At 30.6% G+C, this 72,089-nt stretch overlaps 2 protein-coding genes, 1 long non-coding RNA gene and 1 pseudogene across 3 annotated transcripts; 2 read left to right on the plus strand and 2 right to left on the minus strand.

Moving 5' to 3' along the window:
* Positions 1-24,705: 24,705 nt before the first annotated feature.
* LOC149515054 (uncharacterized) lies at positions 24,706-25,876 on the minus strand. Its single transcript, XR_016327240.1, has 2 exons — positions 25,273-25,876; positions 24,706-24,979 (listed from the first exon to the last, which is right to left on the minus strand). It is a non-coding gene; the product is annotated as an uncharacterized LOC149515054 (long non-coding RNA).
* Positions 25,877-38,592: 12,716 nt separating this feature from the next.
* Positions 38,593-43,489, plus strand: ENGASE85A (Glycosyl hydrolase family 85). Its single transcript, XM_022888722.2, has 11 exons — positions 38,593-39,176; positions 39,776-39,913; positions 40,124-40,233; positions 40,319-40,430; positions 40,513-40,620; positions 40,826-40,938; positions 41,643-41,724; positions 41,855-41,935; positions 42,049-42,104; positions 42,192-42,327; positions 42,536-43,489. The coding sequence occupies exons 1-11, from the start codon at positions 38,790-38,792 to the stop codon at positions 43,256-43,258; spliced, it is 2,046 nt and encodes a 681-aa protein (XP_022744457.1). The 5' UTR covers positions 38,593-38,789; the 3' UTR covers positions 43,259-43,489.
* A 982-nt stretch (positions 43,490-44,471) lies between these two features.
* Positions 44,472-46,801, plus strand: LOC111294800 (L-type lectin-domain containing receptor kinase IX.1-like; annotated as a pseudogene).
* Positions 46,802-53,346: 6,545 nt separating this feature from the next.
* LOC111294606 (LOB domain-containing protein 12-like) lies at positions 53,347-54,253 on the minus strand. Its single transcript, XM_022888031.2, has 2 exons — positions 53,851-54,253; positions 53,347-53,710 (listed from the first exon to the last, which is right to left on the minus strand). Exons 1-2 carry the CDS (start codon positions 54,004-54,006, stop codon positions 53,372-53,374), a joined length of 495 nt encoding a protein of 164 aa, XP_022743766.1. The 5' UTR covers positions 54,007-54,253; the 3' UTR covers positions 53,347-53,371.
* Positions 54,254-72,089: the final 17,836 nt, after the last annotated feature.

The raw sequence follows: 72,089 nt of genomic DNA on the forward strand, positions 1-72,089 counted from the left end.
TAGGATGTTGTCTTAGTTACTAGATTAAATAGAAATAATTAAATTGATTTTTTAAAATATCAAAACTAGTATTTGTAATTTTATAAACCATAAAAATAGTGGTATTATTGGTTTTTAAAAAATCTAATTATTGTTAATTTTTATTTAATTATTGCTATTATTCTTATTTGAAATTTGAAATAAAGTATTTTTATGTTTTCATATAATTAATAAAAAATAAAAATAATTGAAATTCTTAAATGAATATTCTTTAATTTAGTGGAATATTCTATTTTCATATTAGAATTGCATAAAAAATGTAAAAATTGTATAAAAAACTGAGTGATAAATATGGAGCCCCAAATTTAATCCGATGGTGAATTTTACTTTTTCCCAATTATATATGATCACGTCATTTCTGTTCAAAAAACAAACGTTACTGGGTGTTTGTGCAAAACAAAACATATTGGGTTATTGTAGATAATAGCTAATTGTCACATAGGGCAAACAAAACATGCCTCCATGTGAAATGATCTGACAGCTAATATATTTGTCAGTCGACAAAAAGACATGATGTAAATTTTCAAAAATATTTACAATTCAAGTGATCATTTTTAATATTTTCATATTGAAATGTCAAAACAGGACAAGATTAAAATTGAAAATATAAATATTCCTCTCAAATATGAAAGTAATTATACAATTCTAGCAAAAGAATCGCTAAATAAAGCAAAAAAGATTATATAAATACACCAGTTTAGCTTCCTTCTAATAAAAAATAGAGATACAAGTGTAGAATAGAGCTCGTCTAACCAACAAGCCTATGCCCAACATTGGAACACTTTATAGATCGCCCCTAAAAGCCCGATTGAACTTCAATCATTGTTTCTCCATAGGCCCAAACACATTATAAACGGAACTAAAAGGCAAACTAGCTAGTGATCATCTGCAATTTTACACATGACATAAAAATAATATAAAAAAAATATTGAAATAATTTAAAATTTTGACAAAAAATCATATAATTTTAGTAAAAATAAAAAAAAATGTACTTTGTTTGACATATCAATATAAATTGTGATACAAAAATTTTTATATTTTATTCGAAACAAATATATAAATTATCAAATCTAAATCAATTTATACATGATAAAGCAACAATATGATCTAATTAGCTAAGAAGTAACAGTAGTCCGTAGGAAATCAGGTGATCTTAGCTTTATTATGGTTTGACAAGAAAGGATCCTATGAGGAAGACAAGAAATAAATAAGTGAAGTGTCAACCGAGGATGACTATCGTATGACAATAGATTTAATAATTTGTATATTTGTTTTGTGTAAAATATTGATAATTTACGTATTTATATTTTATTTTATATAAAATTTAAGTGTCACTATTTATACCGATATGAAAATATTTTTTTTTGTTTTGTTGAATTAATATATAATTATTATATTATCATATCATGTTTTATATTGTTAAATATTTGAGGCAATCAAAAGCATGTTAAGTTGGGTGATGAAAAATATGGATCACAAGTAGTCGCACACACGAGTGTTTTTTACCACTAGCATAGCACCTATTCATGGAATAGAAATTAAGCTCTTTGCTTCTCTCTTACCATAGAATTTAGGCAAATTGAGTTGGGTTTAAATTGAATACTTGGAGTCAAATCATTTTGAGTTTAAATTATTTTAATATTAAATTTTTGAACTTTAAAATTAAATTATTTTAGTTTTGGATCATTTCAAATTGTTAGATTCAGATTTAGGTGAAGTGATTGATTTTTTTTTTTTGTCAGATCAAATTAAATTTAGCTCAAATTCGAATGAATTAAGCAAGGTTTTTTGGATTTGGATCAATAGCTCTAGGTATTGAATATTAATTAACAAATTCATAGTTAACTAAAAAGTAAGGGAGAAGCAAAAAACAATTCAATCGTATTAATTAAAAAATTCATAATTAAGATATCATATTAAATATTTCATTATAATTTAAAGATTATTTATGATATTATCTCAAATTTAAATAATAACACCATAAATAAAACGACATGACCCTACTTTGAATGGTGCATAACTGATTAGTGGCCCATCAGAGATCAGCATTTTGGATCCCAAATAGAAGAGTGTGCATATGCTAGAATGTTGGGAATATTTCCCTTACAATTTTTTCCACTAAAATCTTATTAGGATATATTATTCCATTAATTTCTGTACTCATCGAATTTGAAATTTAATCTCTTTAATATTATTTATATAAATATTATTTTTATATTATTTTAATTTAATAATTTTAATTCAATTGATAATTTTATTAAATTTATTGTATTAAATATACTTATGTAATCATAAATTTATTAATATGATCGTTAACATTATTGATTTGACATTTTGATTTGATTAAGAATAAAATTAGTGCTGATGTGATTAATTGAAATGAGTCATGGCAATTTCCATCATACCATTTTGGCTTTTTTTTTTTTTTTTTTGGCTTTTAATCAATTTTTTTTCAAAAACATTAATTTGAAATTTTTAATTGGTTAAAAATTGAAAAAAAAAAAAAAAAAAGACAACATTTAAAAAATAAAAAAATTCCCCAAATCCCTTTGCTAACTAAACGATTCAAAACAAAAAAAAAAATCCCAAAATTTTAGACCCTAATAAAAAATTCTTCCTCATCCTTAGCTATCACTCTAACCCCACCAAACAACTCACCATCTATGAAAGCTGTCTCAAAATTGATATTGACAAAACCTTGTGGTGGCAGCTGCCATTTTGAAAACTTTGGTCTTAAGGCTCGCCCTTATATTCTGAGCTTGCTGGTATTCTTGTAAATAATTTTTTGCAAAAACCAGCTGTGACTCGGCTACTCCTCACTTCACCCTTTTTTACCTTTGCATTCATACTATTCCAGATTACCCACATTACCACTAGACCCAAGTCCCCAAAGAATTTTTGGTTTATATATGTGTAAATATACAGCAACCAGTAGTGGCGGATCTTAACAATCGAATTTGGGGGTCCATAGTATATGTCATAATGTCTAGATGGGAAGAACCTATCAATTAGACACAAATAATCATAGAGTCATCATTACTTTTTTTTTTATTTAAGTGTGATTAGCTTTTTATGTAAATTTATTTTTTTAAAAATTATTTTAAGTATAAACTAAAAATCTTTAAAAAAAAAAAGTTTTAATCTATATCAACAGATTAAATTCGAAAGTTGAATACGTACAGAAAATGTTTTAACATTTTTTTACGTCTAAAATTAGTATCAAATCAATCATATATTATCTTACCTAAGCTTTATTATCGTACAAAAATTCTGTAAAAACTACAATGCAATCATGCAATCATATAAATATTATAAATATCATGTTAATATAAAAATCATATAAAAAATAATGCCAAGATATCATACAAAAAATCATCATGTAATAAATCATGCAAAAATATAATAAATCATGCAAAAAAATAAAATAAAATAAAAGTTATTTTTCATTTTTTTCGTTGTTTTCTCAATCAATTAAAAGAAAGAATTAAAGAAATTTGAATGGCCAAATAAAATAGAAAATCAAATAGAAAATAGAAAAATCATATAACCAAAAAATCAAAATTTACGAATGAATCGGGTCGGGGTAGATGTATTTTGAGCTTTCACGTGGATCACAAAGGTTACAGGCCAACAGCCTCCTCTTGTATGTCCAAAGCGTAACACTTAAGCTTTCAATCCAAAATGGTAGCATTTCAATCTTTATATTTAAACTCCTTTTTTTTACCTCCTTCAAACCTTTCTTCTCTCTATTGTCTTTCTTCTCAGAAAACAAATTGAACTTAAAAACGAAAAGAACCAGAAACAACGAATGCCACCGTTGCTCATTCACTGTCGATTTCTTCGTCTTATGCCGTTAATCGTGCTTTCTTCCTCTTCCCTTTTTCTTCTTTTCTATGTTATTTTCTCCAAAAGTTCTTCCCTAAAACCAAGTACTAGACAAACACCAACCCAAATCTGGGAAGCTCATCGTTGTCACCTCCACCATCGACCACGAAACTCGTTCGCCGCCTTTCAACTTTCTCTTCTTTCTACCAAAAAAATCTCTAAAGACAAGTCCAAGCCAAAACCGCAAGTCGAAAGGACCCTTTGGAACTTTCCTTGCATTTGTTGTTTTTTGTTGTTTAATTGCTGATGTTCTATGTATTGTGTGATGGTCTTCTGTGTATATGTTATCCTATTGCTTGTTGCCTTTGTTTTCTGTCTTTGTTTAGGATTGCTTCGGATCTTTGTTTGCTTCTGAATTCTTGATTACCTTGTGATCCCTAATTCTGGCTCTAAATTGCTGTTAATTGCCTCTAGGTCTTTTTGCTGGAGATTGAATTTACTGGCATTTGGTGATTGATGTTGTGCTTGTGTTCGGATGGGTTCGACTTGGCTGATTTCTATGTTTTACAATGTATGGCTACTGGGTGTAGGTGTTCTCAGGTCTAGCTTCTTGTTTCTGCCTGTATCTTTTATGATCGATTGCTCTGTGTTGTGTTTCTGCAAATTGCATTTGGAAACTAAGGTTGTTAATTGCTTGCCGTTGGGCCCTCCTTGCTTGATTGTTGGATTTGTAGACTTGGCTCAAGTATGGAAAAAACTATTGGTTTTAATTGCTTCTATCTCAATCCTCGTCTGTGCCCACCTTTGCTTTTGCTCTATGTATGCTCAATTGTGTTGCTTGTCACCTATGATTGTTGCTGTTGATTTTCGACTGCTGTGTGAATTTCCTTCTATGATTGCCTAACAAAAAATTTTCTCAAAACAATTGTTTAACTGTGTATTTCCCTCCCCTTTGATTTGAAAACATTGCCTAAAATTTTTTTCTTTTCAATGGCCTGACCTCCGTTTTCTGCTGTCCTGCCTCCCTTTATTCACAGATTCAGAGCTCTTTTTATAGGGATGAATTCCTAATTGAATTTGGACAAAATTTAACTTCGCTGAATCTTATGCCAAAGATTTCCTGGATTTTCTCGAATGATTTTTCTTTCTGCAGTGAACAGTATTCCTTAGGCAATGAATCTTTAATTTCTAGAATCTAAGATTGAATCAAGACAAACATGGAATCCAAGATTTTCCCTATAAAATCTCACTTTTTTTTTGTTTTTTTATTTTTTTATGACTTTGACCAACAAAATTAAACCAAAAATAAAATCAAATCAAAATCAAAATTAAGGTTAAAATTAACATTAAAAAAAATTAAAATTAAAATTAAAATACAATCAAAATTAAAATTTTTAGACTTTTAATCTTTGGGTCCAAAATTCATTTTTTGTATTAAATTCTAATTGTACAATCAAAACCCATTTTAATGCAGGAAAATTCCTAGACAAAATGGGATGCTTACATTATATTGAATCTTTTTTTTTTTTTTCATAGAATGTATGTTATTATATTATTAATATATATATATATGCAAGAAATATACTAACAAAATATATAAGTTCTCAAAATTATAAGTTTTGATTCAAACCAATGTAGAAGGAACTAGCAATAAAAATAAATGTATAAAGAAACACAATACATTGAATAAATAACTTTATTTAAAATTGTGAATATTTCTTATAATTATGAGTGATTTTCTTTCACAAAAGTATAAATAAATTAATTGTTAAACAATATATTTTTTATCAAAACAAGAAAAATAAACTATATAATTCAAAGAATAAAGTTTGAAATTTTAAGATTAGTAGTTAGGATTTTTTTAACCTTTAAATAAAGTGGTTTTAATCTAGCTTTTGTGTTGAAAAAAATTGCATGATAGAAAAAGAAAAAAAATCTAAGGTAGTATTAAAAATGTAGAATTATATAGAAAAGAGATATTATAATCAATTAAAAAGCATAGAAAAGGCATGTTTGGTACTTGATTAGAGACCTTCAATCTTATTCGAGAAATTAGAAAGTCAATTTGTCTTTTATTAAATTTATATGATTTTGATTTAACTTTTGTGATAAATTTCTTAATTTTAAAATTCTATTGGTAAATAAATAGATAAACAATAATTTAATTTTAACACCTCTTAATTTCAATGAATAAAACTAAATTATGAAATCACATAAAAAAATAAAATTAATGACTTTGTTTGAAGAGACCATTTAATTTTATCATAACATATTGTAGACTACTTATTTAGTCAAAGATCTAGGTATGTTAGACTTGATCTAAATTCAAACTCAAAAATCAATTGTTATATTTTATAATTTATTTTTATTTTTATATTTTTAAGTTTATTTATCATTATTTCATAGTTTATATTTATCCTTGTATTTCTTTATTTTTTACCCCTTTATGTTAATTTCTTCTTTATTTTATTTATTTTTTTCTTAGTTTATCTCATTTATTGTATTTGTTTATCTCATTCATTTTTATTTCATAAAAAGGAAAAAAATAAAAGTATTAAGAAAATTAAAAAAGGTTCAGATAAACTTTCGGTTATTAAAATTGAAAGGAGATTGGGATTAGGATTTGATTTCAAGATAAAATTAAGTTTGTGATAATTCAATTTTTTAAATTAGTAATAGACCAAAAACAGAGAGAGAGAAAATAGTTAGGAGTAACAAAAATTGGAGAGCAAAAAAATATTTTGGTTGCAAGTGTGTGAAAATTGTTTCTAGGAAATTGGAGAGAATTAAAAATAAAAACGATATTGGAAGGTTGTATTTGGCATAAAAGAGATATTTTTGTAAATTTTTTTGGAATTTTTTAAGTTCCTTTGAAATTTTCATTTGAATTTTTTGATGAAATTCAAACTTTCCTACAAAAATCCTAGTTTTCAATGATTGATTCTAAATTATGACGACCAAACCCAAATTTCGACCAAACTCAACAAGATTTCAATGATAAAACCCAAATCCCGATGAAAGTTGGACGTTTAGCTATTGATTTTCTTTGTTTAGAGAGAGGAAAACAAAGGACAGAAGAGAGAAAAAAAAAATTTCTTACCTTTATACCATTCCAAAATGGTGTCATTTTGAAATGCCTAATCCAAATAGGATTCCTACTTTTTGTTGAAGTCTAATCAGACCTAACCTTTAGCGCACGACCTAATTTTAGTCCTAGTCTATATCATTTGAACCGAGTCGAGATCGAGTCATTGATTTGCATTTTGTTCCTATAGCCAAGCCCTTTTCCACGTTAAGTAATGCGGACTATTTTTTTATAATTTTATTTTATTTATTTTTTCTAAAAATATTTTTTAAATAAACTCATGATTCCTATCAAATTATTAGAGGACTTAAATGAATTTTCATAAAAAAAATAAATTTAAATCTTATTAAACTATTAGAGGATTTAAATTTCTAAATTAAGTCTTACTAAACTATTGAAGAACTTAATGAGTTTTTTTGAAGAATAAAAAATTTAATCTTACCAAACTATTGGAAGATTTAATAATTATGTCTAAAATTTCATTAATAAAATTTTGAATAAAATTCTTGCCAAACTATTGAAGGATATACATCGAAATAAAATCTTAATAAACTATAGAAAGATTTTATTGATCATTTTTTAAAAAATAATTGATTCATAAAATAAAATACATTAAGAAATTTAATGACAGAGCCTCTTTAAAATGAGACACTAGTCTCCATAAACACTTTTGAGGTAAGAAAATTTTCTTAAATTACTATCAAACTATTAGATCTATTTTAAAATGAATTTCCAATATTAAATTTACTTAGTAAAATTACAAATATGGTTTAAGGCTTGGTAACCAAAAATTAACTGGTACTATCCTTTGGATGAGCGTTGTGAGGGTGTTACAATTTTTATCATGCGTAACTATACTCTTGTATCTAGTTTTGGTTTCATAGACTAAAACTATATTTTAAAGAGATCTAAGTCAAGCTTATGATCTTTTTTTTAAAATGAAATAAATTCAGTTAGGTGGCCAGTCACACTTAAACAAAAAAGATTAGTAGCAACCCCTAAAGTCATGTCTAGCGATTAGTTTACGAACTTATACGTTATGACACACACATATATATATAAATGAAAATTTTAAAAATTATTGGGGGCCAAAACCCCCTCAAACTATTACTCTGGTCAGCCCTTGCAACCAATCAAAAACTTAAAAGTGCCTGTACTTACTCACATGTTATTCTCTTATAAACTCTGTCAGACTTAAAGTATTCTCTCATAGTACGCACATGAGTTAGTGATGAGCGAACAGTAGTAGAAAGTGAAGATCAACTTTGCTAAGAAAATACAAAATGAAAGTCAGGAGAACGAGGGTACTTTAAAGGGATAAAATGATGAGGACAGTGGCAACGGAGAAACGTAAGTTTTTACGGCTCAATTTGGCAGCAAAAATAGGTTTTGTTAAGGAAGGAGTCGCAAGCTATAATATTTTACTTGGTATGAAGGATAAAAATGAATGAGTATTGAAATTTTATTAATCTAATGGTTGAACTATAAAGTAGGAAAATGATTATTAATTTTAACCATTAGATTAACAAATTTTTTATCTTCATTTCTTTTTGTCTTTCTTATCAAGCAAAATCTAAAAGTAGATTTACAAAAAATTTAGAGAGCTTTTTAAGAATCAATATGGAAAAAGGTTGCTCTTAGGGGCGTTTTATGGTTATAAGGGCATAATAAACTTTTTCTATTAGATGATAAACAAAATGAGGGTATTTTAGTAATTTTGACTTGAGCTAACTTATTGAGTTGACTTTTTAGGAATCCACATTAGCTCGACCAGCTCAACCTTTCACCTAAAGGCACATAGACAATCTAACTTGTTATCTTTTAATTGAACTTTTACCTACTAAGTCACTTTGGACAGCATTGTTAACCTTAAGTTCGATTTTCAAAGCTTAGGCCATACAGCCCTGGCACTTTCACCTTATAAATAGCTTCCCCATTCCAAGTATGGGCATTTAATTCTTTTTTTTTTCTTAAATTTTTTTCATTTTTTGTCTTTCTAAGTATTGACTTGAGCATCGGAGCATAAATATGGAAGAAACCTCTAGCTTTTACTTCAACCGATCTCTAATTTTGTAATATCAAGTTCTTGACCTTTTTTGATAACTTGACATCAACGTTTTAGTGTACTAGGTAAAAGGCCTTTTTCAATTTAGTCGAGCTAACTATACTTCCCAAGAAAAAAGACATAGAATGAGGAGATAACACTACTATAGTTAGGATTAACACCTAGCTTAGTCAACCAACCCAAGAGCAAACCTATATAAACAACCCTGACCATGGAACAATTTGAAACTTGGACCTAACAACTACAATCACTTAAAAAACTAATCCAAAACCTAACTTCCCCATAAGCCTAAAAAAAACCAATCCCTATAACTTACAAAAACACGTAAACACACAAACTATTGACCTATAATGATAGTGCAGCTACCTCATTGACTTTTAAAAAATATGAAACCTCAAAAATCTAATATTCCATAAATACCCGAACACAGACCAATCTAAAGTTTAAACAGGCTACCTCAAAACCACAGCCTAATAAGGATTTAAAAGTTTAGATGGAAATGATGGAAAAAAGTTCAAAAACAAAGCCTCTACCTTTGATGATGAGCTCAAAATTTTGGGAACATCTTCTTGTATTGAGGATATTAACTGAGCTCTACTGATAAAGGGATTCAAGATGCCCACTTTTTAAACTTATGATAGTACTACTGATTTATTTGATCATCCTGAAGTTAATAAAACTAACATGCTGATAAGAAGCTAATAAGCCCTTCATGTGCAAAACATTTGCCATTACCCTTAAAGGAGCAATTTGGTCCTAGTATACTAGCATGAAACCTAGATTAGTCTCAACTTTCAAATAGCTCGATCACTTTTCTTGACTCACTTTGTCAGCATTCGTCAAACAAAGAAAACCACACTAAATTTGATGTCCATCTACCAAGGACACAATGAATATTTGAAATAGTATGTCACATGTTTTAATGTTAAAGCTCTTCAAGTAAAAAACTTAAAGGAAGTTGTTGATATGATCGCCCTAATAAGTGGGCTGAGTAACAAAATGTATCACTTCAAGCTCATTCTCATTAGAACCCTTGAAGTTTTTAGTTGATGTGCTTATGATAGTTGAAAAGTACATAAATGTTAAATCTACAATGAAAATTAATCGAGGTGAGAGTGTGACATCCTTTCATCTCATTGTAAAAAAGGTAAAGAAAGTGATAATCCTTCAAGAAAGAAAAAATAACTAAAGGGTACCTTAGATTAAAGAGCTCAACCAAGAGATATGATATTTATATTGTACTGAATACCTTTTGAGAGATGATTCTGATGCAAATAAAAAAAGATCCTTAGCTTAGATGGTCTACGCCATTGAGGCAAAATAATGAAAAAAATCCAACCAAAAAATATGTTTTCCATAAAGATCATGGCCATAACATTTAGGATTGTATAAATTTGATGGATGGAATAGAGAATCTGATCAGAAGAGGTCAGTTTAATAGGTTTATGGACAACAGAAGGTAGGGACAAAATAAGAAAATTTTCAAGGGAAGTGATAAAAGAGAGTAGTTAAGAAAAAACTATAAGGATAAAATAATAGGTAATGATCGAGGTAATACTGATCATAAGCCTAAACAAAAAAAGAACAACGAAATGATGTCGATAACTAACCAATTAGGGGATTATAAATGTAATAATTAATGGGACCTCGACCATCAACCAATAAGAAGTTTGATATAATAACTATGATTACCATTGGGTCTACAACCAAGAAATAATAAAGTTGGAAAGATAAGCTAAACTCATTCAGCTCAAAAGACTTTGAGGGATCTTAATTCTCTTATGATGATGCCATCATCATACCAATCGTGATGTACAATCATGTGCTAAAGAGGTACTCTTTAATAATGAGAGCTCAACCAATATCCTTTATTACTCTACCATGTTAAAAATACGAATTACTAAGGATGCGTTAGGACCTTTCACCACTACCTTGATCAATTTTAGGAATAAATAAGTGCTAGTCAAAGGCATTATCATGTTACTAATCACATTGAAGACTAAGAGGATAACTGTCCTCAAGCTAGCCATACATCCTAAGAAAAAAGCCATAGATGAAAGAAATAACATTGTTCCAGCTAACATTGATACCTAGCTCAGTAAACCAAACCAAAACTAACTTATGCAAACAGTCCCAACCATGGAATGATTTGAAACTTTGACCCAACAACTATAATAACTTAAAGAACTAATCTAGAACCTAACTCCCCCACAAACCTTAAAAAAAAAAAATAGTTCCTACAACTTTTAGAAACCCATAAACATAAAAACTATTGACCTATGATGATAGTGCAGTCATCTAATCAGCTCTTGAAGAAGATAAAACCCTCAAAAGTTATTATCCCACAAATACATAGACACAGACCCACAGTTCAACAGGGATTCAAAAGTTCGGATGAAAGCGATGAAAAAAGAGGTAAAAAATAAAGTATCCACCTTTAATGACAAGCTCAAGTTTTTGGAAGCATATATATTTACTAAGGATATTAACTAAGCTCTACCACCAAAGAGATTCACAATGCCTACTTTTTAGACATGATGGTAGTATCGATCCATTTTATCATCTTAAATTTTATAAAACTAACATGTTGATATAAGGAGCTGACGACCCCTTGATGTGTAAAAGACTTACCATTACCCTTAAAGGAGCAACTCAATCAAGGTATACCAACCTAAAACTTAGATTAGTCTTAACTTTCAAATATCTCAGTCAATTTTATTGACTTATTTCATCAGTAATTACCGAACAAAGAAGATTATACTAAGTCTGATGTCCATCTACCAAAAAGACAATGAATCATTGAAAGAGTATGCATTATGCATTTTAACGCTAAAGCTCTTCAAGTAAAAGACTTAGAGCAAGTTACTATTATGGTTGTCATGACAAGTGGGCTGAGTGACAGAAAATATCATTTTAACCTCATTCTCTCCCTGAAAATGCCAAAGACTTTAGCCAACTTGTTTCTAATAGTTAAAAAGCACATAAACATTAAAACTACAATGAAAAGTAATTGAGGTGAAAGAGGGACATCCCCTTATCTTGACCATAAAAAGGGCAAATATAGTGACAATCTAAAAAAGAAAAACATTAACTGAAGGGTTTTTGATGCAAATCAAAAGGAACCCTCATCTCAAATGGCCTAACCTACTAAGGTAGAATAACAAAGAGATCTAACCAAGATATATGCTTTTAATAGAAATCATAGCCAAAAAGTTAAGGATTGTATAGATATGATGAATGAAATAAAGAATCTAATCAAAAAAGGTTGTCTGAATAGGTTTGTGGATAATAAAAGGCAAAAACAGAATAGGGAAAATTTTAAGAGAATAGATAAAATAGAGCAACCGAGAAAAAACCAAAATGACAAAAGAAGAGACAATGATGAAGATAATACTAATTGTATGTTCAGCTAGAGAGATAAAAAAAAAATGATATGTGTAATCAATTAGTTGCAATAATTATTAATGTGATAACTAAATGAACCTTAGAATTAGGTAAGAAAAAGTTTGATATAGGAACTATGATTGCCATTGAATCTGAAGTCAAAAAATAAAAAAATTTAAAAAAATGAGCTAGTTTCTTTTAGCTTAAAAGACTTTGAAGAAATCCATTTACCTCATGATGCAGCCATCGTTATTCAAGCCATGATGTACAATTATATGATGAAAATGATACTTTTTGATAATGGGAGCTTAACTGATGTCTTTTATTACTCCATCATGTTGAAAGTGGGAATTACTAAGGACCACTAGGACGTTTGACGACCATTTTGATCAATTTTGGGAATGAACAGATACTAGTCAAAAGCACTATCAGGTTATCGATCACACTAAAGACTAAGTTGAGAATTGTCACCTCAATTATTAAACTCATGGTGGTGAACATCCTTTTAGCATACAACATGATCTTAGGTTGGTCGAGCCAATTGTCATGAGAATTGTAAGATCAATTCCTCACCTCAAAATAAAAATTTCTACTCCCAATAGGATAAAAAAGGTTCGAAGAGATCAAGTCAACAGTAAGGCAATGTTATGTTAGCACATGAAGAGGATTGGAAAGCAGACTTCAAGCTTAGCTAGCATCGAAGAGACCTAAGACAAAGAAGAAAAAATGCTAAGGTTATGATAGAGAAAAAATGGTAGAAAAAAAGTTAGAAACTAAAAAAAATACAGTCGATTGGGAAAGGAAAAAATGAAAATAGCTCTTTTAAGAGCCAATAATGAAAACAAGCTTTTAAGGTTGAAATTTTTAAATAATTTTTATAAAGTGAAGCTCTTAAGTAGACACAAAAATCCATACTATGAACACCATACCATTAAATAAATGAATTTTATTTGGGCAGATCTCATACTTAGCATCTTAATGCATGAATTTATTTTTCTACCAATAAAGCAAATAAATTAATAAATAAAAGTTCACATCAAAAGTTTTCCCTTTCACAAGAATCAATTATAACCTAAATGAACAAAAGAAAATCATTTATCAAAGGCTTGAAATTGATCTTTCCCAACCAAAACAAATGAAAGATCTCGTACTTATGCCAATTTTAGAATAATCAAGAAAAATATATGCAAATAAGAGCCAAGCTTAACTAAAAATTTTTTTGATATAATTGCTAAGAAATAATACCAATCTATTTGTATAAATCCCATCAAATATGCAGGCAATAAGTCTTTTAATTATAGTCCATAAGTTGAATACTGACCCAAATATGAACTAGTTTGATAGAAGAAAAGGTGTTTCACTCCAGAAAGATAAAAAATAATGAAAGAAGAAGTCATCAAATTATTAAAAGCATGATTCATCAAAGAAGTATATTTACCCTAAGTGAATAGCCAATATGGTAGTGGTGAAAAAACATAATGGGAAATAGAGAATATTTGCTAATTTTACTGACTTCAATAAGGTCTATCCAAATGATAGTTTTCCTTTACCAAGTATAGATTGACTTATAGACAATAGTGTCAAGCATGAATCACTCAATTTTATAAATGCATGCTCAGGCTACAACTTGATTAAAATGTTGAAAGAAACGAAGAGAATATAGCTTTGTTATTAAGAAAGGGTTGTACTATTACAAAGTGATGTTATTTGAATTAAAAAATGTTGGAAAGACTAACAAAAGGCTAGTCAACAAGATGTGTAGAGACCAAATCAACCGTATTATGGAGGTATACGTAGATGATATGGTAGCTAAAAATAAGAGCTAGGATGAACACTTAAAAGACCTAGAACAAACATTCAACACTCTATTGAAGTATTATATGAAGTTTAACCCAAGTAAATGTGCCTTTAGAGTCAACTTAGGTATATTCTTAGGATATATGATAAACTAGAAAAGTATAAAAGCTAATGAGTCTATCGACCTCTATAAGGGAAGTACAAAGGTTTACAAAAAATATAGCATTGCTTAGCAGGTTGATGTCGAGGTTAGAAGATTGATGTTTACTATTTTTCAAGATATTCAAAATATCTCAAACTTTCAATGGACACCATAATGTCAATAGGCTTTTAAAGAGTTTAAAGAGTTTCTTTCCTTACCATCAATATTGTCAAAACCTAGGCCTGACGAGATATTGCACCTTTATATTGTAACTATTAATGAAGCCATTAGCTTAGTCCTAGTCTGAGAAAAAGAAAAAAAAATAGAGGCCAATGTATTTCATCAGAAAAGTTTTAGCAAGAGTCGAGCTTAACTACTAGAAGATAGAGAAACTAGCCTAAGCTATTTTGACATTAGCCAGAAAGTTAAGATTATATTGTTAGTCTCATACCATGGATGTTTTAACAACCAACCATTGAGACAGATTTTACAAAAACTTGAGCTATCAAGAGGACTAAATAAATGGATAATAAAGCTCAATGAATTTGACATAAACATATTGCCTAAATTGGCACTTAAATCATATGCATTGCAAGATTTTGTTATTAAATACACCTTAAATAAGTCTAAGAAAGAATCCAACTTAATTGATGCTTAGAATGAGAAAGAGACAAGGAAATTTTATAAAGATAAGTCAACCATGAAAAAAAGAAGTGGAGCCAGTTTGATCTTGATTAGCCTTGAGAATATACTATTCTTGAGAATATACTATTCTTGTATGCATTAAAGTTTCCATTTAAGGCATTGAATAATGAGGTAGAGTATGAAGTGTTGATTATAGGTCTAAAACTAGCAATTGAACTAAATGCAAAAAACCTCCTCATATATAATTCACAATTAGTGGTCGAGTACGTAAATAAAGATTGCAAAGTCAGAGAAAAAGGAATAAAAAAAAAATACTTAGAGAAAGTAAAGACCTTGCTACCTATGTTTCAAAGGGTCGATTTAAGAAAGATTTCAAGGTTAAGAAACACCTTGGTTGATTCATTTTCCAAATTGGTTTTTGGAATTACAATAGACAGTTTAGCTCATGTATTAACCAAAAAAATTACTTAAGAAAGCAGGAATAAGAAATAGGTCAAGCAAATTGAAGAAAAGGAATCATGGATATCCCTAACCAAAGCATATCTAACATCAAGAAAATTACCTAAAGATAAAATTTGAACAAAGCATTAATTAGGAAAGCACCTCAATACACTATCATCAATGGTAAGTTTTATAGAAAGCCTTTCAATTGACTATATTTAAGATTTGTAGATGAGGAATAAGTAAATTATGTGCTTAGAGAAATTCATGTAAGGATTTGCAAAAATCACCTCAAGCCTCTTCATTTGGCTTATAAAGTGTTAAAACAAAGATACTACTAGCCAAGCATCAAGAACGATGCAACTGACCTGGTTAGAAGAAATAATAAATGCCAAAGGTTTGCCCATATCTAACACTTGCCCTTGGTCGAAGCTGACTCCAATAATGAATCTATGGCCCTTCATTTAAGAGGAGATGGATATGCTTGGACCATTCACCCTTACCTTTGGGCAAAAGAAGTTTATTCTAGTAGCTATTTATTATTTCACCAAATGGTTGAAGACTAAGCACTGGTTACCACTACAAAGTTTTAAGTTGAAAATTTTGTACAAAAAAATATCTTTTGTCAATTTGAGTTACCTCGATATATAATAATAGAGAATGAGAAGCAATTCGATAATCCAAACTTTAAAGAATGGTGTTTCAACCTTAGTATTGACTTGAGGTTCACCTTAGTTGGCTACCCACAATCTAATAGCAAAGCCAAGGTCACCAACAAAACTATACTCTACACTTTTAAGAATAGATTTGATGATGCCAAAGGAAAATGGGTTGAAAAACTTCCTAGAGTATTACCGCCAAGGTCCTCAATGAAAGATTCCCTTTAATTTGGCTTTTGGTTTTTGGAACAAAAGCCCTAATAGTAGTTGAAATCAACCTACCAAGCTTTTGTGTTGAACTAAGCAATGACAAAAGAAATAAAAAATTTTTAAAAGCAAACCTAAACCTAATCGAGGAACAAAATATGCAACTATGACAAGAAATTACACATAAATAGAAAGTCTTGAACTATTATAATAAAAGGCTCCGATGAAAAAAGATAAACAGGGATGACCAGGTACTTAGAAAAGTTAAAGCTTTTAGTAATGGTGATTGAGAAGGAAAATTGGTACTAAACTAGGAAAAACCATACATTGTTAAAGAAGTTACCTGACCTAGTGCTTATAGATTGCAAGATTTGAATGGAATTTCCATTTCGATGACATAAAATGTGGATAATTTAAAGATTTACTACCAATAAAGGCTATGTAGCCTAACAAGTTTATGAATATTCAATCTACTTATACATCTAAAGTCTGAGGTAAATAAAGCTTAAAGTTGAATAATCTTTCTATAAATGTCCAATAAATATCTTTTGTAGACACCATATTTTGGTAGATTGAATTATTATTCTAGAAATGAAAAATGAAAAAAAAGGATAAATTAAGAGATAAGATTTAGTAGATTGAATTTTTGAAATTTAAGTGCTTTATGAAATCAAAATTCAGATTGAAAGGATAAGATACTTAGTTTTTGAATTGAAATCTTATCTTTATCATCTTTATATAAATTGTTGTTTAGAATATAGAAACGAGTAGAGAGCAATTGCACAAAAAATTCAAAGAGTGAAAAATAAACAAAAAAATTAGAAAGAATTACACAGAAAACAACCAAAAGCAAACTTAAAAAATAACCCACCACCGTTCACCATCGCATATAATCTATCACCAAACTAACTTAGCCACAACCTTTATCATCTATACCTTGATCCTACCAAACAGAGGTATAAGAGCAACCACTAGCAACTATTCCAATCAAGGTAAAGCCCAATACCCATAAGTGACCATAATTCTAAGCAAAACCACAACAAGCCCCATCTAAAGAAACCTAATTCTCCACCAATTATACACTAACGGTAAGCCCGTCAATGCAGGTTCAAGAAAAAAAGATTGAAGTAAAAAATCCAAAAAGATCAAAAAAAAAAAATTAAAAAAAAGTAGAGAAAAAAATGTTCAAAGGTTTTAGTTTAACCCTTTCCTAGGGATTTTAGTTCACAAAACTATTGAAAAGATAGCAAAAAAGATGAACAAAAGCATACCTTATAGTGATAACGAACAAAGCAATGAAGGAAGAGGTCTTGAATGGTTGAAACCTTGACTTTTAAAATCAAACCCATGACAATCTGACAGTTTTGGAAGAAACTATTTAAAGATCTAAAACAAGAAGACCAAGGCGAGCTTTCTAATGAAAGCTGAAGGCCAATCGGTGCTAGTGAAAGTGGTGTCAATAGTAACGGCAACAAAGCCTCTTTGATTTTTGGAAACGTTGAAAATCTGGCAAGTGTTCTTACTTTTTAGTTTCTAGGAAGACCTTTAAAGAGAAAAGCAAAGCATGAAAATAAAAAAGGAAACTAAAAGGTGACTTTTACACTAACGTCCAAACTACACCGTTTTGGGAAGTGAAAATAATTGGGCCATTTAACCCGATTTGAAACCCATAACCTATTTTGACCCGGTCACTCAACTTGCTTCCCTAAGCTATCTCGAGCCAAGCTATGAAGCTGAGCCTCTAATCGAGTCATCGAACCAAATTTGTTTCCACAGCTAAACCATTGAGCATCAAGTCGAGTTGTTTCTATTTTGGGTTTTTTTTCTTTTTTATTTGATTTATTTATTAAGTTAATATTATTTATTATTTTTGAATAAGTATTTTAAAGTTTTTAAAGATTTAAGGAAAAGTTAAAATATTAATTTTTTTAATTTCAAAAAAACTAAAAAATTAAAAGATTTTTTTAGAAAAAAATACTTTTAAAGAGTTGAAATATTAATTTTTCTAAAATAAATAAAAAAATATTTCAAAGAAATGTTTTAAGAAAAAGTTGAAGTATCAATTTTTCTTAAATAAAAATTATTAAAAAAATTTTGAGGAAAAAGTTAAAAGTATCAATTTTTCCTTAAAAAAAAAACATAATTTTTTCTAAAATAAAATAAAAAAGGGAATTTTGAGGAAAAAGTTAAAAGTATCAAATTTTCCTTAAATAAAGCATTAGTATTTTTCTAAAACAAAATAAAAAAGAATTTTGAGAAAAAAGTTGAAAATATCAATTTTTTTTTAGAATTTAATTTTTTAAATGTTAAGTAATCCGATGATGGAGCCTTTAGAAAAAAAAATAGTAGTTTTTTTGTATACTTCTGAGGTAAGAGAATTCTCTTAATTTTCTATCAAAGTATTGGGGTTAATTAAGAACAATTATCAATAATTAATTATTTGGTAAAATTTTTTAAGCTTTTGGATAAAACAAAATCAAGTTATTACTGTCATTTGATAGACATTGTGAGGGTGCTATAACATTCCTTACACATAACCATACTCCCAAACTTAGTTATGGTTTCATAGAGATCGAATCTATCTTTTAAAAATACCTTAGTCAAGTTTAAGAGCTTTCTTTAAAATGGGACAGATTTATTAGGTGGCCAATTTTACCAAAATAAAAAATGTTGATGGTGACTCCTTAAGCTATGTCTAGTGATAGGTCCATGGATCTAGACGTTATGACAGTTTGACGACACCACTTGGGATAAGCTAAAACTTAAGCCAGCAAACAAATTGGTGTTATCCAAAAGCCTAATAAAATTGATTTTTTTAAAAGATTTTTTATTAATTTATTTTATTTATTCATTTTGCTTATTACGTCATTTATATGCATTTACATAACATGAGCTCTAAACTTGAGTTTTGTCCATTTAGAAGAGAGTAAAGTACCTACGTTTTTGTGAAGTTTTAATGCCTCCGTAGTGGTTAGCAAAATACTCCCCCTCAAATTGAACCCTTTCTAATTGTAGCTTGTAATGGGCGAGAATTTAGGTATCTCATTAATCTGTGATGGATAAGGATACAAGGAAAAATTTGAAAACTTTTTGATCAACCTTAAACCACATATAATGCCATAAAGAACCTAACCTGTAGCTAGAGACTTACCTTCCTTTTTATGAAAAAATCAAATAGTTAAGTTATATTTTTGCAATGATTAATTTTTCTTGCATGGGAATTAACTTCTTTTATACATGTCATGTTGCATGAATTGTCATTTTGATGTGTATAATAAAATGTATGTTAGTTGAATTTCTTCTTTCATATGTTTTCCTTTTGTTTAGAGCAAGATAACATTAGGTTGCATATATTTTTGCATTCATTTTACATGTATGGACTTGAAATCTTGTTGGTTGCATATTAAGATGATTTTTATAATCCTTCCTTCATGGCATGAGCATGTAGTAATGCAAGCATCTTAATTTGTAGTAATCAAAGGTTCAAGGATAGCTCGATTGTCGAATAGTCCTATCCAACCTACACTTCATTCATATAATACTCGATAAAAACAAGGCAAATAGAGCAAGAACAAGATAGTCATATAGATAAGATCGATAAAGCTAAAAAAAAAGTTAAAAAAGGAATTGACGAAGATGATGGAGATGCTAAAGAGGTTAGATAAAGGTAAAACAGTAGAAAATGCCCCCAATTCAAATAAGAAACAAAATATTGTGGATCCTCTACACCCTCATGGGTTTAACCCAAATCAAGGCCAATCCTCTAAAGATGCACAAGCCCCACACATGCTATTTTCTGGGGCATATGCTTACACATATCCTGAAGTGCCATTTCATAACTACACTAACCCTACCATTGGTTCAAAGGTATATGATCCATTTGAAGTTCCAAATTTTGATGATCTTAAAGAGAAGAGAGCTTGAAAATAAAGATTTCTAAGGTGATGGAGGATTCGAGCACGTAATAAATGAACTTTTTTGAAGAGAAAGTGTGAGTTATTGATGGAATGGATTATTTTGGCTTTATGGATGTAGCTAAACTCTATTTAGTCTTAGATATGGTCATTTCACCGAAATTTAAAGTACTTGAGCTTGAAAAATGATGGGATAAAAGGATTGGTAACTCATGTTACCATGTACTATCGTAAAATGACTACTTATGCTCAAAATAAAAAGCTATTGATGTATGTATTCTAAGACAGCCTTAGTAGTTCAGTTGTGATATGGTACATCAAGATAGACAAAGTTTGTATACACTCTTAGAATGAGTTGGCAAAGGCATTCATTGCCTAATACTGACACACTACAAACTTAGCTCCAGATCATTTATCTCTACAAAGTATGACAAAGAAACCTTTTGAAAGCTTAAAAAAAATACACAAAGATGGAAAGATGTGGCTATTTAAGTTCAACCACATCTCATTAAAAAAGAAACAATATTTTATTTGTGAGTGTTTTAAAGGCTCTATATAGAAAATGATCGAGAATGCCACCAAAAATTTTATCGATATGATAATCTCTAGAGAAATCATAGAGAATGCCATTAAGAGTGATAAGCTTGAAGAAAGAGAGACCTCTAATACAAAGAAAGTGGGATACCTAAAAGAAAAAAAAATGAAGCTTAAGCTAAGTTATGAGTTTTAAGGGACAACAGTTCAGAAGTTATACCCTATACCCACAGCCAATATGCCCTATTTCTTGTCTAACCATTAATTATGTTACACCAGTCTCTTACCATCCTGTTCTACAACAAATTTATTGACCAGCATTTCAAACAACTATATATAGGCCTAGTCCTATTATTACACCAATTTTAAAGCCTAATAACCAAGTTGGTGGTTTGAAAAGATCTCGAAATAACCAAGAAATGGCCTACATTGATCCTATTCCTATAATTTACACTGAGTTATTCCCAAAACTACTTAAGAATGACTTCGTATCCCAATTATTCTAGAACCATTGAAGCCACCCTATCCTAAATGGTATGATGCTAATGTCACATACGATTACCATAATAAGAACGTGGGTCATTCTATGAAAATATGCCTATACTTTTAAGCACGAGGTGCAAAGTTTGATTTGAAAAGGCTTGGTGAACTTCAACAAATTAGGGAGATTGAATGCTAATAAAAACCTTTTGCTTGATCATGCAGATGCATAATTATAGGACGGATAAGGACATTAATGCTAGTTGAAAGTTGCCTGTCATTTTAGGATTTCTTTTAAAGTAATGTTAAGATTTCTTTTATGTGATAAGATTTCATTTTTTATCATTTTAATAAAAGACAGTTGATGCGTTTCATTACATTTTTTCTTTCATCCAAACCATTATTCTATGCTTTGTTATTTTTTATATCCTTTTTATTCTCATTCTCAAATTTCAAATGATGAATGTTTGGACAATGATAAACTATAATTTTGGGATTTAATTTTGAAAACTCATTCATATTAATGTATGAAGACTATTTAAGCAAAAGAAGCAATCTGTGAGTAGATGACATTCATGAAAAAATGAAATGGACATGTCTTAAAAGCCTCTATCAATCTGTTTTTGTTCAATACACGATTTTTCAAGAAAATATTTACATTTGAGATAAAAAATTATCATATTTCTTTTACCACTCATAAAAATAAAATCATCCATTGCTATCCCTTTTAGGCCTATTACGATTTTTTTTAAAAAAACTCAATGAAGGATCACCCTCCACACTAGAGAGTAAATTTTTAAAAGAAACCTACTTAAAAAGGAGAAAAAAATAAAAGCTTACAAAAAGATGAAGAATAAAAGAAAAAGAGAGAAAAAGAAACCTTTTTACCAAAACAAAGAAAAAGGTGAATGCCACAAATGACCTAGGATAAAATAATGAGAATTCTTTCAAATAAGATGAAAAAAAAAAAAGTGTCGAGTTGCATTACATAATAAGAAATGACATTTTGGTTTGAACCCTTTAAAGTTATGTTTTGAGCTTATTTTATCCATTTTTTATGACCCCTTACCATAGCGTACATCATAACCCTTAAAAGTTTATTTTAATCAAATATGAATGCTCGAGTATTGAGCTAAGGCATGATTATAATGAAGTGATGGAATCATGATTTGTTCTCGTGTTTTAGAGATTGATGTGTGGAGGATACCAATAATGGATGAAGTTAAATAAATTAAAAAAATGCAAACAATGAAAGAATGAAAAAATAAGAAATGTGAAAAAATGAAAAATGAGAGAAAAAGAAGACTCAAATTTAAAACCAAAAAGGGCAATTTGAGTAGAAAAATATCTAAGTTAAAAATTGGATATACAATTAAGTATATGAAAGATTAATGTCATTTGAAGATCTTTTGAAATTGAGGCAAAGTTTGATGAGCTTAAAATGATTCTGAAAGTGAATGAAATGAGTTTTTTTAAAAAGAATTCTAGATTAATATTAAAAATTGTCTGAATATTCATTGTTTGGATATTGTTATACCATTCAAATGCTTATCCTAGTGATATGCTTTGAATTTATTCCTTTGCCTATTTGTTTTTGTACCAAACTCGTTCTTGTATTAATTACCTTTTCTCTCAATTCACCTTACCTTCTATTATTTTTGCATCCCTAGAATAAATCAAGAAAATATATTATTGCATTATATTTATCATTAATTGAAATGATAATGAATGAATGATAATGTCCATAAGAGATTCATATATTCTTTTGAAAAGAAATTCAAGATGATAGGGGCAAAAAAAATGAAAAAAGATGAAATGAGCCTGTGAAGATGATTTGAAAAGGCAAATGTAGTGCTCAAGTGGTAAATATGATGAGGGATCAACCAATATAATCTGTGAGTTGCAACCAAATGCTGGAAATAACACAAATTAGTTGATGAAATTTATGAATTGATTATGAAATAGTTAGTGCTGAGAACTCAAAAAGGAAATGTGAGATGGTGGACTCTTAAGAATGTTATTATCACAATCAATTAGAATTTCATGGTATTGATTTTAGTGACATCCGCATTACATTGTTGTTTAAACAATACATGTACATAATTCGATGAATATTTGAATCCTTGTTTTGATAATTGCATTTACATCATGGTTTGGTTATGCATTTGCAGCATTTAGTGAAAATTTTAATCATGGTTTAGAGTATCGCATCTGTATTACCATAAGAATCTAGATTATTGCATTTGCATCAATGCAAAAGCATTTGCATCATTATCATACAAAATTTGACTTTAATAGGAAAATTTTAAACTTTTGAATCCTCAAATAGGGAAAAATTTTTATGATAAGAATTTTTTTACGAGGAAAACATTACAAATTTTAAAGTTGTGAAGCCTTTTAAAAAAGCATTTTCAATGTTAAAAATGATTTTTAAGACCTCTGGGCAAAATCTATAAAAATTTTCAAATAAGAATCTTGAAAATTTTTTATGTGAATCCCTAAAGTTTTTCAATTAGAATCTTTGAAATTTTGGATGGAACCCTAAAATTTTTTAATGAAAACCTTTGAAATATTGAATGTGAAACACTAAAGTTTTTTGAATGAGAATTTTTGAAATTTTGGTTGTGAATCCCTAGGGGTTTTTTGAATGCAAATATTTGAATTTTGTGAATCTTCAATTCTTATGAACCAAAAAAATCTTGCAATTCTTCAATTTTTGCATATCTGAGTTCTTGCAAATATTCAATTCTTGCAAATCTTCGAGTTCTAGCAAATCTTAATTCTGGCGAATTTTCAAAATCTTGCAAATCTTTAATTTTTGCAAATTTGAAAATCTTGAGAATCTAAAATCTTGATAACCTAAAATTCTTATGAATCTAAAAGGTTGAAAATCTAAGCATTTTGAGAATCTAAAAATCTTGCGAACTTTTTATTCTTGTGAATCTACGCTCTTGCGAATCTTTAATTTTTATGAACCTTTCATTCTTGCAAAGCTACAAATTTTACGAATATGAAATTCTTGTGAAACTCTAATTTTTGCAAATCTTCAATTCTTATGAATCTCTAATTCTTACGAATCTAAAAGTCTTATGAATCTTTAAATTGTGAACCTTTGAATTTTGAAATTGTAATTTTTTTTAACTCAAATTGTGAATCTTTGATTTTCAACTTGTATAGTGAATTTTCGACTTTGAAATTTTTGAATGCTTCAAATTGTGAACCCTTGAAGTTTCAAAATTTTGAAAATTGTTGTGAAGTCAAACTCGGACATTTTGCATGTCTATGTCTTTATGCAATTCCTGTTTCACAGAAATGAGCAAAGAGGGGCAACTGTAGATACTATATTTCAATAGATTGATTTATTATTTTGGAAATGAAAAATGAAAAAAAAAAGCGATAAATCAAGAGATAAGATTCAGTAGATTGAATTTTTGAAATTTAGGTGCTTCATGAAGTTAAAATTCAGACTGAAGGGATAAGACACTTGGTTTTTGAGTCGAAATCTTATCGTCATCATCTTTATATAAATTATTATTTAGAATAGAGAAACCAACAGAGAGCAATTACACAAAAAATTCGAAGAGTGAAAAACACAAAAAAAAAAAAAAGAATTACACAAAAAACAATCAGAAGCCAACTCAAGAAATAACCCATCATAGTTCACTGCCGCATATAGGCTGCCTCTAAACCAACAGTGCCACAACCTTCATCATTTATACCTTGATCCTACCAAACAGAGGCACAAGAGCAACCACTAGCAACCTATTCCAATCAAGGTGAGACTTAATACCCAAAAGCAACCATAATTCCAAGCAAAACTATAGCAAGCCCCACCCAAAGAAACCCAATTCTCCACCACTTATACACCATTAGTAAGCTCGTCAACGCAAATTCAAGAAAAAAAGATTGAAGTCAAAAATCCAAAGAGATCAAAAATGAAAATTCGAGCAAAAGTGGAGAAGATAGCATTCATAGGTTTCGGTTCAACCTTTTCCTAGGGATTTTGGGACACAAAACTGTTGAAAAGATAGCTAAAGGAACGAACAAAAGCATACCTTGTAGCGATGTCGAACAGAGCAGCGAAGGAAAAGGTCTTTGGATGGTTGAAACCTCGATTTTCAAAATTAGACCCATCATGATCCAGACAGTTTTGGAAGAAACTATTTAAAGATCCGAGATGAAAGGACCAAGGCAAGCTTTTTAGTGAGAGCTAAAGGCCAATCGATGCCAGTAAAGGCAATGTGCGACAATGGCGATGCCACTACTTTCACTGGTAGCAGAGCCTTGCCCGTTTTTGGAAACGTTGAAAAACTGGTTTTTTTAGTTTTTGGGAAGACCTTTAGAGAGAAAAGCAAAGAAAGAAAATAAAAAAGGAAGCTAAAAGGTGACTTTTATACTAAAGTCCAAACTATTCCGTTTTGGGAAGTGAAAGCAATTAGGTAATTTGATCCAGTTTGAAACCCATAACCCATTTTGACCCACTCTAGCTAACCTGGTCACTCAACCTGCTTCCCTTAGCTGTCACAAGCAAAGTCGTGAAGCCAAGCCTCTGACTAAGCCATCCAACCAAATTTGTTTTTGTAGCCAAGTTGTTCAGCCCCAAGTGGAGTCATTCATATTTTAGGTTTTTTTTCTTTTTTATTTGATTTATTTATTAAGTTAATATTTTTTATTTATTTTTAAATAAATATTTTAAAGTATTTAGAGATTTAAGGAAAAGTTAAAACATTAATTTTTTTAATTTAAAAAAAACTAAAAAAAGGGTTAAAAATTTTTTCGTAAATAAAAATAATTTCAAAGAGTTGAAATATTAATTTTTTTCTAAAATAAAAAAATATTTTCAAAAAATGTTTAAAGAAAAAGTTGAAGTATTAATTTTTCTTAAATAAAAATTAAAAAAAAGAATTTTGAGGAAAAAGTTGAAAGTATCAATTTTTCTTTAAATAAAGCATCAATTTTTTTTCTAAAACAAAATAAAAAAGAAATTTTGAGAAAAAAATTAAAAGTATTAATTTTTTCTTAGAATTTAATTTTTTAAATGTTAAATAATCCGATGACGGAGCCTCTACAAGAAAAATAGTAGTTTTTTGTTACTTCTGAGGTGAAGAAATTTTTTTAATTTTTTGCCAAAGTATTGGAGTTAATTAAGAACAATTCTTGATAATTAATTATTTGGTAAAATATTTTTGACTTTTAGATAATACGAAATCATGTTGGTACCATCCTTTGATAGGTGTTATGAGGGTGTTATAACCTTCTTCACACATAACTGTATTCTTAGACGTAGTTCTAGTTTCGTAAAAATTGAATCCACCTTTTAAAGATACTTGAGTCAAGCTTAAGACCTCTTTTTAAAACAGGATAAATTCATTAAGTGGCCAATCGTACCTAAATAAAAAAAGTTGGTGGCGACTCCTTAAACTATATCTAGCAATAGGTTCATAGATTTAGACGTTATAACATCTTTTACATAACTCCCTACCCAAAGTAAGGATAAGGTCGACCTAATCCTTGTTTAATTTTAAGAAAAAATCATATGAAGCTACAATGACTAAGCTAAAGGATTTTATTTGAGTATTGACTTGAATGATTATATTAAATTAGATAATATCAAGCTCGAAGATGTAAAAGAAAAAATAAAATTTATGATTTCATTGAAAGTAATAAATAATTACATGATTTTTAAAAAATAATAAAATATGAGCATCAACAAATCCTAACAATATTTTTTAAGGAACAGGTCAAATTCCATTTTCAAGGTGGGCTTTAACAAGAGGTACTTTAGACTTTTTGATTTTTGCCTTATGATTTTCAAGAGCCTGCCCCAACTCCTAGTCAACTCTAACCATAGCATCAAGCTGATCAATTTTCATGTCATATTTATCTTATTGTTGTTACTCTTTATCTTGGTCTCCTTTCTCAGCTACAACTTGTTAAGATTGTAAGTTATTAATATCAATCATAGAATGATCAAGGTTGACATATATGAGGTTTACTTCTTTCAACACTAAGTCAAAAGAGCCAAACACCTATTCTTGAACAAAATTTGTTTGCATATTATAGAAGTCATCAGACTGGAAGAAGTTCTCAATAGCTCGCTGTTTAACCTCCTTAGGTGCATGAAGTTCACTTTTCAAACATTCCACTTTAGCTAGAGTATTAGCCAGCTTGAGATCAAACTATTGATGAAGAGACTCGACTGTGGCTTTTTGGATAGACATGTCTTCAAGTTGTTAGGACAAGTTCTTAATTTTTTTACTGAGCTCATCATTGGTTTTTTTATACTTGATGTTAGAGATCTTAAGCTTTTTGGTGTTCCCTATAAGGAAGTTAATACCTTAGTATATTTTTTTCATATCTTACTCGACCTCATACATGTGAGCAAGAGCCTTATAAGTATGCACTAGTGTTTGACCCATATTATGGAAGACAAACTAAGGGGGTCAATCAAAATTTAAAAGACAAATAAAAAACCAAACTCAGACTTTGTAATCTTTTTAAAGTTAAGAAAAAAAAAGCAATTAATTTACAACTTACCTTTCTTTGTGATCATTATACACATGATTTTCTTCACCACCTTGAGGTCATCAAAAGCACTTTTCCACTCGTTGCACTTTAGGGTAACAGAGTATTTTATAGAAGAATGTTAAACCTTGGACATAGCATTAGAAGATGATGATTCAATCCTTGGCCATTTTTTAGGCTTCTTTGAAGCCACTTTTTGCTTTAACTTCTACATTAGTGCAAGATTCTTACCTTTGATATGAGAACATCAATGAGGTAGGTTAATGATTTTGATGACTCAAATGGACAATTGAGCTAACGAAGAGCTTTTCCCTTTCCTCTTCCCTTAAAAGGCTAAGTAAATCTAGTCTTGTTAAAACTTAATATCTTTTGATAGCCATTTCTTCAACAAAAAAAATCAACTTGAGAGTTAGAAGATATTTAAACTAGAAAATAGTTATGGTATGAGTTAGTAAGAAGAGTATCCTCACATCTGACCTCTTTAATAACACTAAGGGAGGTTAGTTCATTTACATCTATCACTAACTTTTTACCCTTAAGGAAGTCATTTATTATGTCTTAAGCCTAGAACTCATCATTAGTCAATGGATCTATGTTAGTCTCCTTGAATAAGTTCAGCAAATTATTTATTCCTCAAACCTTATTGATCTTCTAAACACAAAGGAAAAAGACTTTCTAAGTTTTTATTAAGTTCAAACAATTGGTAAAAATTCTTTTAGAGGAATGAGATGTCACATAGTACTAGCTATTATCATAGAGACGTTTCTTAATGGCAAAAAATTCCCTTAAGAGTCCTACAGAAAAAACAAGACCTAGCTCTTTACATAGAATACTAAACCTATTATGTGCCTAAAAAAATTGGTGGTGAGCTGAGTGATAGTTAAATTATAAGATAAGAAAGTTGAACAATAAAAAATTGAAAGAAAAACCTAATACCAACCAAGATGGAGTCTCAGCAAACCGATAAACTATTAGACTATATTAGACTGGTCATCTTATCTTTAGACTTAGGCATGGAAACTTTGTAAGTTTCTAAAGAAAGATCAAACCTATCCTTTAAAGCTACAACATGATGAATTAAATAGAGATTAGGGCATTCTTTAATAGTAGCTTAGCCCTTTAAAGTTTTCATCACATTCTAAGGATCGAAGTCGAGATCATAAAGATTGTCGAAAGGAATGAAGATATTAATGTTGGTGTCAGAACCTTCTACTTCCTTGCCATCACCTTTACCCTATTCTTAGTTTGGTTAAACCCATCAACTTGCTCAGATCCCTGAATTTGCTCAAGACTTAAAAGCCTCCATACTAGTTTGCTTAGCCATTAGAGATTGAAAAGATTTTTGAACCTATTTAAGACTAGAGACCTCCACGATGCTGAAGGAATATGAAGATCAAAAATAAAAAACTTAGAGCCATAAAATGATTAAAAGTCAAAGTCTGATACTAGAACTATGGTGGTTTGGGTACTAGGAATAATCATTCAAGGTTTAACAATAATAGAGGTTTGGCTATAAATGCATGGACGAGAAATTAAGAAATGGTAAAAAAAGTAAAAAAAAAAAGATCAAACGAAAGAGCCAAACTAACCATATTAGTTGAAACAGAAGGATTTTTGAGGTTGATATCTATTGTTTTTAAGATCTCATCCATACCGTGAAAAACCTTTTCAGCTTTAGCTCCAGCATTCTCTTCAAGTTATTTTTTACCTTCTACAAACATTGGATTCAACTAATAAGCATGTCAACTATAGTTTCTTTTTACAACAATAAAAGGGACCTCATCATTTCAAGGAACCTTTATCCCACCTTGGTTGAGCTAAACTTACCTAGCCTTTACGTTTAAGTTAGATAAATCTGAACTTGAAGACATATTAAAAGTTAGGAAACGTACTGAGCTAATTAAAGGTAAGGAAGAACATCAAACAAAGAAAACTAAAAAAAGTTGCAAAATTGGCAAAAAAATAGGTCAGTATGAGAGTAGAAAAGTAAGGAAAATTTTATGAGTGTGAAAAAATTAAGGTCTCAAGTATGCTTTATATAAGCAAAGCTCAAATCAGATAAGCGATTTAGATTGAGCCACATCATAAAATACAAATCAAGGATGACCTTTCAGCTTCTCCATTCAAATTCATAAAATTGCCTAAATTTTCAAAATCTCACATAATTTTCTCTCTTATCAATATATGCTAATTCAAATATATCAACAGTTAGCTTTCTCAAAAAATTACTCCAAGTGTCATGTTAATCACATTATACAAGTAACATAAAGGCCTCTTAAGCCAATAGACATTGTAAAAGCCATGTTAGACCTACCATAAAGACTATCTCTTCATCATTGCACTTTAAAAGCATTATAATATTACAAAATCTACACTCAACTCTTAACTCGGTTTAACATTAATGGATTGACCATATCAACTTTTCTATTGTCTAACACCTTAGACTATTTAATGAGGAACAAACTGCTAGGGGCATTTTATAGTCATAAAGTTATAATAGGCTTTTTTCCTTAGAGGGTGACTCATCAGTAAATGAGGCTACTTTAGTCATTCCAACTTAAGCTGACGTGGAGAGTGGACCTAAAATCTAGGGATCCACGTTAGTTCAACCAACTTGACCTTTCACTTAAAGGCACATGAGCATGTTGACTTATCATCTTTCAATTAGAATTTCGCTTGTCAAGTTAGGTCGGGCTAGCATTGTCAGTCCTAATCTTGACTTTTAGAGCTTGGGCCATCCAAGCTCGACACTTTCACTCTACAAGTATAAATAACCCCTTATCATTCCCGATATAGCATTTAATTCCTTCTCTTTTTTCTTTATATTTTTTTCATTCTCTCTCTTATCGAGTATTGACTTAAGATCGGAGCATAAATATTGGAAAAATCCCTAGCATTTGCTTTTAATTGACTTTCAATCTTATAATTTTAGGCATTTGCTTTTAATTGACTTCTAGTCTTGTAATTTTAAATTCTTGACCTCGTCAGACAACTCGTCACTAACCATTGGGTAAGTTGAAAATAGTTTGAAGTTGAAAGTTGGAATTGAAAGGATATTGTTGAACGGCTAGGGATAATAGGTGAAGGTGGAATAAGTGGTGGCAATCGACTAAAGGAGGAAAGATAGAAAAAAAAGCTAAGGGTTAGAGAAAGGATGAAAAAATGGATTGAAAAAATTGTAATTTATTTTTTTGAATAATTAAAAAACTTGAAATTTAACTTGGTGCAAGACGCACCGTTTGAAGTGATAAACAAGAATATGCCATGTGGTATTAAAAGCCATGTCGGCATTATTTGGTTTAACAAATATGCCATATAAATAAAGTTAATGTCATGTCATTTATGTTAATGCCACATTAAAATATTTAATAGAATAAATTGAGTAAAGTTATAAATTGAATTAAGATTGTCAAATTAAAATAACATAAAAACTATATTGCTATGAATTAAACTAAAAAGATTAAATGTCAAGTTTTAATACAAGGACTGTTGGCATAATTTAACCATCTTATAGTTGTTCAATTGTAATAAAAAAACTATATAGAGATTCACCACGTATCATATTCATGTCATGTTACCGTGTCATATTTTAGATTGCCAAGTCTAAATTCGATCACCTTTAATACCCCTTCAAGTGATAAGCCATGTTACTGAGCTTAATTAAGGACAAAAGGAAAATGTGCTTTCTAAAGACACTCTAATTAGAATTGTTTGATGGCTATAGGTATACCATTAGGGAGTGCATAAGATAAAGTGTTTGCACACTAATAATTAAAGATGCCATTAGAGTCAATTTAGAAAAGTTCCATAAGGTTGAGATATTGAAGCACATAGACTGTTCACCACTACCATGTTAGATAGAGTATATAGTTTCTATAAGCACGTTCTAAAAATGACTAATGTTGAAATATGAGACCAATTCTTACTGTGGTGATTTCTGGATAGCTTCCTTCTAAAGGGTGATAATGTGGAATTTGCTTATAAAGTACAAAAAAAAAAAATTATGGGATTTAAATACTTTGAGTACTATAACCATTTAAGAGGAATAGATATTATGAACTAACTATCTCATTCTATACTCTAAATGATATGGGCTAGAACTATGGTCAAATGGAATATTGAGAAATGTCTTATCAAAGGTCATTTAAAAAGAAGAATTTTTTGAAGCTCACTTCTCATTTCTATTCCACAAATGCCTCTGAATCATGAAATCAGAAGATTTTAGAATATGTGCCACTATTATTATAAATTGGCACAAGAGGGCAATCTGTGAAAGTTCTCTAGATTGAAAATTGAAATGGCGCATTCTGTTAGCCTTTTTTATTTGAAGCAAGGCATTCTATTAGTCTTTTTTGTTTGAATCCAATCTAGATACTATGCATTCTGCTTTTCATGATTGGATACAGATGCTAGTATTGTTAACCCAAATCTTTTAATCGATAAGCAAATGAAAACCAAATCAAAGAAAGATATTTATGAATACAAGCAATTTTTTTCAATTAAGCATACAGTAAACAATGCCATCATTGGTTACAATCTTGGTGGAATAAATAAGAAGTGTAGCATGTTATGGCATAAGAATTAAGGACATTCTGAATTTTGGCACACAAGTAGATTACATTAAGAGAAATATCACTACTAATATACAATTATAATTAGTAGAAGCAGAGAAGTTTAGAAACTGACTTAAAAACTTATCCACATCGATAATTATGGATCATTTTCATTTGCTGTTTTTAGCAAATATAAATGCTTCATCACCCTTACTAAAGTCCATTTAAGTTTTGATTATGTGGAGTAAAAAGACTGACTATGTAAAAGCCTAAAGTTTTTTAAATTCGTTATTGATTTTTTAAAAATAAAATTTAAACAATGAGGTCAAACATAGATGATAAATATTATGGTCGATATAATGAAACTAGGTAGAATTGTAGATTAATCTGTCAAGTTTTCTAAAGGATTTTGGTATTAACACATAGTATGCTATGCTTGGAATACTGAAAAAAGAATAAGGTTGTAATAAAAGGCAATCGCACAATTCTATGCATGATGCAATATATGTTATGGCATTTCACATTTCTAGATTTTGTGTGAAATGAAGCCTTTGGAGACTACAACATTCAGTTTAAATCAAAATCCAAGCAAATGAGTTTCTAAAGAAAGTTATCAATAACGTTTCATTGGTTGTTGCATCAACTTTAAAGAATTTAGATTCTATGATTTATTGTGAAACACTACAATCATTAAGTTTAATTATGCAATCTATCTAGATAATGACTCAGATAATTAAAGTATTGGGTTTTGAACTCTTTAAAGTCATTCTCATGAAAACTATGTTATTGTTGTGCTAGTCCTATATGTGATTTAGTTATTAATGAATAATGCCATAAAGCGATTGAACCAACAATAGATCCTAGAAATCTTATTTTTAGAACCACACCTGAACTTACAAAGGAACATGAGTGTAGCCTTCATGTGTTTTCTGATTATGTTATGTTTCAAGAGGCTTTTAATGATCCTAACTCTTTAAGTTGGATATTTACCAAACAGTATAAGATTGCACATATGTTATATAGTTGTGTGTGGGATGAATAACCAAATGATTGTAGCCCAATAGATTGTGTATGGACTTATAAGGTTGAAAAGGTATTCCATAGGCCAGGTAGAAAGGTTTATAATCGATTCTATGATATAGGACTTTAAACGAAAAAAAAGAATTGCATGTAAAGAATCTTTTTATTCTATTTTTATCATTGATTTTTTTTGGAATCTTTACAACATTGGTGGCTCATTCAGTTAGGAGCTACATCAGTTAGATATTAAGATTAGATGTCTAAATAGAGTGACATAAAGGTTCTACAATTTTTTATAATGGAACATTTAGTTTATAGACTAAAGAAGTCCATTTATGGACTCAAAAGGCTCCAATTTGAGATATTTAAAGTTAATGAGATTGTCACTTAGGAAAAACATTTGTGATCAGTGCATATGTCTAGAGGTTAGTAGGAGCAATGTGTTTTGGGCGCTTTACATTTTGATGATATCAAATTAGCAGCCATTGACATTGACATATTGTTTAAGACAAGCATAATTTCTTGTTAGTTTGGATAAAGAATCTAAGTGTGGCTCCTATTCCGGTTTAGGGATTGAGATTCTTTATGATAGAGGCATATTTGGTTGGTCTCAAAACCTACATTCAATATATATGTGTTGAATAGGTTTGATGTGCACTATTTTTTTCCTAGTAAGATGCCTATTTTGAAAAGGTAACATACTATTAAATTTCAAAGTCCTCATGTTGATAAATGAAAGAGCTCATGCTGAATATTCCATATGCCACAATTATGGGCAGTCTAATCTGTGCTCAAGTCTATACACTTTCTAATGTTGTGTATACTATAAGAGTACTTTGGAAACACCTAAGCAATTCTATATTCAGACATTAGTGATCTGACATTCTAAATTTAGTCAGATATTTAATCTTGATTCTGTATGCTGTTAAAAGCCAATTTCGATAATTTGGCTAGAATAGTTGATTCTAGAAAAATGAGAAATGAAAACTTACAATGCCTTTGATAATAAAGGTAAAGCTTGTAGCATGTAGTAGAGCTACATGTCTGATTGTTGACTACAAAATCTCATCTTAAGACTAGATTCTAGGTTTTTCATTCTAAAGTTATTAGAGATGTTTTGTGGTAAATCTGCAGTAGTGGCTTTTTCTCAAATATTAGGAGTTATTTATACTTTATATATTAGATATCATCATTCAGTATATTAAAGAAAAAGTAATGCAATCCATTATTGGTGTAAATAGTAGAGCACATAATCTACAAAAGCTTATGCTAGTGTAACTATTAACTAATTTTAGCTACTAAAGTGTCCTAATGATAGGCACTTATTCAGGACTTGTAGAGCCTTCTCCTGTATTGAGTTAGAAGGAGCTTTTGTAATTGAAATCATTGCAACTGTGATGGATGGGTTCTTATTTGCCATACGTATATTCCTTTTGCATGCATTCTGTTATGTATAGCATTTCATTGGATGAGACGTTCTGGTTTAGTCTTATGTGCTTTTTCCCAAGCAACGTTTCATTAAGTTTAGATATGAAGGACATGATGGAAATGGATATTAAATATATTTTCATATCATTTTTATTTCACATTATCATACTACTAGTCTTAAAGTATTTATGAATTTGTGTATACGTATTCTATTAGTACGGTCATTCTAGGGGCTAATAAATGCTTGTTGTTATTCTGTTGTTACTGCTATTAAAGTATTCATAAGTCTACATACATGTATCCTATTGATATAATGCATTTTAAAGCTTATGATACTTTTTGGTTGAAAGAGTATACAAGTCCACACATTGGTACCATATCAGTACAATGTATTTTGGGACTTATAAATGCTCATTCGTTTATATGATGATTTGGGTGTATACTCATATTGATATTTTTTGTTTATGGCCATTCTATTAATTTGGATTCATGTTGAATGACTTGTGTAGTCCAAGTGGAAGATAGTTGTATTTATCTCATATTGGTGGACTAACAAAATTATTATATATCGGATTATATTAATTTATGTCAATTAATGAGTAATTACTCTGGTACCATATTATAATATATCTAAATAGTAGTATGATTATTCTTAAGTGTGATTTCGGTTTAATTTTATATTAAGACTCATAATAAGATAGGTCAAATTTGAAGGTCAAATTTGATTAAGATGTTAGGGAAGGTCTCCACCTTTATATAAACAAGACTAACCTATTGAATTTCATAACGTTTAGAGAAATAAAAAGCAGATATCTCTTTTTTGGCTTCGCAGGTCTCTGATCGGACTCCAAAGGCAGGCATCGGAAAGCTCAATAGGCCGACATCATTCTATGGATCTTGGATTAAGCGAGATTGAACTCTCACCCCCATTCATACCAATTTTAGTTTTTGTTAAAATGTATTAGTGATCCTGTAAACTTTTAAGCTGAATCCAACACATTTTTCAACTAGTCAAACAGAGGAAGTTGAAGAGTTATCTAAAGCAGGATTAAGGAATCCAGCGCGGGTTGAAGTTAGAGCTGAGATGAAGTCACTAAACAATTCAGCTTCATCAATTTGTTGCCTATCTACCCTGTTCTAGTCGCTAAGGATGGGTTGTTATTTAGGGATAAATATTGTGAGAAACATAGAGAAAAACCGAGAAGCCCAAGAAAGCCTCCAATCCTGCAATCCCTGTCACGAGGAAGAAAACAGCCAGACAGAGATGTGCTACCCAAACAATTGAAGATGATGAGGAGTTGACCCGGGAATACCGTCTATTGAAGCAACTGAAAAAGGGGGGCTATTGATGAGAGCAAATTTGCGAAGTTTAAAGGAACTGAAGCTATACTTTAAAACATGTGACGGTTTTGACTTTGCACTGTTTAGGTTTGAATACATAGGCCTGGGCTCCAAGTGTTTTTTTTTTTTTTTCCTAAAGGTTAGGAATGAATCTTAACTCGTTTTTCGGGAAGAGTTGGAACTCTCAACTGATATTGCTGGTGACAGCAACAGTTCTCGAACAATGACTGACTATTAAGCTTTAGGATTGAAGATTTCATCAATCATGCATATTGGCTTTCTTCAGTCAGTCATTAAGCATTATACTGTTGTAAGGAAGGGGCACCAACCTAAATCATAATATTTCTATATTTGATTTTAGTGTGTTAGCTATTAAAATAAATGCAATTTTGAACCGGGGATAATTCTTCTATTCAGACTTAGGTTCTGAAAATTGGGTCTTTAGAAGTTACATGGGAGTCATTCCTGCACATCGAGAACTTCCCATTTAATTTCTTCAAAGACTGAAGAAGATGATAATAGTAACAAGTAAATGTAAATGCATCGAGCAAAATCTCCTCTACTTTTGCCTACCAAAAATTACTGTTCTGCCGTGAATAAAACGGTTATCCAAGTCAGGTCTGCATAAATCTTTTCCACGAAGGTGCCTTTAACATCAATATGAAGCTACCGTTAATCAAGGATTGCTTGAGCATTGGATATCCCAACGACTAACATGCCATTGGCCGAAAGGAGGACAATTATTCCAATGAAGCAAATAAAAGCTCGACATATCTTATTCAAATCTATGTATATTTCATTGGAGACTGGAGAATGTCACAAAATTTTATTTAAATAATTAAGAAATAAAAAACTGACCTTGGCCTAAATCAATGGGATATTATATATTAAAATATCTAATTCAAAATGAAAACGAAAATTCTAAACACAAATATAATTGTAGATATTCAAAATAAAAAAAAAATTTAATAGTAACAGGTCTAAAGTTTAAATTCTAATTAATTAATTTTTTATTTTCAAATTACAATTTTTTTATATGAAGTCCATTGAAAAAAAAATGAGCTTTTAAAATATTTAAAAAGATATCAAATTTAGAATGTTGGAAAGAGCTTAGATTTAGGTAAATTTTAAAAATACAAAAAATTTATTTAATAAAAAAATTCTTAAATCAATACACTTCTGTATTTTAAAAATTCTTAAAGGATTTGAAAGTGTCAACTGTCTTGGATTTTGTTAGATTTTTTAACTGGGTTAAAAAATTTTTATCTTTGAAATAACCTATTGCTGATTGAGACTGTTACTATTTGTTATTTATAATTTTACTCATCCAACAAGCTTCTTTCTGCATTTCTATAATATTGTCAACATTTACTATTCATTTCAAAAAATACAAAAACGGGGATATGAAATATTCACACATCTTTATTGATGAGAAAAATGGGTTCCCTGGAAGAAACTTAAATAATTATAAAACTTAAAATACCGAGTTACTCTCTCGATTCTAATTTTTTTTGTTAATTTTTTTTTGACGTTTTAAATTATATATTTTTAAATATTTAAAATATTTATTTTTTTATATTTTAAAATTTTATTTTTTTATTTTTTTTATGTTAAAAATCCTAAAATTTTAATTTTAATATTAAATATACTAAACTAAAAAAATCTTCTTTAAATTTAATAAAAATTAATATAATTCAAATATTTTGAGAAAAAAATAAAAAAAGGGCAAGAAAGAAAAGGCATATATTTATCCATATTTAAAGGTGTAAATGATATATTAGTTTTCATAAATTATTGGAGTTCTATTCGAATAAAATTTAAATTCGACTCAATTATTATCAAGTCAAATTCGAGTTTGAGTAATTTAATTTATTGATCGAATTGAGTTCAAATATTTTTATACTCAACTTGAATTATTCACAAGCTTAATCGAATTTTTATATTTTAATATATTTTAATTATTTTAATTAATAAAATATCTTGAACTCAATTTTGAGATTGAATACAAATAATCAAATTTTTATCGAATATAAAAATCGAACTTATTTTTATATATTAATTAAATTTAATCAAGCGAACTTAAATAATTTAATTTTTATCTCGAGTCGAACTCGAATTAAAATAATAAAATTCAATCGAATTCAAAATAAATTTTGAACTTTAAATTTAAAGTCAAATTCAAACTCAAACTTAACTCAAATTTAATATTACATCAATTTAAATTTGATTGATTTCATTTCTATGCGAATCTTCGTAAAAAAAAAAAAAAATCATCTTCACGTTTACAAAATCCTTTTTCATTGGGTCAAGCTCCCTTTCATTATTTTTTTATCAATTATTATTTCATACAACTTTAATCATTGTTTATGAATACGACCTTTTAACAAATTTGGAGTGAGTTGTATGCATGTGAGCAATGGATAAAAAAATGGAGAAATCCTACCCTTTTCCCACGCGATTGACAATGTCCTAGACAGGACTAAAACGACCAAAAACTTGAAAATAGCTGACATTGAACAGCCGCTCCTACCTTCCAAGTAGCTTCCAATTTCTCTGACCAAAAACGATCAATCTCGTACTGCCAGTTTCTCCGTCCCTCTATGACCCGCTAAACTCTCCTATCTCTCTACAATTTCCTCAACCTAAGGCTCAAAATCATCAAAAAAAAAAAAAAAAGAGAAAAAGAAAAACTCCTCCCAAACACCATGTCCAACCAATACGACGATGAAAAATCCGATACCCCCCCACCCTTTGATCCATCAACGCCGTCCATTCCCATCTCCTACCCGATCAAGACCCTTGAAGACCTTGACTCTGGTTCTTACTTCACTTCTTTTCACTATCCTTTTAATAAATCCACTGTTCCTCTCCAACAACCCAATCCAGCTTTGGCTCAAAGGCCTAGGATGTTGGTTTGCCATGACATGCAAGGTGGTTACTTGGATGATAAGTGGGTCCAGGGCGGCGATAATTCCAGTGCTTATGCCATCTGGCACTGGTATTTGATCGATATTTTTGTTTATTTTTCCCATAATTTGGTCACCTTGCCTCCTCCTTGTTGGACCAATGCTGCTCATAGGCATGGAGTTAAGGTTAGTTAGCTAATACTATAGCATGCAAAACTTTTCTTTTTCTAATTGAAAAGCGGAGAATGATGATTTATTTTATATAAAAGTGTTTAATTTGGTTTATTTCAAGTAGAAAAATAGTCGCTTCAACTGAATCAACCGATAAAGCCAGGGGGGGTTTTCAATTTATGATTTTTCTTTAGATATATCATATATATAGATTGTTTGTATCGTTTAAGTCGAGAAATGGGTTTAGGTATAAATCATTTTCCTTTTTTAAAAATGATCAAACATCTTTACATTCATTGGGTTTTAAACAGAAAACTACTTAACTATAACTGTTCTTTTTTTGGAAAAAAAATTTTCTTATAATCTTTTCCTTTTTTTTGGCTCAGTGCTTTATGAACTACCAAAACGACCGTACATTTTTAATGATTTGATGAAAAACACAATCTTTTCTTTTTGCTAAATCAGAAACGGTTTCTGTTTCTTTTCGATTGTAGCTGGTGTATTATGTTAATCCAATGCGTGGCGAAAGTCTGTTTCGTTTTCTTTGGATTATGGTATGTTAGAGACTAAAGGAAGCTTAATATATGTTTTTTACCGTGGTTGTGAAATTTAAGGTATTGGGGACATTCATCACAGAATGGGATGAAGGGAAAGCAATTTGCAACAAACTGCTCTCAACAAAGGAGTCTGCTCATAATTATGCTGAACGCTTGGCAGACCTTGCGGTTGCTTTGGGCTTTGATGGATGGCTGGTATATGCTACTCATTACATATCAAGCTTTAATATGTTAAATTTTTTGGACAAGAAAAGATAACATGTAGAGAACGTGTGATGCCGTTTTGGAGGAAGAATGGCAATTACAAATATCAAATAAATGTTTTTCCTTCTGTTAATATAATGTATGTAAGTTCCATATTTGGCACCCCCTTTTCTACAATTAACTAGGAACGCTTACTTTCAGCTCAATATGGAAGTTCAACTGGATGTCGGGCAAATCCCTAATCTGAAAGAATTTGTTAGCCATTTAACTCAGACTATGCACTCCTCACTTCCTGGATCTTTGGTTATATGGTTTGTAAAAAGAAACCATACCTGAATTATGCACTATATTGAAGTGTATTAAATTCTTGTCTGATAAATGTTGTTCGTTACACAGGTATGATAGTGTTACAATTGGTGGAAATCTTAGTTGGCAAAATCAATTGAATGAAAAGAATAAACCTTTCTTTGATATTAGTGATGGAATCTTCGTTAACTATTCATGGGAGGTATTGCCTTTAAATTTATCGTCCATCTCAAACCTAAGTTCATCTTTTGTTGTATACATAAAAACTATCATGTACCTTGCAGGAGGACTATCCAAAGCTTTCAGCAACAGTCGCTGGTGATAGAAAGTTTGATGTCTACATGGGAATTGATGTATTTGGAAGGGGAACTTATGGTGGTGGGCAATGGACTGTATGTTTCTAACTAAATGAGCTCTTTGCTTGTTAGACATATACTGAACCTGAGAGTGAAATAATGATGAAAATCACCAGGAATGTATATACTTTCATAAATCCAAGCTGCAGTAGAAGATCAGACAATTACTATTGTTAGTTTCTTGTGTTAATTTTCCTTTGATTTTGACTGATTGAAACCATAACAATTCTTTCCATGACAGACAAACATTGCACTTGGTGCGATAAAGAAGGATAATGTTTCAGCTGCCCTATTTGCTCCTGGATGGGTTTATGAAACAAAACAACCCCCTGATTTTCAGACTGCTCAAAACCGGTAACGGACTTATTTCTTTGCCGATTACTGTTGTTATAGAGAGCTTATTTATTTTGGTTAGATGTCTGATCTTCCCTTTGTGTGATACTTTGATCCTATTCAGATTTCAGGTTGATTTTCCACTCCATGCATGAAATTAAAGTCAGTGACTGGTGATTAAAGAGTAGTATTTATATCTGAGTTACTGACATGTATGCAGTTTGATATGTTGCAATTACTACAAAATGCAGTTCTTTGCTTAGTGTCATTTATTACTTGCTTTATTGTCTTTGTGACATGGACCAGGCCGGTTCCTCTGCTTAGTGAAAAGGGAAAAGTAACCAGAATTACATACAGCTGGCTAATGCATTTTCTATCTAAAGAACAGTACTTTTGTTTGCAAAATTGCTTAAGTTAATTTTTTTCCTTTATTATTGTAGTGATAGATTCTTCAGGATTTTCTTCTTTGTACTTAAAATGTTATATGGATTTTGTGGAATCATTAACTTCCCTCCTATCACGTAAATTTCTTAATATTATGACTACTCTCTAATTTCAACTAATTTAGTCATTTACTCATCCTTTTAAGTCAATTCTTCTTGTTGCAATATGATATATTTGTATTTATAATTGTGCTTTGATCATATGATATCATAATTTTTACAATTCTTTCCTTATTTAAACCTTTTCAATGAGCTTCATTACAAACAATTTGGCTTTTGCAGTTGGTGGGCTCTTGTTGAGCAATCATGGGGAATTGTACAAAAGTATCCTCGAGTACTACCATTCTATTCAAATTTTGATCAGGTTGACGCTATCAAATTCTTTGTTCTTTTCTTATGCGTTTTCAAAATTAGAGGGCATGTAAAAGTTACTGCAAAATAATCAATTCATTAGCTAACCGGATTCCTTGGGCACATATGCATCTATTGTTCAGGGCCATGGTAATCATATTTCCATCGATGGAGCCCAAGTATTAAGCACTCAATGGAATAACATTTCTTCACAAACCTTTCAGGCAGGGACTACATGGATATATTTTGTTTCTTTCACTTGTCGGTTTTACTTAATGTTGCTTATTTCTAGAGGAAAATTTAAATGCTTCCATGTTATTTTACCTTCTTGTTTCAGCCTTTCCTTGAGTATGCTGATGGTCCTACTTCAAATAATATTGAAGTCCATGTTAAGTAAGTTTGCATGAGTCATTGTACTTGATATGTTTCAGTCATATGTATAATGTTCACAGGTCTAAGAATTGGTTGCTAAAATGGCAGCTTTAAGGAAGCATCTTTTAGCGGAGGAGGAAACCTCACATTTAAAGGAACTCTTGAAGCCGATGCTTATGTCTCTACCAGACTCTTTTTAGGAGAGCTTCTTATGGGTGGCTTACCCGTTCATTTCACATATTCTGTAAGCTATCTCGACTAAGTGTCTTCTATTGCAACCAAATATTCCCAAAATTTAATATTGTTGAGTCCAGATGGGATTTGGAAATCAAACCATGGGACATTTTGCACTTTCAATGAGAATGTGAGCGCTAACAGTAGCATGTGATATATTTCAATCTATTTTTCTTTCAGTATTAGCTGGTTTATCTGAATGCCACAACTTGCTGCAGGTAAAATCAGAAGGTAACTCTCGAGTGGGCCTTTCTCTTGAATTCTCTTCTGAAATGAAAGGGAAAAAGAGGTTGCTTCTTGCATCCCATGAAATGAACAAATTCTCAAGCAAATTTAGTGAAGTGATTGTGCCACGTCAACTTACAAAACAGGAGGTGGCTCCAGGATGGGTTATACTGGAGAGTAGCATTGCAATGAACGGATACACATTAACAGAAATTCATGCGGTATGCTACAGGCAACAGCCTGAAAATAGTGTACTTAGATCAGCAGCTAGATCAAATAACCAGGATCCAGCGGAATATTTTGCCGTGCTTGGCCATATTAGAATTTCAACTGCTGACCAGAATACAGAATTTCCTCCATCAACTTCCTGGATCGTTGAGGGTCAAGATGTTGAATGGGGAGGTTCTCAAGGTTCCCAAACCCTTAGTCTTAAGCTCAGCTGGAAACTGAAAGATGGAAAGAATTCTCTTTTCCCAGGTTACAATATCTACGTTGAGAAACTAACTAAACAATGGGTCAGAGCTCTAGGAAGAAGGCTAGAAGGCGTACGGGATTACATTGGAGTGGCACACGTAGAAGCCTTCTATTTATCTGGCCTTGTCATCCCTTCTGGCACTTCTAGCCTCAAATTTATTATTCAAGTGTGTGATGGTAATGGTACTAGCCAAAAGCTTGATGATGCTCCATTTTTTCAACTCAATGTTGAAGGTCAATGAACATTATTGCTTTCGTCGCTTTGCATTAGTTCTGGGCAAGAAAAACATTGGTCGCTAGGAAATGGAAGCTACTGTATCATGACAATAAACTGGAAATAAACTGTCAACACTATTAAATTTGAACCTTTACATGCCAGTATTGACTTATGGCGATTAAAATGTCTCCTATATGACATTATTAGACTGTTCGGGCTGTTTGGTTGCATTGCAAGGATCTTGTCGTTTTGTTTGCATTTATATCTTCTTTACTTGATTAGTTTCTACCTAGTAAGTGGTTATGTTGCTTCCCAGTTGACGAATTCCATTTATAAAAAGAGGCTCCGCTAAAATGAATCATTGTTTATACACCAGAGGAAGATAGCGTCTCATTTAACATGTTAAAGATTTCATGAGAAAAAAGATATAAACTAAAAATGGAATATTCTATCTAGTTCTTCTTAAGGCCAAAATATCAGCTGAATTCTTAATTTATTTTTAAATTTATCTGTATAGATGTATCCAAAAAAAATTTTTATATTTTGGATTTATTGATCGGTCGATCTTAAGATAAATATCTGAGTTTAAGACAATTTTTTGAGTCTTGGATCAACTTCGATTTACATTAAATTATTAATAAAAATATTTTTAATTAAATTTTAATTTAAAAATATTAATATTTTAATTTTTAATTTTGAATATTTAGAGTCCAACGAGTCAAGTCAGACCTAGGGTAAAACCTTTAGAAAAGTTGATCCAGTTTCATTCGACTCAGTCCGGTCATGATTAAGTACTTTATCTACTTAAAAAATATTTATAAAGTTCTTATTCATCGAACACTTTTCTTTAAGAAATATAAAATATGTGAAATATTTTGTTTTTAGAAAGGTTGATAAGGAAAAACAAAAATAGAATAACTTTTTTTTTTTTTCTGAAGGGAATGATAGATTCTTTTTAATACTAAAATACTATACTTTAGAGACCACTGTACGAAATAAGTACGCGTAAAATTTTGTCAAAAATGGCGGTGGGGTGATCGAATTGACCTCGCCCTTGAAATATCTCCTCTCCGGGAAAACAAATCGGTGGTTTCGACCAGCTTGTTCCCTTGTGGGGTTCAACTTATCTCTACGTCTTTGAAAGGTGCAAATACGAACTGATAACCACCAAGTTGTTAGCTACTTGAATTAATCAAAGTAATCCAAAAATTTTTTAATTAATCACCAATTTTCTCCTTTGAGCCAATATGATGAGCTTGTTTGAGATTTCACTAGCCCTTTGCTTTCTAGTCATAGCTCTGGACGTGTTTCGAGTTGGTTTCCAAGATTTACCCCAAGACTACCTAGACACTCACAACGCTGCTCGTCAAGAGGTCGGTGTTCCGCCCCTGACTTGGGACAATGTGTTGGAGGCCTATGCACTGAATTACTCTCAACGAAGGATTGATAATTGCATTCCGGTGCGTATGTCACGGATTTAAGGAAGAATTTCGAATCTCACATCGAACATAATAGAAAGATCATTGGGATATAAAAGGGTTCATATTATTTTTGCTTTGTGAATTATCTTTTGTAAGATAAAATCGTGAGGTTAGAGGATCAAAATCAATATATCTTATAACGGTGTGAACCATGACGGTTAAGTTGATCTGAAATGCCGAAAGAATAAATGTTCGGGTCTCGAAGTCGCGCGAGTTCGGAGCTTAAGTGTCGACTCATGACAAGTGATATTAAAGTCAGTCCTAAATCGTTCACTGTTAAGCTGATCTGAAACGCAAGAAGGGTGAATATTCGGGTCCCGAAATCGCGCGGATTCGGAGCTTAAGTGTCAACCCATGACAAGTGGTATCCAAACCAGCCATAAACCGTTCGATCCATGTCAAACATCTCGAGAGAGATAAAGACATAACGAGATTGGGTGCGAGAGAATGTCACGAATTTAAGGAAGAATCTTGAATCTTACGTATCACGAGGTTGGATGGGTGCGAAAGAATATCACAAACTTAAAAAAGAGTAATGAATGTCCAGATTTTAAAGTCGCACGGATTCGAAGCAAGTCTCGACCTGTGATATGTGCAATAAGCCCTTCGGGTCTGAATCTTGCTTGGAGCAGCACTGTTCTTTCAGGGACTGGTGCTGTGAAACTTTGGAGTGATGAAAAGATGGATTACGACTTGGAATCTGGTTTTGTGCTTTAGGCCGCGTTTGCAACCATTGCACTCAGGTGATTTGGATTAATTCAACTCAACTTGGATGTGCTAAAGTTAGATGCAATAATAATGGAACTTTCATTGCTTGTTACTATTACCCTCCTGGTAAGATTCCTGGGAAGTGTCCAACTGATGGGATTGAATCCCTTTCGGGAGCAGTCACTCCCAGCCCTCATAATCAATCCCCTGATATTTTTCCTCCGAAAAACAGGACAGGGTTAGTGATTGGGTTGAGTATAGTAGGAGCATCTGCATTGACTTTTGGCCTAGGTCTCGTGACTTGGTTCATTTCAAGACGAAAAAGGAAGACAGAAAATGAATTTGACGATTATGTTTTTGATATGTACTTTGGCGATGAATTTGGGAATGGAATGGGACCAAGGAAGTTTTCATTGAATGTATTGGCTAAAGTGACTAGTAACTTCAACACTGAAAACAAGTCGGGAGACGGAGGGTTTGGCACGGTTTTTAGAGGATACCTGAGGGACTTGGATACCTTTACTGCTGTTAAAAGGGTTTCAAGGGCATCTAAGCAAGGGATTAAGGAATACTCATCTAGGGTGAAGATAATTAGCCGATTGAGGCATAAGACTTTTGGTGAAACTCATTGGTTGGTGCCATGAAAGAGGGGAACTCATGCTAGTTTATGAGTTCAAGGCTAATGGCAGTCTAGATTCCCATCTTTTCAAAAGAAATAACCTATTGACTTGGGAAGTGAGATATAAAATTCTACAAGACTTGGCATCAGCATTTCTACATTTACTTTAAGAAGGAGATTGCTGTGTGCTTACACAGGGATATCAAAACTAACAACATTATGTTGGATTCTAGCTTCAATGCTAAACTTGGTGATTTCGGATTAGCCAGGCTAGTTGATCATACAAAAGGGTTAAAAAGTACTCTTTTGGCAGGAACTGTGGGCTACATGGCTCCCGAATGTCTGTCTTCAGGGAAGGCTAGCAAGGAATCAGATGTCTATAGTTTTGGAGTTGGGGCATTGGAAATTGCATGTGGTAGAAGGTCAGTTGAACCCAAATTTGAGGAGTCTGAGACTTTATTAATACGTTGGGTGTGGAAATCGTATGGAAATGAAAGGATTCTTGATGTAGCAGACAAGAAATTGGGTAACGCCTTCGACCCTAAACAGAAGGACTGTCTAGTAATTGTCGGACTGTGGTGCGCCCATCCAAGTCACGATCTAAGACCATCAATAAGGCAAGTTATTCAAGTTCTTCATTTTTAGGCACCATTGCTAAATCTTCCAGGTAACATGCCTATTTCCAATTATAATGTAACTACTGCTGGAATTGGATCACCCGAGCCATATATCTAATGTGATTCTCACTATCCCTCGTTAGATTTATCTGGTAGCTTTTCTATCAAATTTACATGTCACAAATTATTTTCCCTTTCTAAGAGAGTTTGTGGCAAATTTTTATGCAATAATATTGGTGTATAGATTGACTCTTCCTGATCTCTTCTCAAAAAAATGTGTCCTTTGTGAATCAATATTTTTGGTTAGCTTCAATTGACAGAGGCTTAACAGGTTAATTGTGGCGGTTGTAGGGTAAAATCTATTCCTTTATATAACATTTTTTGCCAAGCTGAATGGTTCAAAGCTTGAGCCTGGCTCAGCTAGCTTCAATTGACAGAGGCCATATTCAGTATGCATTTTAAAAGGTTAAGTTTTAGGTTAGTGTAGTAGACAAATATTTCAATTAGATCATTTGGCAGTTTTTGTGTACATTATTTGGACAGATTATTTGTGTTCCTCGCAACTTAATTCAGATCTTTTTGGTCAGGAAATTTGTAAGGCTTGATCGTTAATAAGAATGTACTAATAACAGAAAAATTAGTACACAGAATTGAAGAAGAAAGAAAAATAAGAATTGGGCCAAAAATGTTTATTGAGGACCAAGCTTATCGAAGTTGAGCTACGGATTTATAAGAAAGGCCTCATCAAGCCCAATATTAGCGAAACTAAGCCCAGTAGTTAGAATTTTGGGTGTTCTTCGCTATTAGCCGCTAAACAATCATAACCTCAACGCAATAGCCAGTGTAGCTGGACCTTACCAGCACGGTGCATCTTGATATGGCCCAGATTCAGCCCAAATTGAAAGAGAGGCCGATGAGTAAAAGCAATCATATCGACTTTTATGGGGTCGCTATTGGATAAAGGATCCAATTATGGAACTGGAGCGTTAGTTAAGAAATTGTACATCTATAAAATGAGAAGAAATCGGGGGTCGGAATCACTGAACATTATGGCTTGCATTGCCTTGGACAAGAGCATGTATAAATGAGAAAAAATTGGAGAATCTTGGTCGCCGGGCCTTGGCCAATGAATTTCTTCAACACAGTCGTGATATTAGAGCAGGCAGTCCATTGCATAATTTTTTTGGTCGAAGTCCATTGCATATTTTGAAACTTGATAGCTGGGAAATCGCGAGTGATGAACCATAATCTTTGGCAGGAATTAAAAGTCCCAAACTTCCAATGTTCATCATAAGGGAATTAATGGTGAGAAGTTCAAATGAACCACATGCATTGCAAGTTTCCCTTTTGGTCCAAATCGTCTTCAGACAATACCGTTTTGAGTGAATACCAACAAGCCAGAATTTCCTGGTTGTTGATTTCTGTGTAGAAGCTGGCTAACTCCTAGTTATGGTAATAGCAGTAGCCGCCAGCTAGTTTGATAATGTTGGCGGAGACATAGTCTCATGAAAAAGAATCACTCCTTTTGAGATTCTTATATAGAACAAGCCAATGCAAGATTAGATCCAGTTGAGCTAAGTAATGAGTAATGGGGGCAAAGTTCTCTAATTGGACTGACTAGTGACTAGTGCACTTGATGAAAGGTCGTTTTAAATTGTAAAATGCAGCAATTTGCTTTTCTAAATCGTACATCCATTTAGATTAACTACAAAGAGAATTAATTCTGTACTCAACCTTTGTCTCGAATACTACTTCTCATCTTTCCATGAAGACGATTAAGACTGTACTTTTTTATCCCGGCCAAAGACTCAATTCCTCGATGAATTTCAATGCACTGGCCTAGACATTCCTTTTGGTACTTCAAGTCTCGAAATTCATTGTTGAAGTTTGTGGTGCTGAAGGTGCTTGCCAGAAGCTAAATGATCCATTTATAACTTTTCTTCAGCTAGACTTGGATGTTCAAGTAAAAAAAATTCGTTTTCTTCAAATCGTCGATGAAGTTTTTAAACTCTCTAATTCTTCTTAACTCATTGGTGGAATTAGATATATTATGATTAAGATAATTTTCCCAAATAAAATGTTATTTTACTGAATCTATTTGTCCATCTATGCTTTCAAGTTATTTTATTTGGGTTATTAATCATGAAATAAAATGCCAATAATAGAATAAAAAACCTTTAACACAATTGGAAAACTTGTTTAATGGAACCCTGTAGCAGAACCAAGTAAAACGTGAAAGCAATGTTTGTGATTCTGCTCACCTACCGACATACATCACCTAAAAATTCAGCATTATTTCCTGCAGAAATGATCATAGTTAAAGAAGTTAAATTGCTAAGGCAGGTTTCCCTGTGGAAAATCACACCATAAAAATTGTGGTATTCCTGATCTCCATTTATCCTGGAAACATTTTATCATAAAATTAACTATGGGATTATGAATTAGTCTAGTGGCATTGAAAAAACAATATTACAACAATAACATTTTCAATTGCTTTTATAGAAACTTGTTTGCATTTTCTGTCCAGTTCGATTTCAATCATGAAGGTGATTCTAAGTGCTTGGTGTGCAAGAAGTAGATGTATATCTTTGTGGAAGTTATTGTCACTTTATGTAGGCTCAACCTGGCAGGCAATTAGGCCAGCTAGGAATTTGGAAGATTTGTCTCATGATCTGTTCTCTTAAAGTGTCCAAATCCTTCCTCTTCCTTGCTGTGGAATGTAACAACAAAAAACCTAAGGAAATTACTTGATTTCACCTATGGATGGAAGAATGAAGTATACCCTTTCTACCTTTTCTTTTTCCCGAGGCAAAGAGAAAATAGGTAAAACATGAGTAAACATCTGATTGATCATGGTGATCAGAACATAAATTGAAGTCAAAGTAGGAATACCAAATCAGTTAATTGACAATGGTGAATCAATTGAGCCTTCTTTAATTAAGTACAGCTGACAAATTGGAAGAGAATATATAGTAATATCATCAGGAGTGATTTGTTTCCATCTTCAACATATATTAGGCAAAATTGTAATACTTTCAAAATATATAATGTCCGAACATTTGATTTAATGATTAATATATACATATAAAGATTTGAATTTTACTTTTTCCTGATAAAAAAATCAATTAATATAAAATACACTCCATGACAAAAGCCATAACCCGTAAACCTGATTCCATGACTGTTGAGTTCGAAAGCCTGCTGCCATTTCATAATCATTTAATCATTATATTTTTTAAAACTGAGATGAATGGTCCAAGCTAGAAATATATCAATACCCACATCGATCTTTCACCGAGAAACAGGTTGATTTCATCAGTTATTGGAAAATGTTTGTCTTCCATTCTGAACATGGAATTCATTAAATTAGATAAACCGGCCATAGAATATTTTTGAACAGTCAGGGTGTTGATTGACTCCCATCTCAATCACTTTGGCATTTTGTGTATTGAAGCAAAGTGCCAGAAAAATATATTCTAATTCGATGACTTGGACAAGAGAAAGAGAGGGGGAAAAGAGAGAAAGAAAGACGATCATACAACTGAAAAGAAGGAATGTAATTTGAAAATGAAACCACCTTTCTTTGGAAGTATTATCCTCGAGCCCTCAAAAGATACTACAAGGTTCTTCCCCACTATCTTATCTTTGTCCCCTCAAACAAGTGGAGATCGAGGTTGATCGATCAAAAGTGAGTTATCTTTGTCTTCTTATATCATTCTTATGATTATTTTTTTTTTCTTTCTTATTTTCAATTTAGAATTTGACTCTCCTTAGCCAGAAAATCCCATAGAATAGAGAAGCTTCATGTATTAAGCCAAATTCAATCAAATTTACAGCTAAAATCATCTATAAAATCCCATAGGTTGTCATTTTCAATGATCAAATTTCTTCATATCGCCGCCGCATGACCTTGCTTTTTTTATCATTATTTCTTGTAATTTGGTTTAGCCACCTGCTTGCACATGCATATCTATTACTCTATAAAAAATCATAATCATATATAATTAATTAGATTTTTGCTTATGATTTTGTTCGCCTTTTTCTTAATTCAAAACCTAGCAAGTTTTGGTGTGATCTAAAGATTACCATTACCTTCATAGGAGAATGATGTGTGCTGATCTTCAGGTACCTCTTCCCTTCTTTCTTCGGGGCCCAATAAAATGATAACCCCTTTTTTTTTTTTTCACATCTTTAGTTACTTTATAAAAGTTAAAGTTTTAATTAAAGACTGATGTGGGTACAATTTCATTTAAAGCTGAAATTAAAATACATCTCCACATTTTTCATATTGTTTCTGACATTCTAAATAATTTTATTAAAAATGAAACTTGGTTTTATTTTTTTCATGTTTATAGTCTTTGTTTCTCAAAGAACACACTCTGTTATCGATTAATAAAATTATTAATCGTACAGCTCCATAACTGGCAGAAAAGGGTTAACATAAGCTGGATATTTGATAAGGATTAGTGGAAAAAAAAAAAACAACTTGGCAAATGTTGACTTGGGAAATGTTTTCACATTAAATAAAGCAAGTGAGGAATCTTAAGTCCGTCGTTGTTGGATTTGTCTTTTCTTCATCGTCTAAAAATATTTAGATATACGAGAAAGATGGATTTTACAAAATGGATCATCATTATTATTATTATTATTATTATTTTAGAAACGAACTTGCCATGAAGTGAAGATTGAGGAGCTTTTCCTTGCACTCCCCCCCGCCCCAACGTAAAGAAGGCAGATGAACATCTAGTGGCACGTGGCGTTACGCAAAGGTTTTTTTTTTTTTTTTCTTTCTTTTAATCGTGAGGGATTGATATGACAAGGATTATTAGTAGTTTAATTATAGCTTAAGTACATAACGGAAACCAAAGTATCAAGCACGTCCATATAAAAAAATATTGAAAGCTAATTTTTTTTTTCTACGAAGGCAAAGATATTAGTGGTTAAAAAAAAAAAAGTATAAAGGAGCGAAGGTTGCAATTTTACCGGCGGAATTATTCGTCTTGTACGACTTGAGAGGGTCTTAAATAATGATTTTTAAATTCGATTTCGGTATAGTTTGAGATATTAAATTATTAATAAAAATATTTTTAATTTAAAATATATGTAATGATAATAAAATATTATTTTTATTAAATTTTTAATATTAAAATTATTTTTTTTGAAAATTTTCAAATCTTTTGAGCTCGATGAATCGGGTCGAGCCTCCAGAAGACTAACTATACCTAGCCCTATCTTGTACGACCTATAAACATATATAATTTTAAATATTTAGTTGATCAAATTTTTTCATATTAATTTTATATAGACATGAAATTTTACTTTTTACTATTAGATATTAAAAGATTAAGATAAAAGATGAGATTAGTACCTTAAATTAATTAACACAAATTATTCCTACTCATGGATTTTAAATTAAAAAAAAAACGATCTCACTTAACTAACAATGCTTTTGGTTTTTCTTGTGTCTTTTTTCTTCGATAAACCATAAGGTTTTCAAGTTTCAACCTAAAGACAAAAAAAATTCATGTTAAAATTAGTTTTTGCAGGATATTTGTAGGGTGATTTTAAGAAGGACTATATAGAAATCAATAATTATGGGCTCATTGAAATGGTTTTATAAGTGAACTTTTTTTTTTATAGGAGGGTATAACCCTTACAAGGCCGAAAAGAGATGAAATCTTAGCTCGAAACTCAAACCTTTATTTTTTTATAAAACCTCATTAGTCATTAGACTAAGAGCTCGAAACTTGAACCTCTATTTTCTCATAAAATTTCATTAGTTACTATATTAAGAAGTGAATGATTGATAAAGAACACTTTGAATGTGCATGATTTTAACTTTGATATACAATAAAATAATTGTTTCTTTTAAAAATTTATCATTACATTCGATAAGACAATAATTAGATGCATGCATGTGATAATAATTCATTTAAAATGCATTAGTAACTAAGATAAGTTTCTTTATATTCATATACTAATTGGTAATTACAATAAGCTTTGATCTGATTTTCGTCTGTGTAGACTTTGCACATGAGAGGGACACACGAAAAGAAAGAAAGATGAAAAATATAGTTGGAAATTCTTTGCTTTTGGCCGCCAATGAGGTTGAAGCTGTCATCTAAATCTAAATTAAAGAAGCAAAATTAAATTCTATCTGCTACTTAATTAGAAATTTATAATGCCAAATCAAAGCAACTCCTTTCCTTTACATCACAATTTCTGGCGCAATTTAATACTTTTTCCTAACGGTATCCCAAATTTTGTATAGATTTATTTCTTTTAGATGATTATAAGAACACATTTCTTCATATCAATCTAATACATTTAAAATTGCAATCTCAAAACATTAATACTATTAATTAACTTAACTATATGATTTTTTTGGCTCATAACTATAGGAATTTATGTTTTAGATTGTTTGATAAAGATCACCGACCCACCTCCCTTTGCAACTTATTTTGGTTAAGGAAAGGATTAATTAGTTTTTATTATTAAAGTCGTATAATCAAGAAAAACTCAAGTTTACTTCACTTCTCACATGCTAGAGTTGACCTTGTCAACTTACTCTAGATATTGTCTTAGCACACACAGTATGTTCTGTCTCTCTTGTGTCATTTTAGTTAAAATAAACAAAGGCTAATTAGAGGAATAACTTAGAAATTAATAACTCTTTCTCTGTCACAAAACCAAAAAAGAAAAGAGGCCTTTTTTTATGAAGAAACCATGTCTCCAAAGATGCTCTCTCTCTTGAGAGAGTGATCATGAATTACATTGGTAGAAGAATTAGCAAAATTGAGGTACTGATTGTGGAGAAATGATTTGTCATCTACTTGGTCTAATATTTGAGGGGTTGGTAGCATTGGCTCTTGCTGCATCTGGATGCACAGAATCTCTGCTTGAGCCACTGCTAGCTGCATTTGAAGCTGAGAAACCTGGTTCTGCAAATATGATATGGCCCCTACACATCCATAAACTGGGTCTCTTATCCTTGCATTTGCTTCATACACCAAACTGCTTACTGCATCTGCCCTTTGCTCAACTGGAAGCTCCTGCTTTCAATATATATATATATATATATATATATATACACACACACACACATATAGTTGCTTAGGCTATGAGAAAATTTGAGGATACTCTGACCGTATTATCAGAAAAAAAAAAATCGTGTATAGATAATTTTATGAACCTGCAACATTTTGCCGACATTGCTAGCACCAAAAACCTTGTGAACTATGGCGAACTTGTGGGGATCATCAGAAGGGAAGTATGGAGCAAAGATGCAGTCCTTGGCACAGCGGCGACGTAGCAACTTGCAGGAAGCACATGGCGAATTTCCTCCCATATTTGTAAGTCAAAGTGTTTGTTGGTCTTGCCCAAAAAAGAAGTTTTTGTTGGTAGTGATGAAGAAATTAGAAGGCAAGAAAAGAAACTAAGCTAAAGCTAGAACTGATATGCTAGGAAGGGTATGCGAGTAAAGCACAACCTTAATTTAGACTTGGTAGAGCTGAGAGGGTACGCATATTTATAATAACCAAGGAGCAAGAGTGCCATAGATCAACCAGGTAACTGTCTTTATTTACAAAAATAATTCTATATAATAAATTAATTTTTAATACGATCAAAGGCATGCATCATGCAATTTTGTTTGAGTAATATTTTTGAATGATCTTAAAGATGTATTTTTCCTTAAAGTATAATTAATTAATAGTTTATTCAACATAATAATTGTAAATTAATTATAGTACTAAACAACTAGTATTAAACATAATATCTAAGTTGTTAGAGAAGTCATTGGGAAGGGTATATATTAGAGATAAGCAAATAATTACGGGCAAAATACTCCATATTTTAGCAGTGATATTGATGATAGGGTTAGTTTGATTAGAGGCAATCCTACAGGGGATTTAGTAACATGGTTGGCATATCTCAAGGCCAAAGAGTATTTCTCAACTTTTCTAGATAACAAGGATAGGACTTCATGTGGGTCCAAAATAGAACCATTGGATGAATAATTAACTGTTTTTGTTTTTTAAATGAATTTGGACCTATGCAAGCACTTTAAGAATGGGACAAATAAAGTTTGGAAATTGAGACAACAAGGAGGCCAAAGCAAAAATCCCAAAATCTTTTAAGATAGTTGAGTTTTGGGCTAGCTCAGAAGTTCAATTACAACTAAAAGTCATAAATTTGGTGATTTAAGAAGGAAGTTTTTACCCTACCAATGCAAAATTGGCTTCTCAAACTATCATTATCATATATAATTACCGTTGCTTCTATAATGTGCCAAAAAGGACAGTAGCAGAGGCGCCCACGCAACTCGATCGGCCCCAAAACTGAGTAAAACACAACGGTAGCCGCCAAAGCGTGTATAATAGTTGGGGTATGCCTATATGCAAAAGGGGCATGCCTTCCACGTTCTTCTTTCATCTTCTGTTTTCTTTTTTGGTTCTTTTTCTTTGCTTCTTTATTACTTCAGTAAAATTTTATTAAGAGCCAGGCTCAAGGCCCCAACGAAAAAACAATGGGAAAATAAACACCAGCCGATCGAGACCTTCGGAGGCGAGGCTCAACGTGAATGTTTGGCCCTTTGTTAGCCACACAAACATTCACGTGAACACAAGCAAACACACAAGACACCCCTTTCTTCTCTAGAATCTAGTGTGGTTTTGACCCAAATCATTAATTAGGTCAACAAGAGAGCAAGTGTACGTGTATATTATATACACATGGCTCGACAAATTATGATTAGCATACTCATATTTCTTCAATTTATTAATCGTTTAGTATAATCCTCCCTTATTTAATGCCATTTCTACGTTATGTATATTTAATTACTTTTTCTTTTTTTTTTTTACAAAGTAAGTTACAATACAAAGATGAGAAAAATATTATAAATATTCAAATTTAAATTCAAATTTATTAAATGTCATTTTTTAAAAACGATAAAATATATCAACTAAACTAAACCATAAATTTTTTAATTACTTATTATTTGACATAAAATTATATTATCATTACTTTTTATTGTCTTTAACAAGTCTCTAGGCATGTAAGAAAATTGAATCATAATTTATTATTAAACAAAGACAAATATTCCTTGTATAAATTGATAAAAGTTAGAATCCCCACCCCTTTTCTTGTAAAATACATTTTTTTTTTCTCATCCAATAAATTTAAGGTGTGTTGCACAAACTATGATAAGCATATAATAATAATATTATAAATAAAATTATATTAAATAATATCATTATATCTTGAGTTTGATATGTGCAAGGATTATGATTAAATAATTTTATTTATTGGTTAAAATTATCTTTCCTAAAAGTTGTTATAATTTAAATTATTAATATAATTTTTAAGGATATTAATAGGATATATAAGTTCAATCACATGGATTAAAAATAAATCTTGTCCATTTTAGAAGGATTATAATTTAAATTATTAATATAATTTTTAAGGATATTAATAGGATATATAAGTTCAATCTCATGGATTAAAAATAATCTTGTCCATTTTGAAAAGATTGAATCATCTTATATTAATAGGATGATTAATCCTCCTTGTAATTCTATCAATTTCTTTATATACAAATCAAACATGATAGAATGATTATTGTAGACACCCCATTTTGTCCAAAAATATTTTTTTGAAATTGAAAACAAGCTTCAACCATAATTGAGAGATTTTAGGATTTAATTCCAGAATCAATTCACATTAAAATGATATTGTGAGATTTTAGGATTTAATTCCATAATCAATTGGCATTAAAAATGATGGGGAGAGATTTTTGGGATTTAATTTCAGAATCAATTCTCATTAAAATGAAAATCAAATAAAATCATAGATTTAAGGAGAATTGATTGAGCATGAATTCCTATATAAATTTGTGATCAAAACAAAATGAGGTATTTGGAAAAAAAAAAAAAAGATTATGCAAAAACTCTTGAGAGAAAAGAGAAAAATTTGTTTATCAACCAAAAGGTTTTAAGTTCTGGGTTTGGTTAGTTTAAATTTTCTGGAATTGAAATTTGATGTTTTTGGGTTTGAATATCTGTAGGGTTTTACATTCTAGAGATTTCTGAGTTAGTTTTATAGACAATTTATTAGGTTTTTAAACATTCTCTGTTAGTTTTTAGGATTTATTCATCAATTTTTAGAAATCAATTAGAGAGAAGACAGAAAAATAATCATTTTAAAAAGAGAGGCATACTCAAACACTTCTCAAGAAAAGCTTAAATTGGAGACACCCAGATCCACATGTTTTACCACGCACAACCCAACCTGATCATAAGTTTTTTTCATTTTTATTCTTATTTTTATTTTATCATTTTATATTTTAAGTTTTTATTTCATTTTTATAATTTATTATATTTTGTTGATTTTTTTAGCAATTTATTATTTATTAAATATTTTATAAAAATTCTTTTTATTATTTTATTTCTGAAAAATAAAAAAAAATCTTTTAAAATAAATTCATGAATTCCACCAAACTATTGGAGAATTTTCATGGATTTAAAGTTTATGAAACCCACCAAACTATTGAAAAATTTCATAAATCAATTTTAAAATAAAAAATAAATTTTATCCTCTAAACTATTGAAAGATTGCTTCAAATTAAGTCTTACCAAACTATTGGGAAACTTAATGAAATTTTCAAAAAAAAATTTAAAAATCTTTTTACAATAAAATCTTATCAAAATATTAAGAGATCTGCTTCAAAGTAAGTCCTACCAAACTATTGAGAGACTTGACTAATTTTTTGAAATAAAATAAATTAATAAATCCGATGATGGAGCCTCTTTAGAGCGAGACCCTAGTCTTCATGAATACTCTTAAGGTGAGAGAGTTATCTTAAATTCCTACCAAACTATTGGGATAATTTTAAGACTAATTTTTATTATTAAATAATTTGGCAAATTATAAATATGATCAAGGCTTGGATAATTTAAAATCAAACTGGTACCATCCTTTGAATGGTGCTGTGGGGGTGTTATAACCTTTCTCACACACAACTGTACTCCTAAACCTAAACTCTTGTTTTGTAGATCAAGATTTACTATTTAAAGATATCTAAGTCAATTTTTGGACTCTTTTTTAAATATGACAGATTCAATCAGGTAGTCAATCACACCTAAACAATAAAGATTGATGATGACTTCTCTAATCTATGTCTAGTGGTAAATCCATAAATCTATATGTTATAACAGTATGGTGACTTTGCTGGAGACATCAAGAGTCAAGTCAGTAAATAATTTCTTATTATCTAAGCTTTACCTAATAAATTTGGGTTTTTTTTCTCTTTCTTATTTTTTTTTATTACTTATATTTGTTAGTTATTCATTTATTTATTGTATATATTTGTCATTCATTTGCATATACATAACATAAAGCTCTCCACCCGAGTTCTACCTTTAGGAATGAGTGAAGTACCTATACTGTTATGAGATTTTATGTCTCCGCATGGGCCTACAAAACATTCTCACTTAGATTGAACCATTTTTCACTTCTAACTTATGATAAGTGAGGATCATGATGCTTTACTAATCTGTGATGGACTATGATGTAAGGAATAATTTGAAAACTTTTTAGACGTAATCCAAACCGCATATAATTAACTTTAAGATCCTAACCATAGATAGAGCCATATATTTCCACCCTTTATAATTAACCTAAAATTTAGGGTCATGTTGTTATTTACTTGCTTTGTAATGTTTATTCTTTTTTTATTGAGGTAATTAATCGATTTTCTTATTTTTTTTGTTTTTTTTCTTTTTATACATATTCATAAACATACATGCAGATTAAATATTATGCTTACTAACCTTTTTTTTTTATTGTGTATGTATGCATCCATGCATTACTACATTCATTCTCATGTATAATCTGATAGGTCCATAAACATCATTCTAAATTTGCACTATAATTACAAGAAATCAAGGTTCAATGATAGCTTAACACCAATACTACACTCAGGCTAAGCCAGGAAGATGGAGCAAGATAATACAAACCAGTTTGAGAGGTTAGAAAAGGCCCATGAAGTAATTGAAGGGAAGCTAAGCAAGATATTCAAAGCTTTAGAAAAGATAAACAGAGGGAAAATAGTAGAAGAAGATATCTCACATATAGATACCGAACCACTATATCCTTCAAGTTTCGCTTCACATCTAACTCAAACCATTCCAAGCTTTCAATAACAACAGACCACGTTCTCAAATTATAATCAAGGGAATGTTCAGAGCTATACCAACTCGATCTTTGTTGAAAAGGTAGATGAGTCCATCCATATTTTTAAAATGGATGAGACTAAAAAAGAAGTGAAATTGTAGATGGCTATGTCCTTAAAAGACTCTAAGATCGATCAAGCTATAAGTATGATTGAGGAAAGATTACAGGTTGTAAAAGGTATTAATTTCTATGAATCCATGGATGCCACCAACCTTTGTTTGGTTTCAAATGTTTTAATTTTTTTAAAATTTAAAGAACCAGAATTTGAAAAACTGTTCATGCACATGTTTCAAGATAGCTTGACTGGGTTTATTGTAAGAAGATATGTCCAGTTAGATATAACTCACATTAAGTCATAGAAAGACTTGACTCGATCCTTTATTAACTAATACCATCACATCATAAACATGGCTCCTGATTGCCTTTCATTACAAGAGATGGAGAAAAAAATATCTGAATCTTTCAAGGAGTATCCCCAAAGGTAGTGGGATGTCACTGTTTAGGTACAACCCTCATCAATAGATAAAAAAAATAACAGTGCTATTTGTAAGCATTTTCAAGTCACCATACTATGAGAAGATGGTAGGGAATGCGACTAAGAATTTTATTGACATAGTGATTTTAGGGGAGATCTTTGAAAATGTAATCAATAGTGATAAATTGAAAGAATGAGAGTTTTTTGCTACTAAAAAAGTGCTCCAAAAAAAAAGTGAGACTCAAGCTGTGAGTTTCGACAAGCAACAATCTAAAAACTATCCTTGATCAATCTATCCCACATATCATTCTTTTACAAGTTATACTTCTGTTATACTCTACTAATCAACTATATAACCTTCTTATCCATCTTTTCATAGGCCATCCATCTATCTAACTACCCCAACAAGTGGTGTGTAAGAATCACGAAACTGAAAAAAGCCTATATTTGACTCTATTCCTATAAGCTACACAGATTTATACTAAGAACTTTACAAGAACATTTGATTGCTCCCATTCTTGCAAAATAACCTAAACCTTCATATCTTAAATGATATGACTTTACTGCTCATTGTGACTACCATTTTAAGGTGGTGGGCCATTCCACTAAAAATTGTATCCCTTTAAAATATATAGTGCAAAGTCTGATCAAGAGAGAGTTGATAAATTTTGATACCAATGGAAACACGACATCCAATGTCAATGGTAACCCGTCACCCAATCATCCAAGGGCATAATTATGGGAGAGGTTGATTGAAATTGCTTATCATTTTAGAATTTCTTGATAATGTGATTTTTTTTTATGTACTTGAGTTTTATTTTATTTTTTATCATTTTAATAAAAGTGACAAATCTGATGCATTTTCATGACGTTCTTCTTTTGTGTGAATACCTATTATTTACCTTTACTTTCTCATACCTTTTCCTCATACCAATTTTTTTGATTTCGAATAATGAATGTTCAAACAATCACGACGATAATTCAGGATTCGATACCATTCATGATAATTTGATTGATAAATTTGAGGTAGTTAGTTTATTGGGACTGTTGGATAAAAAAGATAACTCTTATGAAAGTTTGGCTTATTGAAGGTAAAAGTGATGCAACATATGATTTTCGTGATTGTTCATTCGAGTTTGCTCTTAGTCAATAAATATTTTTCATTTAGAGTATTCATGTTCGAAATGAGAAATGGCTATCTTTTTTTATCCTCCAAAAAATAAAATTTATTCCTTGATACCTCATTTGAGCTTATTGAAATTTTTTTTTTTAAGAACACTAAATAAAGATCACCCCACACTGAGGGACAAAGTTTGAAAAATTCATTCATTCTTAGGGGCAAAGCTTTTTTGTGATCAAGTTTTCTTGACAAATAAAAAAATAAAAAAAAATTACTAGGGCAAAACGTCAATGTGCTCTACATGAAAAAATGATCATTTGTTTGATTACCCATCAAATACAATTTGGGATTGTTTTATCCATTTCTTTGGCATCCTTTACGCTAACCTATGTTACATCCCTTACAAGTCTATTTTGATTGAACATGAATACTTGAATTAGAGAATCATGAATTAAATTAAGGTAGATTTGTCATTGGATTATTTAAGACTTTGAAAGATGAAAAAGGGATAAAAAAATAAAAAAAAATAAAAAATTATAAAAATCGAAAAGAAAAAAAAAGGAGAAAAAAAGAAAACTCAAAACTAAAAACTTAAAAGGGCAATTTAAGTAAAGATAAAAACTTGAAAAAAATAACTTCATGTGAAAATCCTAAGAATTGAGATAATGATTGGTTTAAATATTGAAGATATGTGTTTTTGAAAGATGATATTGAGTTTAGGTTCAAAATTGTCTGAACAATCGTTATTTTGGATATTAATATCCTAGTTGGATTAATCACAACATTTTGCCTTTGCTCACCTTTGAGTTGTTCTTGACCTTATATTTTGCTCTTTAAATAATAAAGATCCATTTTTCTTATCCTTCACCAAATAAACATTCTTTAAATGAACTTGATAAATGTATCATGTTTATCATTGATTTGAATGATGGCAAATAAATAAATGAAATTTTTCATAAAAGTTTTTCATTCTTTGAAAGAAATCTAAGATGAGATAAATGAAAGAAACATGAGAAATTGATTTACAATAGGGCAAACAAGAAAACCTAATGATGAATTTAGTGATAGATTGGTTAACAAGACCTGTGAATTATGATCAGATGAAAAGAATGACATGGAATAACTGATAAAATATACTTTGAGATTATTAATTCCAAAAAGCTAAAAAGAACTTATAGAGACTTGAGAATCTTGTCACCACAATTGAAATTTCATGACATTAACACTACATACATTGCGTTTGCATTTTCATCCAAGATAGGACATGCATCTGTATCGTAGCATGATCACTTATCACTCATTTTTTATCTCGAATCAGTCCAGATCATTTTTTTAATTCACAACATCATTCCAGTCATTCATTTTTTACTTTGACTCGATCTTGGTAGCTTTCAAACTCGCAGCATTGTCTTAGTCATCCGATCTCAGCTCAATCTAGATTATTTTCAGACTCACGGCACCGTCCTAGTCATTTGATCTCAACTTAGTCCAAATCATTTTTTTGACTTGTGGTTTCATCTCGATCATTTATTTTCGACTTCAACTCGATCCTGGTTGCTTTATCTTGACTCATAGTTTCATTTCGGTCATTCAATCTCAGCTCAATCTAGATCATTTTCTTGACTCGTATTTTCATCTCGATCATTCATTTTTAACCTTGACTCGGTCCTTATCGTTTTATCTTGACTCGCAGTTTCATCCCGATCATTCGATTTTGGTTTAATCCAAATCATTTTCTTGACTAGCTATTTTGTCCTGATCATTCATTTTTTACCTCAACTTGATCCTAGTCACTTTATCTCAACTCATGATTTTATCCCGATCATTTGATTTCAACTTAGTCCAGATCATTTTTTTAGACTTATAGTTTCATCTCGATTGTTCAATCTCAACTTAGTTCAGATCATTTTCCTGACTTGTAGCTCCGTCCCAATTATTCGATCTTGACTTAATCCAGGTCATTTTTTTTTTATTTCTGAATCCATCCCCATTATTTGATCTTGGCTTAGTCCAAATTATTTTTTTGACCCGCGATTCAATCTCAATCACTCATTTTGATCTCAGCTCGGTCTAGATCATTTTTTTTACCTCTGAAAACTTGAAATCTTGAAAATCTTTCTTTTTTGCAAATTTGAAAAATCTTTGTAAACTTGAAATCTTTGTGAATCTAGAACCTTTGTGAAACTTGAAATCTTGCGAATATTTTTTTTTTGCAAATCTGAAGGTCCTTGTGAACTTTAAATCTTTGCGAATCTATAACTTTTGCGAAACTCGAAATCTTGTGAATCTTCTATTTTTGCGAATCTAAAAACTTTTGTGAATCTTGAATATTTACGATTTTGTTAAACTTGAAATATTGTGATCTTTCAACTTCTATTATGGAACCTCACAAATTTTTGAATATCCAAATTGTGAATCTTTGAATTTAGAATTAAAAATTTGAACTTTATTTTTTTGACCTGTGATTCAATCATGATCATTCATTTTGATCTCAACTTAGTTTAGATTAATTTTTTTGACTCGCGGTTCAATCTCGATCACCTATTTTGATCTCGGTTAAGTCCAAATCATTTTATTTCTTGTTTTACAATTCAATATTGATCATTTTGGCATACTTTGATCACTTTTTAAATCTCAGCTTTTAAACTCAAACAAAATGGATGTCTTTTATCTTTGTACAATTCTTGTTTCATAGAAAGTGCATAAAGAATAGCAATTGTAGACATCCTATTTTATTTGAAAATATTTTTTCGGAATTGAAAACAAGCTTCAACCATGATTGAGAGATTTTTTATATTTAATTCCAAAATCAATTCACATTAAAATTATATTGAGAGATTTTTTAGATTTAATTTCAGAATCAATTGGCATTAAAAATGATAGGGAGAGATTTTTAGGATTTAATCTTAAAATCAATTCTCATTAAAACGAAAATCAAATAAAATCATAGATTTAAGGAGAATTAATTGAGCATGAATTCCTATATAAATTTGTGATTAAAGCAAAACGGGGTATTCATAAAAAAAAAAAAAGATTATATAGAAACTCTTGAGAGAAAAGAGAAAAATTTGTTTATCAATCAAGAGGTTTTAGGTTCTAGGTTTGGTTTGTTTAGATTTTCTAGAATTGGGATTTGGTGTTTTTTGGTTTGAATTTTTGTAGGATTTTGCATTCTAAGTATTTCTGAGTTTAGTTTTCTAGACAATTTATAAGGTTTCTAGAAATTTTCTGTTGACTTTTGGGATTTATTCGTCTATTTTTGGAAATCAGTTAGAGAGAACAAAAGAATAACCATTTAGAAAGAGAGGCATACTCAAACACTTTTGAAGAAAAGCTTGAAATTGGAAGCACACAGATTTGCGTGTTTTACCATGCACAACCTAACTCAATCGCAAGTTTTCTTTTTTCATTTTTTTTTTTATTTTTTTATTTTTATTTTATCATTTTATATTTTAAGTTTTTTATTTCATTTTTATTATTTTTTATATTTTGTTGATTTTTTTAGCAATTTATTATTTATTAAATATTTTATAAAAATTCCTTTTATTATTTTATTTTTGAAAAACAATAAAAAAAATCTTTTCAAATAAATTCATGAATTTCATCAAATTATTGGAGAATTTTCATAGATTTAAAGTTTATGAAATCTACCAAACTATTGAGAAATTTCATAAATTAGTTTTAAAAAAAATAAAAAAATAATTTTTATCCTCTAAAGTATTGGAAGATTGCTTCAAATTAAGTTTTATTAAACTATTAGGAGACTTGATGGAATTCTCAAAAAAAAAAAAATTTTTGCAAACCATTTTATAATAAAATCTCATCAAAATATTAGGAAATCTGCTTCAAAATAAGTCTTATTAAACTATTGGGAGACTTTACTAATTTTTTTGAAATAAAATAAATTAATAAATATGACAACGAAACCTTTTCAGAACGAGACCCTAGTCTCCATGAATACTTATGAGGTTAGAGAATTATCTTAAATTCTTACCAAACTATTGGAACAATTTTAAGACTAATTTTTAATATTAAATAATTTCATAAATTACAAATATGATTAAGGCTTCGATAATCTGAAATCAAATTGATATCATCCTTTGGATGGGCACTGTAGTGGCGCTATAACTTTTCTCACACATAACTGTACTTTCGAGTCTAAACTCTGGTTTCGTAAATTAGGATCTATTATTTAAAGATACTCAAACCAGTCTTGGGATTCCTCTTTAAACATGATAGATTCAATCAGGTGGTCAATCACACCTAAATAAAAAAATATTGGTGATGACTCCTCTAATCTATGTCTAATGGTAGATCTACGGATCTATACAATATGACAATTATTATCTTATTTTGTCTATCATCTTATCACCAAATATGACTTTAAGGAATTTAATTAAAAAGATAAAAGGTGCTTATATTGTTATTGCAATTAAAGATGCAAGTGTATGCATCATATGCATAAAAAAATATTACTTACTACAATTAAATATAATTAGAGGTGGCAAATGGATTAGTTTAGGTTGATTTGGATTGAGTTATTTTCAAATTCAGATCACTTGGATTATATCTTTTTTTAGATTTTGGATCGTTTCAAATTTGGATTTTTTTGGTATGAATTATTTTGGATTTAGGCTTTTTCAAGTTCAAACAGTTTCAGATTCAAATTATTTCATGTTTGAATTATTTAGAATTTGATTCGTTTCGAGTTGAACAAGCCTAGACAAATTTGAATAATTTTGAAATTTTATAAGTTATAAACTTTTTTATAATTCCGAATGTAATAATTATTTTTATTTTTATTTTTATATAATTAAATAAATATATGACAAAAAATGTTAAAGTTAAAATTTTAAAAATTAATAAATATTTATATAAACATTCATTATATAATAATTTTGTATTTTAATATTATCCATTACTTTGTTCAAAAAAAATTTTATCTATTACTTTTTTAGTCTATCTTATAAGATCAAATAATTAAATAAATATATAAGTGTAATATATAAAAATAAACATCCAAAAAAATTAAGCAACATAAAAAAAAAAATCATTTGAAGGAAAGAAAGCCCACTAAATATTTATATAAATAGTTTTTTATCCTTAAGTCTTAACTCAATAATCCATTGGACCATTGGGCACTTAACCTTAACCAGTTACTCTAACAAATTTTTATTTTTATTTTTTATTTTATTAGTTCTTTAGTCATTATATTATGATTATTTAATTTAAATTTTCAAGAATTTTTCTTACAATTATTTTGTTTTTTGGTTTGAAAATAAATGAAATGCCAATATAATTACATCATATCTAAACATGTACATTGTTTGAGTAAATGTTCAATTAGATTGTTGAATAGTAGACACTAAAAGATTATTATCAATTAATTAATTTAATCTTAGTAATCAATATTCAAAATTTTTGAAAAATTTTGATATATAAAAATTAATTGATATAGTATTAATGTAATTTTAATATTTAACCATTTTAAAATTAACATTAGATTAAGAATATTCATCAATTACCAATTGTTCAATTCTAATGCTGAATAGTAGACATTATTAAAAAAAAGTATCAATTATTATTTATAAAAAAAATTAATTTGAATAATTAACCAATTAGTTAGTTCAATCATATATCTATTTGGTTTTTAGTTTGTATATGAATTATTATACTAATATTACCATGTTAAATATAATCATATGCAATAATTGATCAAATGTTTCATTAGAGTGTTGAATATCATATGCACCATTTGACTTTAACATAATAGCATTGGACATAGTCATGTATATCAATTGACCAAATTTCACATAGTTGAATAATAAATATTATTAAAAGAGCACTAATTTGATCATATTAATATTAACATAAATATAATAACTTCGGCTATAAACCATTTGACCAAATATCTAATTAGAATGTTAAATAGTAAACATTATTAAATTAATTAATATAATGCTAATAACCTTAAACTTAATGAGTGTAGTTACTTAAATATAATTAATCTTAATATTAATTAAGTATAAAAATTAATTGTATTAGAATTACTACTAGTATAATATATTCTAAATTATACTTTAATTTACTATTGATAATAATTAATTCTATCATGCCTTGATTTTACTTATAACATATATTAAATAAATAAATTAAACATCAAATTAAATTAAATTCTTTTTATATGATATTATAATCAAAAAGTAAAAAAATATTAAAAAGATTAACAAAAAATAAAAAAAGGCGGCATTCTAAATTTCACAATACACTCTAAACAAAAATTCTCAATTTCACAAGTCCCTTCCAAACAAAAATTTTCAGAACCATTTCCAAATCCTAACTCTTAACTTTATAGCAGATTGTTATTTAACTTTTTTCATCTTCATATTTCAATTTTAAAAATAATATGTTTTAACTTATAAGATAATATTTTATTTTCAAGCAAATTTAATATTTTAATATGTTTGAAACACTAAGAAAAATATAATCTAAAGTTAATTTTGTTAATAATGGTATTAATGTTTTCCTGAAAATATCAAATTTAATCAAATGTTAATTATAATATAATTTTTTATATTTGAATTATTATATTAAAATTTAAGTTTGTCGTAACGTCTAGATCCGGGGATCTATCGCTAGACATTGACTTTAGGGAGTCGCCACCAATCTTTTTTTATCTAGGTGCGATTGGCCACCTATGAATCTGTCCTTTTAGGGAACACCTAAGTTTAAGGGCCCCTAAAAGAATAGGTTCAGGTCTACTAACCAGAACAGGGTTCGGGAGTTCGATTACGTGTGAGGAAGGTTATAGCACCCTCACAACGCCCATCAAAAGATGGTACCAGCTTGAATTTGTGTTATCCAAAAGCCTTAAAATTTTACCAAGTAATTAATTATTGAAAACTTTTCTCAATTGACTCTAATACTTTTAGCAGAAAATTGAGAAAATTTCCTCACTTCAAGAGTATGCAAGAAAAACTACTGTTTCACTTACAGAGGCTCCGTCGTCGGATTATTTAGAGAAAAAAAAAAACAAAATCAAAATTAAGATAGAAAGGAAGGAAAGAATGATTTTTTTTTAGGAAAAATTGATACTTTCAACTTTTCCCCAAAAATATTTTTTGGAAATTTCGATTTTCAAGGAAAATTGATACTTTCAACTTTTCCTCAAAAACCCCTTTTTTGAAAATTTATTTCTAAGGAAAATTGATACTTTCAACTTTTCCCCAAAAATATTTTTTTTTGAAATTTTGATTTTCAAGGAAAATTGATACTTTCAACTTTTCCCTAAAAATATATTTTTTAGAATTTTTTTTATTTTTATTTAAAGAAAATAAAATAATAAAAAAATAAATAAAAAGAATATTACATAAACCTAATCTAATAAATAAAAAATAAAAAATAAAATAAACAAATAAACAAAGAAATAAAAAAAAATTCAAAAAAATTCAAAAAAAAAACCTGGAGCGGCTCGGATCGCGGCTCGGCTCGGCTTGGAGTGGGCTGGCACGCGCGGGTCAGAAAGCGGGTCGACGCCCGGGTCGGGTCGGGTTACGGCAAAACGCGCGGATCCTTTGATTAACTTAAAGCCAAAACGACGTCGTTTTGGGAGGGTATAAAAGGTAATCCCCTTCGTTTTTTCGGCAGAACGCTTCTCCCTCTCTCTCTCTTCTTCTTTTTTTCTCTCCCTTCTCTCTAGAAAATGAAGGACACCGGTGCCGGATTCTGGGAAAGTCGCCGGAATCTGGAAATTTCGTCGGAATTTGGCCGGAAGTCGATCGATTTCTGGGAATATTCACCGGTTTCTGGGATTCCTCGCCGGAAACTGGGCAGGTGGCCGGAAACTTCAAATTTGGCCAAAATTGTCGCCGGAAAATTCAAACTTGGCCGGAAAAATTAACCGGAATCTGGAATTTCCAGAAATTCCAAGAAAAAAAAAATTCAAAAAAATTCCCAAAAAATTCCCGATGATTCCTAGAACTCTCCTAAACCTTTTCTTAGCCTTCTACACTCTTCTATTCGCCTTTTCCCCTCAAATCAGTAGCTCAGGCTCACTGTTTTCTGTGTGTCTTGCATTCTGTTCCAGAGTCCCTTTTATAGGGATTGATCAGGAGTTCCTGATCAATCCCAATTCCTCCTTGGACGGGAATTCAATATTTGAATCCCACTGGACTCTTCTGATTGAATTCCCATTTCCAATGGGATTCTTCAGCCTTCAATCTCAGCCCTCCAAAATTAAAATCAAAATAAATAAAAAATACTAGATAATTAGAAAAGATAAATCAAAAGATATTATAAAAAAAATATCTGATAATCAGGAAAAATCAGAACAGATAAAAAAAATAATAATAAATATATAACTATATACATATAAATCTAATCTAATAAAAAATAAATAAATAAATAAATATATACATAATAATAAAATACATAAAATACAAAATAATACAGGACAAATTGAATTGGGCCCTACCCATTTGGGCCAGGCCCAATTGATCTGGGCCGGACCCAATTGGGTGTCTACAGTTGCCCCTCTTTGCACATTTTTTGTGAAACAAAAATTGCGCAAAGACGTAGACACCCAATCAAGACTCAACTCAACATTTTTTGGTTTTTTTTTTTTTTTTTTTTTACCAAAGCTCCTCTAAACAGAGGCACCACGACTTTTGAAAAGTAAATTGCTCCTCTAAACAGAGGTACCACGACTTTGGAAAGTAAATTGCTCCTCTAAACAGAGGCAACGAACTTGGAAAAATAAATTGCTCCTCTAAACAGAGGCAACGGAACTTTGGAAAAATAAATTGCTCCTCTCAACAGAGGTACCACGACTTTGAAAAAATAAATTGCTCCTCTAAACAGAGGCACCACGACTTTGGAAAAATAAATTGCTCCTCTAAACAGAGGCAACGAACTTGGAAAGTAAATACTCCTAGACGATCATGTCCGAAGGAGTTGAAAGTTGTGTTTGAAGGGATTTCAGGAGATTATGCCCAAAGGTCTTATAAATCAACCCCGATACCAAGAGACATCCTATTTCAAGGATTAGGAACTTACCTGACAAGTTTCTTCTCAAACTTGCAAAGTCTTTTCATATCTGTCTTTTTCATGTGGGATGTTGGAACACCCCTGCTTCTTGAATTTGTACACTATACTTTCCTAAAAGTAGTGTATGCTATGCAAATGCATATGAATTTCAATGCATGCCATGCAAATGTTGGCCAATTAATTCCTGTTCAATGTATGGTACTCAAGTTTCTCAAGCTCTTTTTTTTTTCTTGGGTGTCAAGCCCTTTGATTCCTCAAGGATCCAATTGCACTGCTCTTCTAAGATCGAACCAGTGTGACTCTTAATTATTTCTTCCATTCATATTCTTCCTGTAACAAAAAATCTCTTCCCAAATTCAATGTCCTAATCAGGAGCTGAACATCTCGATTCTACCTTTATCACTCTCGATTTATTCAATGTAATGTAAAAATCTTTTTATGTTGTTATTCATTCATCAATCATTATTTTCAACTCAGAAAGGGAGAATGCATTTACACATTCCTTCCATGATGGGGTATTAAGAAGAAAGGGATATGAATAGTAGGGAAACAGTCATCAGAAAAAGGAGTAAAGAATAAAATGTTTCTTTATTAGCAAATGTCGGTAAACTTTGGCCAAGAAAGAATTACAAGGATAGGTATGGGGACAAAGCCCAAAATGAACAATAAGATAATCATGATAACATATCTCAAAGTTTTTTCTGAAAACTCAACCTTCTGATGTATTTAACAACTTGAAACTCTTCTGAATTTGCTAACCTTCATATCAGCAGACTTTCAGATTCGATGCTGTATTCTCCTTATCTAAGCCACCTTTTCAGGTTTTCAACTTAGACAAACCCCCTATGACTCAAACCGCCCTTTTGGGGTTTTCGCCTTGAGTCCTCCTTGTTCACTTTTCCTTTTTTTTTTTTTCCATTTTTTCTTTTTTCATTTTTTCATTTTTCATTTTTCCATTTTTTCATTTTTTCATTTTTCATATTTCCATTTTTCATTTTTTCATTTTTCATTTTTCCATTTTTCCATTTTTGTCATTTTTTTTCAAGCATAGTATTTCTTCACAGCATCAGAATTTACAGGATGGGGTAAATCATTTCCATCCATTTCAGTCAGTATCAACGCTCCACCCGAAAAGGCCCGTTTCACCACATACGGCCCTTCCCAATTCGGAGTCCATTTTCCTCTACTATCGTGCTGGATTGGGAGAATTCTTTTCAAAACCAACTCTCCTTCTCGAAAGCAACGAGGCCGAGTTTTCTTATCATGAGCCCTCATCATTCTTCTTTGGTATAGCTGACCATGGCACAGTGCAGTCAATCTCTTTTCTTCTATGAAATTTAACTGCTCATAACGTTCTCGAATCCATTCAGCCTCTTCCAACTCGACTTCTTTTAAGACTCTCAAAGAGGGGATCTCTACTTCCACTGGTAGTACAGCCTCCATCCTATAAACCAACGAAAATGGGGTTGCCCCAGTAGAGGTACGAACTGACGTTCGATATGCATGCAATGCGAATGGCAACTTCTCATGCCAATCTTTGTAAGTCTCGATCATTTTTTCCAAAATCCTCTTTATGTTCTTATTGGCTGCCTCAACTGTCCCATTCATTTTTGGACGGTATGGTGCCGAGTTATGATGCTTGATCTTATACTGAGCACATATTTCTTGCATCATCTTGCTATTCAGATTCTTGGCATTGTCTGAAATGATTTTCTCCGGAAGTCCATATCTACAGATGATCTCCTTTTTTATGAACTTGCAAACCACAGAGTGTGTCACATTTGCATATGAAGCTGCTTCTACCCATTCTGTGAAGTAATCTATCATCACAAAAATGAATCTGTGCCTGTTAGAAGCCTTTGGGGTGATTGGACCAATGACATCCATGCCCCACATTGAAAATGGCCATGGTGGTGCCATAACATGTAAAGTAGACGGCGAAGCATGAATCTTATCAGCATATATCTGGCATTTATGGCATTTACGAGCATAGTCAATGCAATCATTCTTCATCGTCAACCAGTAATATCCCGCTCTCATAATCTGTCTTGCCATCATATGTCCACTAGTATGTGCCCCACATATTCCATCATGCACATCTTCAATGATTTTTTTCGCTTCAGTCTCATTTACACACCTCAATAGTACTTGATCCTTGCTTCTTTTGTAAAGGATATCCTTGTCCAGGAAAAAGCTTATAGCCAATCTTCGGATGACCCTTTTATCATTTTCTGTTGCATGAACTGGATATTGCTGATCCTTGACATACTGTAAGATGTCATAATACCAGGGTTTTCCATTTTCTTGCCCCTCTACATTAGAACAATACACTGGTATATCCTTAACATCTAACTTTATGGGCTGAATGTCAATGTCCTCATTAATTCGAATCATTGCAGCCAGAGTAGCCAATGCATCAGCAATCACATTTTCTTCTCGAGGTAAGTGATCGAACTGGACATCTTCAAATTGTTTCATCAACTCTAGAATATACTTATGATATGAAACGAGTTTTGAGTCTCTCGTCTCCCATTCTCCTTTCAACTGGTATATAACTAGA

Source organism: Durio zibethinus, chromosome 14, assembly GCF_047325235.1.
Source record: "Durio zibethinus cultivar Kanyao isolate XHJ-2024 chromosome 14, ASM4732523v1, whole genome shotgun sequence".
Lineage (NCBI taxonomy): Eukaryota > Viridiplantae > Streptophyta > Magnoliopsida > Malvales > Malvaceae > Durio > Durio zibethinus.

Bases quoted from the DNA above. Each gene is read 5' to 3' on its own strand.
- ENGASE85A (XM_022888722.2), top strand. From the start codon at position 38,790: ATGTCCAACCAATACGACGATGAAAAATCCGATACCCCCCCACCCTTT. The intron at 40,621-40,825 runs GTATGTTTCTAA...TTTCCATGACAG, and splicing joins ATGGTGGTGGGCAATGGACT to ACAAACATTGCACTTGGTGC. The intron at 40,939-41,642 runs GTAACGGACTTA...TGGCTTTTGCAG, and splicing joins TTTCAGACTGCTCAAAACCG to TTGGTGGGCTCTTGTTGAGC.
- LOC111294606 (XM_022888031.2), bottom strand. From the start codon at position 54,006: ATGGGAGGAAATTCGCCATGTGCTTCCTGCAAGTTGCTACGTCGCCGC. The intron at 53,711-53,850 runs GTTCATAAAATT...TATTGAAAGCAG, and splicing joins ATGTCGGCAAAATGTTGCAG to GAGCTTCCAGTTGAGCAAAG.